The 71,383-nt window shown below is 29.5% G+C and overlaps 4 protein-coding genes across 5 annotated transcripts; 3 read left to right on the top strand and 1 right to left on the bottom strand.

Moving 5' to 3' along the window:
* The first annotated feature begins 5,674 nt into the window (after positions 1 to 5,674).
* LOC132951098 (RNA polymerase I-specific transcription initiation factor RRN3-like) lies at positions 5,675 to 11,050 on the top strand. Its single transcript, XM_061022814.1, has 11 exons — positions 5,675 to 6,317; positions 7,008 to 7,256; positions 7,532 to 7,621; positions 7,692 to 7,821; positions 7,888 to 7,996; positions 8,066 to 8,218; positions 8,290 to 8,520; positions 8,632 to 8,883; positions 8,947 to 9,131; positions 10,091 to 10,319; positions 10,770 to 11,050. The coding sequence occupies exons 2-11, from the start codon at positions 7,014 to 7,016 to the stop codon at positions 10,975 to 10,977; spliced, it is 1,830 nt and encodes a 609-aa protein (XP_060878797.1). The 5' UTR covers positions 5,675 to 6,317; positions 7,008 to 7,013; the 3' UTR covers positions 10,978 to 11,050.
* Positions 11,051 to 15,447: 4,397 nt separating this feature from the next.
* LOC132951113 (B-cell CLL/lymphoma 7 protein family member A) lies at positions 15,448 to 17,757 on the top strand. The gene is made up of 4 exons (XM_061022830.1): positions 15,448 to 15,750; positions 16,823 to 16,898; positions 17,020 to 17,128; positions 17,237 to 17,757. The coding sequence occupies exons 1-4, from the start codon at positions 15,659 to 15,661 to the stop codon at positions 17,359 to 17,361; spliced, it is 402 nt and encodes a 133-aa protein (XP_060878813.1). The 5' UTR covers positions 15,448 to 15,658; the 3' UTR covers positions 17,362 to 17,757.
* Positions 17,758 to 29,975: 12,218 nt separating this feature from the next.
* LOC132951143 (uncharacterized protein K02A2.6-like) lies at positions 29,976 to 34,384 on the top strand. Its single transcript, XM_061022873.1, has one exon. The coding sequence runs from the start codon at positions 30,112 to 30,114 to the stop codon at positions 34,060 to 34,062; it is 3,951 nt and encodes a 1,316-aa protein (XP_060878856.1). The 5' UTR covers positions 29,976 to 30,111; the 3' UTR covers positions 34,063 to 34,384.
* A 1,274-nt stretch (positions 34,385 to 35,658) lies between these two features.
* Positions 35,659 to 70,204, bottom strand: LOC132950461 (uncharacterized). 2 transcript variants are annotated; one of them, XM_061021939.1, is made up of 6 exons: positions 69,850 to 70,204; positions 43,698 to 43,817; positions 41,377 to 42,849; positions 36,970 to 37,435; positions 36,111 to 36,194; positions 35,659 to 36,028 (listed from the first exon to the last, which is right to left on the bottom strand). In XM_061021939.1, exons 1-6 carry the CDS (start codon positions 69,921 to 69,923, stop codon positions 35,957 to 35,959), a joined length of 2,289 nt encoding a protein of 762 aa, XP_060877922.1. In that variant the 5' UTR covers positions 69,924 to 70,204; the 3' UTR covers positions 35,659 to 35,956. The 2 variants fall into 2 exon arrangements, with proteins under 2 accessions (XP_060877922.1, XP_060877923.1); XM_061021940.1 differs by lacking the exon at positions 69,850 to 70,204 and adding an exon at positions 55,421 to 55,568.
* Positions 70,205 to 71,383: the final 1,179 nt, after the last annotated feature.

Raw genomic sequence — 71,383 nt, 5'->3', positions numbered from 1 at the left:
TAGTATAATTAAGTATTACTCAAAAGATGACTACCATCGACTGAGCCATGAAATAGAATAAAAATAAAAATAACAGAGGAAAGATGTCTAGAACTGAAGGAATGTGCATTAGGCTGATGGTAAAGATCATCAATTACCTACTATTTCAGCCAGCCGGTGATAACTTATAATTTAAGTTTAGAAGTATAAAATTTAATTTTTTAAGTTTACATTTTATTAAAAACAGGTTGAAATGGATACCAAATAACTGAACTGCATTCAATACTGCCTGAACTAATGTTACACGTTTAGCAGTTTAATTTACCTCAGGTCTGAACCTAACTTGGGGTTTGTGACAATTTTACAAATATTAATTTGGGAATATGATCAGAAAATAAACAAATTACTCCTAGGTCTTAAATAGAACTTTCTATTTAGTCTTGGTAAGGGATGGCAATTAAAAAGAATAGGGTTTTTAATGCATTTAAATATAATTCAATATCATTCATCATCATCAACAATAAATTTAAGACATTTATGAGGACCGCCAACACTTAAATTATTCAATTAATTTTGTTAATGGTAGTAGTCATCCTGAGAATGAATAGTATAAAATGATTTTAAATTTGGCAAGTAGACTAAAGTTTGATTTTCTAAAAAGAAAACACATGCACATGTGTATATTAAACACTAACTGAGAAATATTACCTAGCTAGTTTTAAATTTATTGACTTAAAAATGATTTAGTGAAAGGCCAGAGAACGTTGTTGTGGTGAAAGTGTTACTACATTGATACTACTTTTAATGAATCATAAATTGTTGTATAAGAATGCCAAACTAGAAAGTACAAACTACGAAGGAGATCCAGTCCATTCCTAATGTAAAGAAAAGCGCCAGAGGCAATGACGTCTTGACTTTTCACAACTGGGGTGGATTTTGATCTGAGAAAAATTACCACCGCTAAGGTTTTGCAATATTTTCTTATGATTGCCAATTGGTCAGTGCCCACAAGAGATTTATATAATATTCTATTTATTATTAACATAATATCCATTGTACTATTATAATATTAAGTAGGTTATAGGTATTAACATATTAGCGATCTATTTGTCCATCAGCCACCAGGATATCATGTCTCACAAACAGTTATACGTTTTTGAGTTCTTGCATATTATATTGGGCAGAGGTGGAACATATTATATTAGGCAGAGGAGGTCTAACCTTTTAAGCGACTAAATTATTATATTATCACCATACCTTTAAATCATATATAGCCGTAGCCTGGACAAGTTAATAATAATATTTAAAAAGTTAAGCTACTAAGTTGATAGAAAACATTTTAAAAAGTTTAAAGTTAATAGTTATCCTAATTTTTTTTTAACTCAGTTAAGTAAAAAGTTATGTGAACACTTACAATTAATTTAAGTTGAGTTTTTTTTTTTTTAATAAGGTAACCGGTATATAGTTTAAAATAATAAAAAGTAAATGTTTATGCAATCAAGAATAATTGTAATACACTAATACCTATATTTATAAATTAACGTAACTTGGACTCGATTAAAATTAACTCGTTTTTATTATATTTATATCGATAAAAATCAGTTAGATTTTAAAAAGTTAAAATTAATTTAACTAACGTCTAATTAACTCTGTAACTCGTTTATGCCCAGGCTTGCCGCTTGCATATTGCTTGCAACGTAACAAATCATGTATGATCCGACTGATTCAAGCCTAAATAAATGCCGTGTCCTAGCTGTTTAGCACGGATGTGGGAAAAAACAAAATTGGTTGTATTTCGCCGCATGCTGGTCCTTAAAATTATGAATCGCAAGCATTCGTCCGCACTAGTTAGGGCACTACGTCAAGTTAGGTAAGTAACCTTATAGGATTTAGTTACATAGTCTGATACATAAAGCTCTATAGAGACGGTCGTCAGAGCAGAGAAATGTAAATTGAAATTAAAATAAACCTCGACAGATATTATAATAATATTGAAACATGTTTTTAACACCCACTGTTATGTAGGTACTAAATAGTAATATCCAGTGGCAAGTGCGTCAAAATTGACATCATATGCCTACCACTCGGTTATATTATACATGGTGATTTACCAAGGGCCCACGCCCCACCTTATATTTATCCTTAAACAATGTAGTTACTAAATTTATATTTTTTGGAATTTTTAAAAATATATAAGGACCACATTTTCAAATACTTAAAAATTAAAATTGTATAACGTTTATAGCAAATGGCGATACAGGCTTCATAATTTCTTAAAACATTGACGTATTTTTCTGTTTTAGATTCTGAGTGGAACGATGAATGTATTGATTTTACAATGATGAGTGTATTTTTATAACAAGTTTTGTTCGGATTAGAATATTACAACTCGAGTCAATAATTATGTAGAAAATATGGTATCGGTGCACGTGCGGGGGGGGGGGGGGGTTAATGGTTCAAACCTCAACCCTAAAGGTTTTCAAACAATATTATTTTTCGACGTGCAGCTATTATATATTATATAAAAATTATAGGTACTATTATTTTAAATATTATTTTGTATTAACTATTCGACTATATTGACGTTCGCACGTTCTACACAATACATATTACCTACCTATATTATTATTATTTACAATTCTTGTCCATGTCGTATCCGCCGGTGTAATACGTTATTTTATGATTTATTCAGCAGTTCTTGTCGCCTTTAGTGTTTGATGTCTTTAATAAATTTTCTTGGAACATATTATAATATCCGTGTAGCGTTTATACTGCAGGTCTAATCTGTATAATTGATTAACGATGTTTTTTATTTAAAATATATATTTCAACGATTTTTTAGTCGTTAAATCTGTGACAATTGATTATACACTCGACAAAAAGAAACAATATTTTTTTGTTCACATCAAAATATATTTATTAATTATAAACCAAAAACAATACGAAAATGTGTAAACAATAATTTTCAAAAAAATTAGGACATTATTGGCTATAAATATAATATTTTACATAATTATGTTCGGATAATAAAAGGAAAAAAAATCGAAATTTACAATAAAATGTGAATAATTTAACAATTTAAGACAATTTAATGAAATTTAAAGAAAAAAATAATATTCCTACAACGGACAGGAGACACAATAAACAAGGGGGGGAGAATGCGAGATGGCGAATTGGTGCGGAAATGCAGTGTTGCTGGCCACTGGTCACCTCTGCACGTTCTCCGACCTGTCCCGCGGGTTGACGAGTGTCACTGGCGCGTTTGCTAGGACGCTTGACGACCTTGCCCAGCCGGCGAGGCCAGACCGAGACGGCCACGGGAGTGACTACGGTTGACGCAAAACGGACGGAGGCTAGTGCGCGCGAACGGTCGACGGCGCGACGACTTGGCTGACGGACGGCGAAGACCAAGACGCGGAGCGAGCGAAGTGAGATTTTGTGCTGCGGCACCGGTGGGGACGAGCGAAGAGACCGATGTGGGATTGCCGCTGGTCGAAAAGGCGAGAGTCAGCGGACCACAACGCGATCCTTGACTCTCGGGAATTTTCGTCCTGGCGTTGTCCCTTCGGCCGCGTCTTCGTTCCGCCGCTGCAGTGAAGTCACACGCCGCCAGACCCTGTAAAACAGTTAAGTTTCCGCGAGTCCAGCACCGCTGTCGTCCCCGTGTTCCTGCACGCAAATCTCCATACCACTCACCCAGTGCCGAAGTCTCCGCCGCTGCCGTCGTATACCGAGTCGCCATCGCCGTCGTACCGGTCGGTGTACCGTCGGGGCGGAATCGTTGCCCGCGCCGGTACCTCTACTACAGCCGCCGTGTCGTCGCCGTCTTCCGTCGCCGCCGCTCCACTCGTGACCGTAACTGCAGTCGGGCGCTCGCCGAGCCGCCAGAGGGTCTCGCGCGTCAACGACGACCGAGCGCGCTACGCCAGCGAACCCGTCGCGCCGAGGGTGGTCGGAGAACATGCGCGGGTGACTTACCGCCGCGCACCGTCCGTGCTCTTTCTCGCATCTTCCCCTCCATTCCGTCGACGTCATCCTGTCCGTCGTTCTCATCCAAAACGTCGTCGAGCGGTCTGCCCTCGGGAGTCGGAGTGGGATCGACAGGCCCCGACTCCCGAGGACGGCGCGTCCCCCCACACGACGACGTACAACTGATCGTCAGATAAACGGAATGGTCCTCTTCTACTTCCGAAATGTTCGAATCGTCGTCTTCCTGGACCGTGTTGTTGTTGCCGAGCGGTGCTGTCTCTGGGATCGGAGTAAGCTCCGACTCTGCTGCAGACGACAGCGCATCGCCGCTCGGCAATCCATCACTGTGCAAGGAGACGGACTCCTCGACGTTTTCGTTGAACTCTTTTCCATCTGCGCCTCCAAGAATCGGATTTTGTCCTCCAGGCTCCGACTCCGGGGTCTGATCGTCGCCACTTGCAATAGTTGCGCCCGTATCAATGGCAGACAGAAGAAGACGAGTAGCTAAACGCACGAGGTATTTGTTGCTTTCGTCAGCGTAAGTGCCTTCCATTTTGTTGACCACAATGTCTTCTATAAGATTTCGAGCAATATGACGTTTACCGCGTCGCGGTCGATGTTATAATAGTTAGGTGCCATCTTTTATTTTTTTGAGTGAAGACAATATGTACGTGTACGTTAGGATTGAATTGAGAATTGGTAATGAGCTTAATACAATTTATATTCCAACGCAGAGACCGATCTCCGAGAAAATCTCCCAGACGACGACGTGTATTACCTACTATAGCCAGCTGGTATGTTTATTTTTCTCGTCGGCACGCAGTATTAGAAGAATTTCGAGCGCGTTAATTTTTATAAAGACCATTATTATTAGGTAGGTAGGTATTGATATTTAATATTTTTATACCTAATATTTTAACGAGAATAGTTTCTGGTATTACGATTATGTATATTTATTCTGTGACTAGATTTCAACTTTTGGGTGATCTTTTATATATGTTACGGGAAAAGTAGGAAACTGAACAAGGTCCAATTCGATTTGGGCACTATAGGTTAAATATTGAATAATAGGTATATATTAGAAATCGTGTAAAACATCTTACTAAAAACTTAAATAAACATAAAAAAACTTGAAATAGATGCTTCAAATATTAGTTGCCAATTGATAATTTTTAAATCTATTATTCAATATGGTACCTCCTACAGAAGAATTAATATGTTTTATCTAAAAGTGGTTTGACATTAATGAGATGATTGATGAATATTATTGATTATTATTAAATTATAGTTATTTTAATATTAATTATTACTAAAAGGTAATATTAGACACATATGATAGCATTATATTACTTTATTTATTATCACATAGGTTTAAATAATATGATGATTAAAAAACCGAAGTAATTACCTATTGTTTTACAATTTGTAAAAATTGCCTGATATGATAATATTATACTCGAGTATAATGAATTACAATATACTAAATCAAGGCCAGGATCTCCAGGTGGGGTGCGTTCCGTATTTTAGAATAATTATGTGCAGGTTTCTATTGTACTCGTAGTCTTTTTTTTTTCATTCTTAAAACTCCATCATAGTGCATTGTGATTTACAGTGCTTTCAAAGCTCTGTTTGTTTTTTAAATTTACCCGGGACCACGACGACTTAACGTTTGATGTTGGCACCGGAACGTCTGTAACCTCAAAAATGTATCGAACACTCGAATAGTAACGCCAAAACGCACATGGGTTTCGCCAATTTTACAATTTAACATACCTATCTATAATGTCTATATACTATAGACATTATAATACGAATTATATATCCATACGAATGTAGGATTTGATAGATCTCAGATCTGGATTCTGGATAGTGGATGCCGCGGTTGTTAAAGACGCATGATATTGGTCTGATAATGTTTTATATTTTTATCTCTCTTCCTGTCGACCCGAGATAGTTGTATCTATTCTGGAATCTCAATTATTATTGATAACCGAAAATCGTAAATTGAAAATACGCAATTTTAATATTGTATAATAGATAAATATTATGATTTATAATATTATGTACTAGTTTTTTTTATACGAACGAGCCTGCTGCCTGCGAGTTACAAGTTGATCACGTTCCATGTTCGGGACTAGGCGATCGTCAATCGTCGTCAATAAATTTCATGCCTTTTTTTTTGACGATACTATAGTGCGTTTTTCCTCGCGTATAAATTGATTGGGAAAATCAAAGCGGCCAGAGGGTCCTTTCGGGATTCCGTTGGGTTTCATATTTTACACGAATAACTGTCGTTGGTTCGGTTTCTATCGCACATCATACCTATCACGGAGTAAATAAATACATTTTATTATGTGCTAATCCGATTCGTAAGTATAAAAGTTTACCTTATAATAACGAAAACCTTACGGTTTTTATTGAATTGTTAAGCACCCACCCCTGTTCTTAGAACACGTCGAGGGCAGCAGTTTTAGATGTTCTACACAACCGTTGTTCGATTCCAATATTTTAATTACAAAGCAAGTAAAACGTATATTAAAATGATAATGACTTGCTTGAAATTAAAATGTCATTAAAATCCTCCTAGTTGACTTAAGTAATAATCTTACTTACCTTTAAATATTAAAATAGGTAAATTTACCGTAGTTTTAAAAATAATAAGTAAAATGGATTATCGTGAACATAAAATTTGGTATATTGTACGTTTGTAAGACAACACACGCTGATGTGGCAACTTCTGAATACACTCAGCACTGAGATTTCGACAATTCATTAGTAAATAACGCATCGAAAAATATTATCCGCCATGAATTATAGTTTGTGTTATGCTTAAGTAGGTACCTAAAGAACAATACTTAAACACATTTTAAAATTCTCTACATATTCATTCATAGTATCTTACAATCATAGTATCATAATATTTTATAAAAAGGTACATAAATGTATAATTTAATAAATATATTAATTACATACTCTTTAGGTAAAGAAATTGCATAGGTACCCATAAACCTCAATAAAATACAATTGTATTTCTAATTCTTATCTTTATTTGATTTTAGTTCCAAATGTCATCTTTCCGGGCTCGAAAAAGTGGTATTCACACTTTGAATAATTCTATAAGCTCACCTTCCATTTTAAAAAAATGTGGACAGCAATCAATAAATAATGTACCTGGTCGAAAAGTGTGTTTTGATTTATTCAATAACTTGAAATTATTACTCATCAATTATGATAGCAGTAATAAAGATGATCAAATAGAGTATAACAATCTAATTTGTGACATTAGAGATTTGGCTACCGAAATTAATGTAAGTTGAGCAAACAATATAAAAAATATATGTTATAAAAGTATATAGGTACCTAGTATATTATTTTAATATTTTATTGTATTTCATATTTATTTAATTACTTTAATGTTTAAACTTATAGGAAAAATATATTTTATATACTTTACCATAAATTATGTGGAGTATTATCGTATTAATTAAATAAAACAATACAATTTAATGAACTTTGAATAGGTACCTACTTGTCAGCAATTATCAAATAATAAAAATAAAGTGTATAATGAAATAATTTACAGGATAATGAACTTATCAAGTTATTGAAAGATGCCAGAAATTGTGTGAATATTCTAAATGAAAATCTTACACTTTTTGTAAAAGTTATATTGGTAAGAGTTATGAATTGCCTATGATGTATATTATAGAAAACTATCAACTATGTACATTTTTTTTTACCAGATTTTAAAATGGATGAACAGAAGTGATGATGTAGTCAAGGAATATCGTTTATTTTTACTCAATGTTTGTACTGCATACAGCTATCATACACAATTTGCAATAGAACAACTCGTGGCATGTTTTTCTCATGGTAATGCCAAAACTGACATAAAATATGAAAAATATTAGGTATCTATATTCTTTGAACATTTTATAGTGGACAGTACTGTTTATGATCGTGTCAATGGTATGCCATCTCAAGAAGAAGAAAGAGGATTTAAAAATGTCCATGTGACTCTTAAAGCTCTCTTGAAAGTCATTCCACTGTAAGAAATCTAAATAAACATATTTATATAACATAAGAATTAATTTGTTATTTTAAATACTTTCTTTAGAGCAAAAGATTTATTAATATCAGCTCTTAAAAAAAAGTTCCCATACAAAACAAATACTTCTTACTCCCATCTTCACTACATACACAATTTACTTTACATTTTTGAGTATGAACCATCCTTAAGAAAAAATATTCTCTGTCTCATTATCAACAAGTGAGTTAAGCAAAAGAATTTGAATCCTATAAACATTTAAGTTTTGTTAAATATCTATATTATTTTTGCAGATTAGTAGAAATTGATGTTCATATATCCAAAGACGCACTAGACCGATTGGAATCAAATATTAATAATGAAATTGAAGACATATTTCCAATGGATGTAGATGATGGAGGTTGCATGAAAGTTTGTCCTAATACAATTGAAGAGGAAAATTTTTCAGATACATTAGATATTTGTCTCAAAAGAATATTTACTTATATGAAAACTACTTGTCATAGTCCTGATGGTATTTTATTGTAAGTATAATTTAGATTGACTAAAAAATAATTTATGTTCCAACTCTGGGTACATATTTTTTTTAATATTCAATTTTAAAATAATAATAATTGCATTTATGTTCTTTTCAGATGGGACAATACTAAATCATTATATCATGATTTGTTATCAATATTTGAAAGTGAAATTCTTCCAACATACTTGTGCAGTCATATTCAATATGTAATTTACTATTTTCTTAGTTTTAAAACTACTCTAGCAGAAAATTTTAGTAATTGGTTGTTGAAAAAATGTATTGATGTATCATCTTCATCTACTCTGCGACAAGCAGCAGCTGGTTATTTAGCTAGTTTTCTTTGCAGAGCACCATTTATTACAAATAAGTAATACATTGTGAAATATATTAAACAATACTGAATACTAAAATGTGTATATATAATTTTTAGCGTCCTGAAGAATACTCTTTTTGAAATATCTATGTGGTGTAATAACTATATTAATAGTGTAGATAAATCTGTTAAAGTAGTAGACGAAGAGTTATTAAGATGGCATTCAGTATTTTATTCAATGTGTCAAGCATTATTCTATATAATTTCTTTCAGACATCAAGATCTAATGGATAATAAACGAAGTAAGTTTTGATTTTTTCCAGAGTAGTAGAATAATTCTATATTTCATAAGTATCCCTAAACGAACTTGTATCTGGGAGGAATTTATGGGTCCAAACCCTCTTCCCCTTTTCTTCTAGTGGTATTACAAACTGAAGGGAGAATTGTGTTAAAATAACACACTCTACCACATTATTTTATTGCAAACAAGCATTACAAAAATATACAATGTGGTAATTGAACTTGAATTACAGAAGTTATATACAATTTCATTCTACAACAATTAATATATATAATTAGCCTGATATACCATACCAAGCTTTGGATTTATTTTATGCATACTGTTCTAATTTCATAGTCCGATGCATTTTTTCTGATCGACTAGTTGGCCACCAGTCTCATTCTGAAATCTTCTTTACAAGCTGGCTGATCTAAATTTCCATGCTGAATTTGCTGTGATTATTGACCCACTCAAGATGCTAAATGGAAGAGTTCAGATATCGTGACCACCTTCTAAGTTCTGAATAGTGCCGAGGGTATTGAGGATGGCCTCCCTATTCACTGCCGGGTTGACCAAATCTTGACCAACCTGGTCCTCGAAATCTCAGACCACAGATTAGGTTAGGTAAATCCACGGTGACCTCTCATCAGGTGACGGCCAAACAATGCATATCGCATATGGTCTAATCACTGTTCGTCCCAGTATGAGTAGTGGATATTTTGTGTTTTGTTTTCAATACAAAAATATGTGCTAAGAACTGAAAAGAAACCAATAAATAAATATAGAATCCAAATTTCTTACTTATAAATTAATTTTACATTATTCAATATCCATACTACAAGTAAAACAATTACAAATGTTTTTATATTCTTAGATTATGAGATTTATTATGAGTTTATACTTATACATTTTTTTGGTTTCATTATCTGTACATTTTATTATATATTTTTTAATAAATAACAATGATATTATTTTTTTCAGATCTTAGATTCATGGAAAATTTAAATTTGTCTAATATAGTTACATGTAGATTAAGTCCACTGCGTCTATGTTGTTCAAAAGTAGTCGATCGTTTTGCACTTATCACAAAAACATATCAATTGACTTATTGCTATGTGGTAATGGATGGTCATATAAGAGTCACTGATCAATCAATCAAGGATGAATGGTTGTACTCTTACTTTCCATTTGATCCATACGTTCTTCCTCGGTGAGTCATATTCTTTATTTATTAATAAATAATAATAAAACAAAATTAATTATGTTACTTTATCTGTTAATTAAAATATTTTAATTATTAACAAAAATGTGTATACCATAGTGCATTTTATCCTAAGTAAAATTAAATACATTTATGTTTTGTTTAACATAATATTAATGCTCCTTCTGTTAATAAAAATCAATTTAAACCTAATAAAATTTTTTTTATATTTGTTGTTTTTAATTCTTTTACAACCAAAATAATATTATTGTATTTGAAATAAATCATACTGATTTTAATTCTATAAACCTTTTATAAAGTATTAAGCAGTTAATTTTTCAATAAATATATAAATTAATCATTTTTATTAAATATTTTATTGAAAATTTCAACATAATTATTAAACTATTAAAATATGTCCTATAATAGGTAGTAATTGTTTACATTATACATTTTTAGATCAAAGAATTTGATTATACCAGATTTATACAGAGACATTGATAGTATAAAAAGTTCTAAAGGAGGAGATATAAATATTGACAAAATCCCTTCATCAGTTCCAGACAACATGGATATTAGTCCGAGTATGGTATTATCTCCTTCACCTGCCAAAACAGATTGGTTAGGACAGTTTGCTTATGGAAATAACACACATATATCGTTTTGATGATATATACTATTGTTCAAAAGAATAATTTATTTTGTTATTATCTGAGTAATATAATACATGTAATATGTAATATGTTTATTATTTTTTTATTTATGTGTCAAAAGTACATAGTGCCATTATAAGAAAATTTAGTGGATTATTAATAAATTAATAAATGAAACTTAATACAAGTCCAGTGGTGGCTTGAGAGATGCATAATTGTAAAAAAAATTTTATAAAATAACTATGTAGGCTGTTAAAAAAAAATAATTTTGGTATACAATTTTTATTTTTAACTAATTATTTTATTCAATTCTGTTTTTGTATATTATTGATAGTAGTTAACATGTCAATACATCATGAGAGAACATAGAGGTGGCAGACAACAGTAAATGGCCAATGCATGGTAGTGAGTTATTGTTCCAATGATAGACGTGAAAGCATTATGATAAAAATAGGTCAAGTGCACTGTGCACACTTTAAATGTGCTACAAAAGACCATAATGTTTTACTATCCGCTATGTTGATACTTGAAGCTAATAATTGTTATTGCCGCCCGGAGTACAAGAAATATGTTAATACGCTTGTCAATACGGAAAGCTGCAAAAACTTTATTTTTTAATTAGCAATTACAGACTGCATAATAATTAATATCTAATTATAGTTTACTGTGGAAATCTAATTAATTTTTTTTTTGGAGGGGGGGGGAGGATTCACGTGCTTCTTGTACGTCTTGTAGCAAAAACACTGATCTAAACTATTCAAATTAAGTAAACAAAATAGTGATAAAAAAATCTGTTTCAAGATACTACGTTAAAATATGCATGGTGTTTTATGTTATGCAGTTTCTAAGTACCTAGCTTAATTTACATACTAATTTAGGATGCTTAGTTCTAGATCAAAATATCAAATCTTAAAAGGTGGACAAGTGGGCAGTGGCGTATCCTGAGGGTATTCGGAAAAAAAAGCCCCGATATCAAAATACGGTAAAAAAGTCCCACCTATAAGAAAAAAAAGCCCCGTACTAACTAAACACATAACGCATTTTCATTATAGTGTACATTTTATAATTTAAATATTAAATTAGATACATACCTAATAATATAATAATTAATGAAAAATAATTGTTACTAAACTAGTATTTTAGAATATTGTATATTTTATGGTTATATATTAAAGAAGTGTTAGGTACATTGATAAATGTAATGATTATATTATGATTATATTTAATTATGTAAATAAAAAAGAATAATGTATTTAGTTGGTACTGGGGGTTTTTTTTAAGACGGGGCTTTTTTTTCCTAGATTCATCCTGGGGAGGGGGTTAGGTGGTTGTAATCCCCCCCCCCCCCCCCGGAATTCGTCAAATAATAACAAAGTTATAATCAATAAATAATTTTCAGATAAAATTCGTCAAAAATGAATTACTTATAAGTTATAACCCCTCTCGTATGCAAGTGGGTACCGCTCAGATATCGTTGAATGGATGTGTTATATTTGAATTCAATGATAGATCATTGCATACGAAAAGCGATTCTGAGCGGAGACGTTGTGTCATCCTAACATATTTGTACAAATTTAATATAATAGTTTAAAAAAAAGGAATAAAAACCGTAAATATATCTCATGGTTATAAATAGTATAACTTTACAGTGTACTTTTTTTTTTTTTGATCTAGGTTGAAAAACTTGTTGGGAATCTTCTATTAAAATTTCTAATATTAGCTATAAAAAGAAAAACTTTTATGAATTTCTGACTGAAAAATAGTTTGAAAACATCTCCATGAGGAATATAATAATGGTTAGCGGCGGGCGGCGACTATATGCTAAATCTAAAGCGTGTCAACGTCTTATTCACATACTTTTCCTTGAAGTTCTTGGGCACCGAGTGGTTGGATAATTTAGTAATCATTTTCTATTTATGTCCAAACTTTGAAAATATAATATATGATTCAACTTAAGTTTTCCTACATTTAACATAAAAAAAAACTTTACCGGAAAGACAAATTAAATTTTTACGAGCGTTTAAAGTTAGACATTAATAATCACCCGTAAATTAAGAAATTCTCATACGATTTCCTTATTTTGTTGTTATTTAAAAACTTATAGCCGTGAATACTTGAAATTTACACCAAATGTTTATTTTATCATTTCCTATATTTGATAAAATGTTCAAAATATTTTTTTCTATAAAGGACAATAAAATGTTATTCGTTGGGTTAAAAAGCTTGAACTAAATGTAATTGTGTATTTCATACAAGGCTTCTGATATTATATTGTTACAAGCTTACAATAGCAGTTTAAGAAATATTAAAAATACATGGGCTTTTTTTATAAGCATTTATAGTACAAATGTTGACGAAATTCATCAAATTGAAAATTTACAAATTATTTAGCAGTTAAAAATGTATACAATGTTCAACTTTAGGATAACCTAACCAAAGGATTAAAAACTTAAAACAAGGTTCCACGTAAGTAGTTAATTCTGTAGGTAACCAAAAATTATATAAATCACAGTTTTTTTTATAGTTATTTTAAGTCAAAATTGTCAAAATTACGAAAGCTTAGGATTAATTGCTACCTAATTGTTGGTAATAGTAGTTTGACTAACATATTATATAGGTAATAGCCAATAGGTACCTAATTATTATTGTTTATCTTATAGGATTTGGTTGGTAAATAGGTAATCGTAATAGCAATAATAGCATATATACATTAGGATATAATATTATAGTGTGTTCCGTCTTATGAAACTATCATATAGTTAAGTAGCCCATGACATTGGGTAAGTACCGCTATTAGTTTAGCGACATGTGAAAGGTCATTTTCGGCCATGCAAAGAAGTAAGAATAAACAATATTATTTAAGATGACTGATGAACTATGTTTTAACTATATAACTTTCAAGATAAGTTTTAAAATTTGGCTGTTATAAATATTGAAAGATATTAGACAATGATTTTGTTTTAAATATTTTTCCCATAAATTAAATTGTAAATAATATATATTGTTATTTGTTACCTCTATGACTTAACGTAACAGTTTTTATTGCATAAATTATAAAATGTAATGCATTTTTAGTAACGCCAATAACCATAGCAGTTGAGGCATATTTATAAATATATAAAATAGTTTTTGATTATTTGTTTTAGAAATTATAATGAATTAGGAACTAAGAACAGTAAGAACTATATATATCAAAATGTTTTTTTCATACCTTTACCTATCTACCTACCTACCTATCTATCTTTAATATAATTATGAAAGTATACGCTGTATGACAGTGGCCGTCAGTGGCGGCGCGAAATTGTGGAGGCTTTGAGACATATTGTATATTTTAAATATTTTATATTTCTATCAAGGCATTAATAATTATTATGCAGTTATAATATTTACCATGATATTTGTGTTAAGATCTTACGGTTATATATATATTTATACACCCACCCACCCATTTCAGACATGAAGCAATTGCTTCAAATAATCCTATTTCCCGCCGACACTGGTGGCTGTACGTTATGTATCAGATATAGAGAGAGGATATCAGGAGAGGAGAAACATTTTTGGTTAGTCTTAAGCCCATATTATAATTTAACCAAAAAAAAAAACAAATCTCTTCGTTTGCAAGCTAATTTTATCTTACATTATTATCCCGAAACGATGTCCATCTTACAAAACTTTATGACAAAAATAGCCTCATGGCTCATATTATTGCAAAAATGACGTGGAGAAGCTAAATAGTTACGGCACCTACCTCAGTGGCGTAATTTTATATTTTTCTAGAGGGTTCGAACAAATTAAATTACAATATGATTAGATGTATGAACCCAGCTGCTAAAACACATTAAACGTTATTTAATAACAGAAAATATCTAAACAATAGTATCTACCTGTTATTAGGTAGGTAGAGGTCTTTTGGAAACTGTCGATAAATTTAAGAGTGATCCTTTTGTTTTTAGAATTTCTATAGTACAGCGTCTATACCTATATTTTAAACAAAAAACCATAAATATTAATTATTGTTGTGACAATATATTTTTCTAGTGCATACACAATATTATATTTCCTGAAAATTAATACCTATGAAGTTATCTTATTTTATCAATAACCTGCTCAAATGCCAACAATTGGACTGCTTTTACTAATTGTAAAGGGGGCTAATGTTCACTTTACCACCTAAAATGACGTCGGTGTTGTCCCTTTATTTAGGTGGTTACATGCCATCCCACCACCAAAATTTTTAAATTTTGAATAATTAGTGAGTATAGGTACACAATAATAATTATAATAGACAGCTAATTTTTATTGTGTGGACTTACCGCGAAATTTCGATTATTTTATTGCGCGGCGAGTGGCAGCGACGCACTACCACCCGTTCGTTTGCGCGACCAGATGGCGCCCAGCTCGCGTCGACTGATACAATATGATAACAGTTTCGGGTTTTTAATTTTTTTATCGATTATTTTGTGCTTGTTTACAGTCTACAGAAATACAAACTACAGAGTCCGCGTTATCCGGCACCGGGCACCGCACCTGGCGTCGCAACGAATCGTTTTCGTTTCTCCGGGGGCCATTTTCCTGTCCGACCGTCCTGTCACCCGATTCGGGAGGTGCATCGCACTTGTCGCCGCCGATCAACCACTTTGAGCCGCCCGTCGGACGCCTCCCTTACCCGCAGCAGCGCCGCCGGTCGTTTGTATTATGATGTCTCGGTCAGTGCGTGCGGAGACCAGGAGCAGAGCCAAAGATGACATTAAGAGGGTCATGCAAGTCGTGGACAAGGTTCGCCGGTGGTGAGTGACGACAAACAGTACATTTTGAGTGCAAACGAGTGCACTTCTTTTTATACTATTTCTGCCAAACGAACCGTGCTGCGTTTGACTTTTCACCTTATGTGTTAATAGAAGTCGTTCGACCGTCGTCCGCTCTCAGTCTTTTTTTCTATGTGTTGCACGCCTGTCCGATGTATCATAGCTAACTTTGGATGCTACCATTATCGCATGATTTATAGGTGCATCTGTAGGAGATTTTCTGCCACTGTGATGTAGTTATCTCACAAAGCACAGTGGGCTCGGTCCGAAATCACATACTCTGGACGTTCGCTCATTCTGGTTTTAACGTGCTGTTTAAACATGCCAACAAAACAACAAGGATAAATTTAATACCCAATAATACTCAATTACTTTTACTACCCATTAATGATATTTACTTTTATTATAATTACCTGTTAATAAACATTTATATGTTTGGAGAAAATAGTACACATCAGGAGACATCAGTACTGTACTAATTATATAATTTACATAATTTAATTTAAGTATCAGGTTGAATTGACCAATAACTACATACCTACCTGTTTGAGTTTTCGTTTTGCTGTTGAAATTATTTAACACTTAAATTTAAATTATTTTCACCATGTACCATTATAATGAAAGGTTAATTATTTAATTTAGGTGATTAAGTAATTATATTACTAATGTTTAGCTACCTAACAATTTAATTATTTCACTAATTTAAAAAAAAACAATAAATATGATGTAGGTACCTACTGAGTAAAATGTTGATAATTTGCATAGTATATTTAACTCCATTGCCTTATATTTTTTATTAACTTTTATCATAATCCAAATACTGTTTAAATGTTAAAACTATTCTCAAAACTTACATTTTTGTTATTTGCACTGTAATAAAATTGTTCAATGATGCTAATAAATTATACTCTAATAATCAAATTAAAATTAAGGTAGGGAATAAATGATATAACAATTTCTGAGTTCCTAGCTCAAATATAATTTTCAACTAGCTAAATTAAAATCGATGTAAAGTATAAAGAAAATATTTTTATAGTTTAATTTATTGTTTTAGGGAAAAGAAATGGGTAACAATTGGAGAGACTACCATGAAAATATACAAATGGGTACCTATAATATCCAACGAACAGGTTAGTCTTATTAAAATAGCACTTTATTTTCATACTTTAGACTTAATTGAATAAACAAATACTGAATTATATTGCTATAATGTTGGCGTTTCATTTTATAATCCCATATTTTCTTTTTCAGAAGAAAAAGTCAAAAGAACATTCTCACTCGAACAAAGAGAACATGTTGGGCAAAAGACCTATCGAGGCGACGCACTCAAACTTCTCCATTGCCGATGACTCAAATACCTGTAAGATCACCTAAAATACACAATAATATAATCATTAATTATTGTAATCTTATAGCTACATAGTTAAATTATAACCCTACTAATTTTTTTTTTACATTATTATTGCAGCATTTTCCGTCAGTGATTCTCATTCACAAGAACCAACCGAATTTGCCACCCAGTTGGGTTTTTCGGAAGATTCCAATTCACAGAACAGCGAACCACCGCCGGCTAAACAAATAAAAACTGAATAAGTTTTCCTTTCCGTTGCTTTACCCTAAAAAAAAATTGAATTTTTGTTTGTGTCTTGTAACATTTTTTTGTGCAAAAACACTTAATTAACTACCTCTATATGTTTTTTTTAAATTGTTCGGAAACTTTGTACTGTAACTACTATTGATTGTGCTGTATGTGTATGTTCTCCTGCCTTCTCCCTTCCTTTCCAATGACAAACATTCATTCCTCAGTGTTGATTTTTTTTGTATTAGAATCAGAAAATGTGCATTTGTGTATATATTACCTTTAAGACGCTATTTTTTATTTCATTTTTTTAAACTTAATTTATTCATATTTTGACTATCAAAATTCAATTCAATGGTATAAACAAATATAACTGACTTTGCGTATTATACCATTGACTAAATGAAAAATTGTTCTTGATTTATTTAGTTTGTGGTTCTTTTGCATTCAGCAACAAAGTTTTGAAGTTGATCAAAATACAATATTAAAAAGTTATACAATATCAAATTTAATAACAAGCATAACAATTTGTTTTTAAATATTTTAAATGTCGTGTTATGTTTCGACTTTTGAAAATATGCCATGTTAAATTGTTAAATTATAAAGTTTGATGTTACTCCGTGATCTAGGTTCAGGAAGCATATAACTAATAGCTGCTGCTCTCTGGATTTTTAATATTGTTTCTAAAATAATGTTATATGACATATTTTCATTATTAGACAAGACATATTACATTTTTTATTATTATCAGGGCTGGAATTTGATGCGCTAAAAACATAAAATGAAATCATTAAATATGCAACATACATTTTTTGATTTGAGTTTTATGTATTATGAAACCTAATAATAATTTGTAAATTGTATCAGCTGTTTGACATTAGATTGATATAATCAATATATGCAGAAGAAAACTCAGTACTTTCATCCTAGCATGGAAGTAACGAGCATAGTACAAATAAATAATAATATACAAATTACATAATGTTGGGTAATTATTAATACTGGTAATAATATTTTTTTAATAAATTAGTAAATTCAAACTTAAATATTAATATTGATAAATTAAAAGATAGTAAGAAAATAGTTAATAATACAGTAAATTGTATGTAAAATGTAGTTGACGGCATGGACAATTGTAACTTGTACTTAATTTAACCATACTGCCATTCTCTAGTTAATTCACTTATGGTCCCAAGCATTCAACTGCTTAACAAAATTTTTTTTAATAAACTGATTGGAAAATTTTATAAGGATATTCTATCTTCCACTAAAATATATATTAATATTTTATGCCAATTGTACATTTGTACAGACCATCATACCAATCAACTCCTGAAATCGTATTTGAATTTGTTAAGGGTTTATGTAAACGACATTTTTTAATTTTTTAATTTGAACTCATATTTTAAAATATTAATAATATTTAACACAAAAAAAAAATTATTATATGTGAAGATACGGTATGTAAGTAAACTTCACGGTGAATTAAAATTCGTTTTCAGAAATTTTTTTTTTATTGGTTAAGAATCAACTCAGAAATTGTATATGGATTAGTTAATATGAATGACGGACATTTCCCCCCCGTATTTTTTTATTTTTTTTTTATTTTTAGATTCTGAGCGAAGCGATGAATGTATTGATTTTACAATGATGTGTGTTTTTTTATTTTAGTGTCTGTGTACACGATTAGTAGTCGAAATAATGCTTCGATTTTCAACTTCAGTATCTTGTTCGATGGGAAAGTGAATCTAGTTGGTACTTTTGGGAGGTCAAAATTAAAATTCCCAATAGTTTTCAAAGGCGCCAGGAAAAACAAAAGAAAAATTAAGAAAAAACGGGAATTTTTACACAAAATTGAATTTGGTTTTTGGTGTAACTTTAAAACAAATGACCGTAGATACTTGAAAATTTCACTGGTTGTTTATATTTGCATTTTCTATACACTATAACATTTTCAAAATATTTTGATTTATTTTGAACTGTTTAGGGACATTTTCATTTTCCATTTTTTTTAGTTTTTTTTCTAAAGATATCAATAAAATTTTATTTGTTGGCTAAAAAAGCTTGAAAATTTAATAGAAGGCTCCTAGTATATTGTTTCAAAGGCAGATGAAAAATATTATAAATCCTAAGGCACAATTTTTTTTATAAGCATTTAAAGATCGAATTTTGACAACATTTATCAAATTTATAATTTATTAATTATTTTGTGGTTATAAATTTATAAATTTTTAACTTTTATGGCTAAGGGTTGAAAATTTAAAACAAGGCTCCACGTAAATAGGTTATATATAAATTACTCTATTCACAATAATATCATCAAATATACTTGGTAAAATCATTGGCTGACTGACGGTTTTCGCTCAGAATCGTTTTTCTCATACAATGATATTATATCATTGAATTCAAATTTAACACCATCCATTACAGTGATCTACTTGTAACCTACTGTACAGCAAAGCGACATCCATTTACCCACCTTTTTTTCTATGGATGTCAATAAAACTTTATTTGTTGGGTAAAAAAGCTTGAACATTTAATACAAGGCCCCAACTATATTGTTACAATGATATTTGAAAAATATTAAAAATCCTTAGGTACTCCTTAGTCATAGTTTTTATTTATAAGCATTTAAAGTTTAAATCTTGACAAAATACGGAAAAATCACGCAAATTAGCAAATTATTTTGAGTTGAGAATTCATAATAATTGTTTTTTTAAATCTAAGATTTGAAAATGTAATATAAGATTACTCATAAGTTTGTCTACCTTTATCAAAAAAAAAATGTCTAGAAGAAACTTAAATTAAATTTTTATGAGCGTCTGAAATTTATATTTTTACAACATTTGATATTTATTTTACTTGATTTCTCATGTAACAATTTTCTTATTTTATTGTAATTAAAAAACGAATGACTGTAGATACTTGAAAATTTCACTGAATGTTTATATTAGCATTTTCTATACACCATAAAATGTTGAAAATATTTTGACTCTTTTTGAGCTGTTTACGGACATTGTCAGTTTTCAATTTTTTTAGTTTTTTTTTTCTATAATAATCAATAAAATTTCATTTGTTGGGTAAAAAAGCGTGAAAATTTAATAACTATAAGGCTCCTGATATATCGTTCTAATAGCAGTTGAAAAATATTAAAAATACATAGGCATAATTTTTTTATATAAGCATTTAAAGTTCAAATGTTGACAACATTTATCAAATTTATAATTTATTAATTATTTTGTAGTTAAAAATGTATAAAATGTTTAACTTTTATGGCTAAGGATTGAAAATTTATAACAAGGCTCCACATAAATAGGTTATATATAAATTACTTTATTCACAATAATATCATCAAATATACTTGGTAATATCATAGGCTGACTGACCGTTTTCGCTCAGATTCGTTTTTCTTATACAATGATATTATATCATTGAATTCAAATTTAACACCATCCATTACAGTGACCCACTTGTAACCTACTGTACAGCAGAGTGACATCCACTTATCCACCTTTTTTTTGTTAAAGATAGACAAACTTATGGAAAATCTTGTATTACATTTTCAAAATAATGAATGAAATAATGAATAATCAATAAAAGAATATAATAAAATAATGACCTGGTATATTTTAATATTATAACTATAACAGTAAAACAAAAAAATATATTTTGGCAAATATATATACGTAATATGACTAGAAATAGGATGTAGGTAACCTAAATAACACAAAAAATTCCCTAAAAAAATCCAAAAGAACTCCAAAAAATAAACTTAAAAACGCAGTATTAAGCATATATAATATATATTATTGGTCTTATAATAATGATGTATTGATGTGTGTTCTTTTTGATTATTATCAATGTTTTAGATTCTGAGCGGAGCGAGGATGCTAGTGGTTTTACAATGGTGTTTATTTGTTTTTTATCCAGTATCAAGATGGTACTTTAAAGGTAATTTTTCAATTTTCTCAATAATTATTTAATTCCACGGGTAAAACCATCGACAAATTACAAAAAAATGGGATTTTAATTTCTAACGATTTGTTTATCACCATATAAATGAATAAAAAATAATAATATTATATAATTAATTCAACTTACAGGCTATAATAAATAAAACCAATATAAAATATCCAGATTGACAAACCGTCCCCGCTCAGAATCGTTTTTCTTATACAATGATATTATATCATTGAATTTAAGTTTAATACAATCCATTATACATTGACCCATTTGTAAAATACTGTACAGCAGAGCGACGTCTATTTACAAGCTGTTAGATTTTGAGTGGAACGATGAATGTATTGATTTTACAATGATGTGTGTGTTTTTTTTTTATATTATTTTTTATTTATTTTTTATTTTTTATTTATTTTTTTATTTTTGTGTCTGTCATCACTTTTTAGGACAGTAAAAGTGCTTGGATTTTCTTCAATAGTAACTTTTCTGATAGGAAAGTGAATCTTGTTGGTACTTTGGGGGGTCAAAAGTAAAAATTTCCCAGTAGTTTTCACAAGCGACGTGAAAAACAAAAGAAAAATTAATGAAAAACGGGAATTTTTACGCAATATCTGTTTTCGAGAAAATCGATTTTGGTTTTTGGTCTAACTCTAAAACAAATGACCGTAGGGACATGAAATTTTGACTGAATGTTTATATTAGCATTTTCTATACACCATAAAATTTACAAAATATTTTGACTATTTTTGAGCTGTTTACGGCCATTGTCAGTTTTCAGTTTTTTAGTTTTTTTTTCTATAAATATCAATAAAATTTTATCTGTTGAGTAAAAAATCTTGAAAATTTAATAGAAGGCTCCTAGGTTATTGTTTCAAAGGCAGATGAAAAAAATTAAAAATCCTTAGTCACAGTTTTTATTTATAAGAATTTAAAGTACAAATTTTGACAAAATACGGGAAAATCACGAAAATTAGCAAATTATTTTGAGTTGAGAATTCATAAAAATTTTTCTTTTTAAATCTAAGATTTGAAAATGTAATATAAGATTACTCATAAGTTTGTCTACCTTTATCAAAAAAAAAAAAGGTGGATAAGTGGATGTCGCTCTGCTGTACGGTAGGTTACAAGTGGGTCACTGTAATGGATGGTGTTAAATTTGAATTCAATGATATAATATCAATGTATAAGAAAAACGATTCTGAGCAAAAACGGTCAGTCAGCCTATGATTTTACTAAGTATATTTGATGATATTATTGTGAATAAAGTAATTTATATATAACCTATTTACGTGGAGCCTTGATTTAAATTTTCAATCCTTAGCCATAAAAGTTAAAAATTTATAATTTATAATAAATTATAAATTTGATAAATGTTGTCAAAATTTGAACTTTAAATGCTTATAAAAAAAAAATTGTGCCTATGTATTTTTAATATTTTTTAACTGCTATTAGAACGATATATCAGGAGCCTTATATTAAATTTTCACACTTTTTTACCCAACAAATAAAAATTTATTGATATTTATAGAAAAAAAACTAAAAAAATTGAAAACTGACAATGTCCGTAAACAGTTCAAAAAGAGTCAAAATATTTTCAACATTTTATGGTGTATAGAAAATGCTAATATAAACATTCAGTGAAATTTTCAAGTATCTACAGTCATTCGTTTTTTAATTACAATAAAATAAGAAAATTGTTACATGAGAAATCGAGTAAATATCAAATGTTGTAAAAATATAAATTTCAGACGCTCATAAAAATTTAGTTTAAGTTTCTTCTAGACATTTTTTTTTTGATAAAGGTAGACAAACTTATGAGTAATCTTATATTACATTTTCAAATCTTAGATTTAAAAAGAAAAATTTTTATGAATTCTCATCAAAATAATTTGCTATTTTTCGTGATTTTTCCGTATTTTGTCAAAATTTGAACTTTAAATGCTTATAATTAAAAACTGTGACTAAGGATTTTTAATTTTTTTCATCTGCCTTTGAAACAATAACCTAGGAGCCTTCTATTAAATTTTCAAGCTTTTTTACTCAACAGATAAAATTTTATTGATATTTATAGAAAAAAAAACTAAAAAAATTGAAAACTGACAATGGCCGTAAACAGCTCAAAAAGAGTCAAAATATTTTGTAAATTTTATGGTGTATAGAAAATGCTAATATAAACATTCAGTCAAAATTTCATGTCCCTACGGTCATTTGTTTTAGAGTTACGACAAAAACCAAAACAGATTTTGCGTAAAAATTCCCGTGTTTCCTTAATTTTACTTTTGACCCCCCAAAGTACCAACTAGATTCACTTTCCTATCAGAAAAGTTACTATTGAAGAAAATCCAAGCACTTTTACTGTCCTAAAAGGTGATGACAGACACAAAAATAAAAAAAAATAAAAAAATAAATAAAAAAATAAATAAAAAAATAAAAAAAAAACACACATCATTGTAGAATCAATACATTCATCGCTTCGCTCAGAATCTAAAATGTCTACAAGAAACTTAAATTAAATTTTTATGAGCGTCTGAAATTTATATTTTTACAACGTTTGATATTCACTAGATTTCTCATGTAACAATTTTCTTATTTTATTGTAATTAAAAAACGAATGACTGTAGATACTTGAAAATTTCACTGAATGTTTATATTAGCATTTTCTATACACCATAAAATGTTGAAAATATTTTGACTCTTTTTGAGCTGTTTACGGACATTGTCAGTTTTCAATTTTTTTATTTTTTTTTTCTATAAATATCAATAAATTTTTATTTGTTGGGTATAAAAGCGTGAAAATTTAATATAAGGCTCCTGTTATATCGTTCTAATAGCAGTTGAAAAATATTAAAAATACATATGCACAATTTTTTTTTATAAGCATTTAAAGTTCAAATTTTGATAACATTTATCAAATTTATAATTTATTAATTATTTTGTGGTTAAAAATTTATAAATTTTTAACTTTTATGGCTAAGGATTGAAAATTTAAAACAAGGCTCCACGTAAATAGGTTATATATAAATTACTTTATTCCCAATAATATTATCAAATATACTTGGTAAAATCATAGGCTGACTGACCGTTTTCGCTCAGAATCGTTTTTCTTATACAATGATATTATATCATTGTATTCAAATTTAACACCATCCATTACAGTGACCCACTTGTAACCTACTGTACAGCTGAGCGACATCCACTTTATTTTTGTGTCTGTCATCACCTTCTAGGACAGTAAAAGTGCTTGGATTTTCTTCAACAGTAACTTTTCTGATAGGAAAGTGAATCTAGTTGGTATTTTGGGGGGTCAAAAATAAAAATTTTCAAGTAGTTTTCAAAAGCGACGTGAAAAACAAAAGAAAAATTAAGGAAAAACGGGAATTTTTACGCAAAATCTGTTTTCGAGAAAATCGATTTTGGTTTTTGGTGTAACTCTAAAACAAATGACCGCAGGTACATGAAATATTGACTGAATGTTTATAATTGCATTTCCTATACACCATAACATTTTCCAAATATTTTGACTCTTTTTGAGCTGTTTACGGATATTGTCAATTTCCATTTTTAAATTATTAATTATTTTGTAGTTAAAAATGTATAAAATGTTTAACTTTTATGGCTAAGGATTGAAAATTTAAAACAAGGCTCCACGTAAATAGGTTATATATAAATTACTTTATTTACAAAAATATCATCAAATATACTTGGTAATATCATAGGCTGACTGACTGTTTTCGCTCAGAGTCGTTTTTCTTACACCATGATATGATATCATTGAATTCAAATTTAACACCATCCATTACAGTGACCCATTTGTAACCTACTGTACAGCAGAGCGACATCCACTTACCCACCTTTTTTTTATTTGACTTAATCGATTTTAAATCTAAATATGCCCCCAATCGTATTAATTTAAGTTCTAATCCAGATACTTCTATTTCAAATAATGATTTAATCAAAATATACGCGGCCTTCTTACGAAATTACAAATTCTCCATACAAATATTGCTTTATAATCTTTTAACGTCTCTATTTTAACTGAAACTTAGCTTACCGAGGATTTAACAAATGCCGAGTTAGGTCTCCATGGCTATAACATTTTTAGTTATGGTTGAAATCCATGGTGAAAGTAGACGGGGTGGAGGGGTCTTAATAACTCCGAAGAATGTGTTGTGTCCTAACCGTATTATATCATCTAATGTTGACGTTTAACAATAATTATTTGTGTCCATCTCTATTCCGGATGGCCCCATTGGTCTCCTAGCACGTGTCTACCTTCCTCCGAGTTCTAATAATTTTATTTATGAGAGTCATACGCAAGGTCTCTAGATCAAGTTTGGCAATTAGAGGATGTCAATTTTGGCATAGTTCTCGATGATTATACTTTACCTATGGTTAGCTGAGCCAACGATAATTCTGGTCTCGTGTACAGAGTTTCTGATAAAGTTTGAATGGTGGGCGACCAATACAGTCTAATAAATTTTCACAAAATGAACAATATTCCTAATAAAAATGGCTCTTTTTTTGACTTAGTTTTTTCCAGTGATGTTTCTGCCAAAGTGTAATGATTAGAAATAGACTAGAAATAACCGTAAACGGTTACCGTCACTAATACAATCATTAACTACTAAATTATGTTATGTATTGATATATTACCTTTTTGCTCCTTATGACGACTTCTTTGTCGAGATTATAGTTATAAAATAAACACTTTCAAATAATAAAAATCACCTTTTATTGGTTTATAAGTATTGACTTTATTTATTCAATATATAACATTGACACTTAATATAATGGTTAATTTATTTTATAATAATATCCTTTTGCATAGAATGTCTGCGTAGTCTTCAAACTCACTTTTTTAACATCTATACAAAAGGTATGATAATAATGAGATGTACACTTTCGTGGCTGGAGCTGCCGCTGAGACGGGTAATAACCAGCCTCCTTATATGTGACATTTTGTGTGTGTGTGTAATTATAATTATATCTGATATGACATTTCATTTATTGTCTTAATTCTAAATGTTATTAATTAAAGTTATTATATAAATTGATGTGAACGATAGTAATTTAATGTAACGAATATAATTTGATATCTAATTTAATTGTATGTATAATATGTAATATTATAATGTCGTTCGATAAGAAAGTATAATTAAATATGATATATATATATATATATTGTATGTATATCATTACAAAAGTAGAACAGTCTTTAGAAACTCTTATCGCTTGCGACTCATATCATCCAGCGCTATCCATCTATTGCGCATTTCCTCCTTTTTCACATATGCTTGATACCCAACATTCGTTTCACGATTTCGCTAGACCTGATTACCCTAGTATCCTTGCTGATCTAATATCAACAATTTGGGTTAGAGAATTAGCATCTTAATTAGCTGATAAATCAGCAGTAGGTACTACTGTAGAACAAAATTTTAGAAATTATCACCGGACTTGTGCCTTTACGCATATTTTGTAAATTATCATTTCCCTAAACATAAAAGACCTTCTCTCAATGAAAAAACAAACACATAAAAAATATAAAGCTTTAAGTGGTGCCAAAAACTACTCTGATTTTTCACTGTTACGTGTTCGCTGCAAATTTGAATCAAAACGCTTATACAACAACTACATGGTTTCTCTGCAAGACCAGTTACGCAAGAAACCACAATCTCTTTGGGAATTTGTACGCAATCTCCAAGCGGGTAGCACCATTCAAAAGAAGTCCGTCTTGGTGAAATCAAGGCTTCCAATGACCAAGTTGTAAATTTGTTTGCCTCTTACTTTTCCTCCGTTTTTGTTGACACACGTGTTAAATCTAAAACCGATCTACTTCCTAATACTTCCGGTCAATTCTCTTTTCTTCCTTCTCATATCTCTATTTCAATTGATAAGGTCTTTGCATCTCTTATATCGTTATCAAATACCCGTAGTTGAGGTCTTGATGGAGTTGCTGTCACTATTTTACATCACTGCCACGACGCACTCAGTTAACCGATAACTACCATTTTTAATAAATCACTTACTGAAGGGATATTTATCTCCATTTGGAAATGCAGCCGCGTTACTCCAATTTTAAAATCAGGAAATCCGGCAGATATTACCAACTACAAACCTATATCTGTCCTCCCATTTTTACGTAAAATATTCGAATCAATCGGACCTAAAGTATTGAAAGGTCATTTTTGTCGACACTTTCTCCGGACACATGGCTTTTTCCCTAGTCGCTAAACCGTTACCAGTGCATTCGACTTTAGTAGTCCTTAGTTTTATCCTAGTTCTTATCTACATGAATCATTTAATTCTAAGTGCCAAGGTGACGACATTTGCACTAACTTCTCAAAAGCATTCGATACACTCGACCTCGGTACCTTGTTTTTTTTTCTAGACCAACTCGGAGTGGGCGATCCACTCTTGTCTTGATTAAAGTCTTACTTGAGCGATCGTTGGCAGTTCCTTAATCTCTTTGGTAAGCTTCCAAATTGTTTTAAGCCTCTTCTGGTGTTCCATAAGAGCCACTTAGGTCCCCTTCTTTTCAATATTTTCATCAACTCTGTATGCTCACAAATTACTCGATGTCGTATTTTACTGTTTGCTGATGATGCCAAAATGTTCTATGCTATTTCGTCTCTTGATGACTGTTCATTTCTCCAGAACGTTTCAGCCAAATTTGCTAAATGGTGTAATTTGGTGGGGCTCACCATTAATACTCATAAATGTAAAGTTATGACATTTCATCGCACCAGGGAATTTATTAAGTTTAATTCTTTCTCCCTTGTACGCGTTACTGAAGTTAAGGATTTGGACTTCATCTAAGTTCCCTCACTTTATTTTCGATCTCATATTGATTTTATTGTTTGCAAAGTCCTCCGAGTACTAGGTTTTATAAGGCGTCATTCATCGAACTTCGGTTCTCCCAAATGTTTTTCTTAATGTATAGCTCTCTAGTAAGGTCGTTATTAGAATAAGGGGCTGTTGTTTTGCCCCTTTATACCTTAATTGGGACATACCGGCATTTTGATAAAGTTCAGAATCGTTTTCTGAGTTCTGCCAGTTACCACCTCAATTTTCCCAACCCCCCACGACTATAATCATAACAGCAATATTCTTGGTCTTAAATCGTTAACTGAACGTCGTGATATCTCCAGTTGTTGTTTTATTAATGGGCTTATTGAAGGAAATATTGATCTAAATTGATTTAAATTGTCCCAAAAGCCGTTTGGCGTTAATTCTAGTAAATAAATAATAAACTAATAATGTATAAACAAAGCTGCTCAAACTGACTAACCTATTTCCTTTATGGCTGCTTTAAATGTATTCTTTATGATTGTTATAATTATTTTATAAATAATAGATCTACCAACAACGTTATGAGATAATTGTAACTTTCGTCTTCAAAATTCACATTAATTTAAGGTAGAGTAATTAAAGCACATTTATACCGTTAGGGGCAAATATATTTTAGGGCAAGAGAAGCTGTAGCAACCGAGCCAGTGTGTGCATGTATGTATAAGTATGTAACACTATGTTATTTAATTTCAAAACAGTTATAAATAATGCTATAGTATCACAGTGGTCAAATGTTTGAGTTTGAGGTTATAGACCTTATGCTCATAAGTCATAGACGGAGCACGGGCTTCGTTCCAGCAAGCCCATGTGACTGTGCTGTTCGACTATTATTCAATTACTACGCACATGCGCAATAGAATTTCAGGTTGGGCGATCGGTTATTAAGTCTTAACTATTATTGTATGATACTGGATTGATGAATATTACACAAAAATTATATTGTTTCTGAATGAATAATAATATATCATGGTAACGATGCTTTTTTTTAAAAAAATATACATTTTTAATTTTATGTTTTAATAATATATTGTATAAATATGCGAATAAACATATTTTATGTTGTCAGAAATGACAACATTGCTATGATGATGGCTGTGACCACCAACCTGTAATGCTCTGTCTATGAGTATAGGCATGATAAGAAAAGATATGTCAGCAACTTTCCAAATTTGAATCTTGTTTACGCATCTCCACTTTATCCTATGTGTTTCCTATGCGCCTGCCAGCCTTATTGCTTTTCTCCGTAAATTTTATTATAAGTGTCTATGTTTTAAACACGGTCTTAGAAGATAAGGTCGGACAACTTCACACCCTCCCGCCTATTACAATATTTCCGCTTAATGAGGCAAAAATATTTTCCAAGTTGCCGCAAAAGCGCTACCGGTTAGACTTATTTTGAGGTTAAGAACAATATTTATATGGCATTCGGGGTTATTTTTATGGACTATATTATTATATTATTTTCTCCGATCATATAAACTAGTTGGTTTATAATAAACTAGCTCGTTTATATGGTCGAAGGTTATTTTAAACTTGTATAATACTATAATGCCATGACCTCAAAAAAAGTCTGGAGGACAGCGCTCAATTGTATAGCAGCCAAATTTTGAAATGGATTTGTCTCACTAAGCGTAATGCTGATGATGTATAGTTGTCCGAACTTATCTTCTAACACCATGGTTTTAAACATTATGGAGAAAAGAAAAATTGCAGATATGCGTATCACAAAGTTGCTGACATACCTCTTTTCTTTATCATGAGTATATGGTCTATGGTTGTAGAGGACTAGAGGAGATAACTGATAAATACTGTTATGTATGTACATTGTACGGTGTGTCCGATACTCCGATATGTTATCTGTAACGATAAATATATATATATACAACATTATGTGATTATTATGTGTGTCCGCCGTCGTGCGTAATGATAAATAAAGCAGTCGTACTTTGTCAATGCTCGTGTGTGTACCTTCGCCTATCTTATATATAAAATACGTAACATTTGGCGACGAAGATGAAAATTCGGTGAAAATATTATTTAATTTTCTTGTTGTGATTATAATGTCGAATATTTCGCAATACATACCGGGTTCGGAATCATTCAGTAATTATTTAGATCGATTAAACGCGCAGTTGACCGTTTTAAAAGTTAAAGAGGCTGATAAAAAGTCCTATTTAATCGCATACATTGGTTCGGAAGCATATAGTCAATTAAAAGATGCTTGTTTGCCGGAGGAACCACAATTAAAGTCATACGACGAGTTAGTGTCCAAATTGGAAGAAATATATTCACCACGTCGTCTTGTAGTGAGTGAAAGATTTATTTTTAACCAACGTACACAGAACCAGGGTGAGTCAACTCGGGAGTACATAACAGCATTAAAAAAATTATCAAGTTTTTGTGTATTTGGTTCGTTTTTAAACGATGCACTGCGAGATCGGCTTATTGTAGGGATAAGTGATGAATCGTGTCAACGAAAATTACTTGGTATAGAGTCCCTAACGTTTGAAGAAGCATGTAAAATTGCTTTGGATTCGGAGTTGGTTTGTAATCAAACACAACAAATGAACAATAAATCACAAGTAAATTTTATCAATAATGGGAAAAATGTGTCTCGTCAAACACATTCGTCATCGAAGTCGGAACTCAAGTGGAGCGGAAATTCTGGTGGAAAACCGTGGTCTGGGAAGTCGTCAAAACCTGGTCAAAAAAATGGTCAGTCAATTCAGCACGGCAGTCAAAGTTCACGAAGTCTTAAGTTTGGTCAATGCTATAGATGTGGAAGGAAGCACGATGTCCGTACGTGTCCAGCCAGAGAGTGGGAATGTTTTTCATGTAAATTAAAAGGTCATACGTCGAAAATGTGTAAGACAAAAATTAAAAATAATTTAGAGTCTATTGATTTAGTAAATAATGTGTCTCAGAATAGTGGGGGAAATCCACTTGTGATTAAAATCAAAGTTAATAATAAGCTTATTCCGTTTGAAGTAGATAGTGGAGCGTCGGTTTCAGTTATGCCGATTAAATATTTTAATATGTATTTTAATAATTCATGTAAATTAGAAAAAAAACATATTCAATTAAGTTCTGTAAATTGTGAACCAGTCAAGGTTTTAGGTCAAACACTTGTAAATGTCGAGATGTCAAATCAAAAAAATATTAAACTATATTTAATTATAACGGAAAACTCTGTAAAAAAAGTTTTAGTAGGTCGATCTTGGTTAGATAAGTTATATTCAAACTGGAGATCGAATATGTGTCTAAATTGTATAAGTAGTAATGTAGATTGCAAAATCGGGAAAAATATTATGAATTCTGTAAATAATAATAATTGCGTTTTAAGTGAAATAGATGTAATTAACAATATTAAACTCAAGTTTCCCGGGGTGGTTAAATTAAATGATAAACCAGCTGATTATATAAAAGACCATGAGGTCAATTTATCTTTAAAAGAAAATAGCGTACCAGTTTTCCATAGAGCATATCAAGTACCATATGCACTAAAGTCTGCTGTAGAAATTGAGTTAAATAGATTAGAAGTTGAAGGAGTTATAAGTAAGGTTTCAATTAGTGACTGGGCATCGCCTATTGTAGTAGTACCAAAAAAAAATAATAAAATTAGAATATGTGTAGATTTAAAAACTACCTTAAATCCAAAATTACAAATTGAACAACACCCATTACCAAGAGTCGATGATGTGTTTAATGAGTTATCCGGGGGAAGTGTATTCACTGTTTTGGATTTAGCAGAAGCGTATTTACAATTACAGGTTGCACCTGAAAGTCGTAAGTTTCTTACAATTAATACTCATAAAGGGTTGTACTGTTTTAATCGTTTATGTTATGGGGTAGCGTCAGCGCCAAGTATATTTCAGTCAGTCATGGAAAATATTTTACGAGGTGTTTCTAAAGTACAAGTATATTTAGATGACATAATAATCTGCGGCTCGTCAAGGTCAGAGTGTGAAGAAAATGTTAATGCGGTGTTAGAACGTTTAAATGAGTATAGAGTTAAAGTAAATTTTGAGAAATGTCAGTTTTATTGTTCAAGTGTACAATTTCTAGGTCATAAAATAGATTGTCAAGGCGTACATCCCGATGGAAATAAAATGGATGCGATAAGAAACGCACCGTGCCCTAATGATGTAGTACAATTAAAATCATTTCTCGGTCTCATAAACTATTATCAACGTTTTATTCCAATGTCGTCATCTATATTAGCTCCCTTGTACAATTTAACAAAAAATAAAATACCTTGGAATTGGTCTGACGAATGTCGATCAGCGTTTGAAAATATAAAACAGGTATTAATAAAAAGTCAATTATTAGTCACGTATAATCCAGATTTACCTCTAGTAGTTACGTGTGACAGTTCTAGCTATGGTGTCGGTGCAGTTCTTAGTCATTTGATAGATGGGGAGGAGAAGCCAATTTTATTCGCGTCTAGCACCTTATCAGCGGCAGAAAAAAATTATGCACAAATTGAGCGTGAAGGGTTAGCAATAATCTTCGCAGTAAAAAAATTCCATAAATACTTGTTTGCACGCAAATTTATTTTAGTAACTGATCATTTGCCGTTAAAATCAATTTTTAATCCGTCAAAGAATATACCTGTTGTAGCTTCATCTAGATTACAAAGATGGGCAGTTCTATTGTCTAGTTATCAGTACGAGATTCAACATAGGAAGGGGGTAGACATAAGTAACGCAGACGCGTTATCAAGATTACCTCAAAGTAGTAATACTGCGGAAAATGCTTGTTCAATTTTATTATTAGAAAATTTACCTTTAACGTATAAGGAAGTGAGCAAAAAAACGAGTACAGACGAAGTATTAAAAGAAATAAGTCAGTATACGAAAGAAGGTTGGCCGGGGGTAAAGTCGTTAAAATCAGATTGCCAACAATATTATAAAAGACGGGAAGAATTATCGTTAGTAAATGACTGTTTGATATTAGGTAATCGCGTAGTAATTCCAAAGTCATTAAGAGAAGACGTATTAATGTTATTACATAAAAACCATCCGGGTATTGTTCGTTCGAAAATGCTCGCAAGGTCGTATGTATGGTGGCCTAATATCGATATTGATATAGATAAGTTTATTAAGACGTGTACGGAATGCCAATGTAATCAAAACGATAAGAATGTTAGTGAGAAAGTGTATATTCCGTGGGAAAATCCATCAGATTCTTGGAAAAGAATACACATCGATTTTCTAGAAATAAATCAAGTTAAATTATTAATCATTGTTGACAGTTTTAGCAAATGGATTGAGTGTTTTGCAATGGGAAGTACAACGGCTTCAAAAGTAATCGAAGTTTTAGAAAATTGTTTTTGTCGTTTTGGTTCCCCAGAGATAATGGTAACCGATAATGGTCCACCTTTTGGCGCAAATGAATTTAAAGCATATTGTGAGAAAAATTGTATAAAACTAGTACATTCGCCGCCATACAATCCAGAGTCTAATGGGTTGGCAGAGCGAGGAGTGCAAACGATAAAAAAATTATTAATAAAGAGTTTGTGTGTAGAGAGAGATGTAAAAAGAATACAATCAAAAATTAATAATATTTTAGTATCATATCGTAACACACCAACAACAAGCACAGGTTGTAGTCCGTCAGATTTAATATATAATTTTAAACCAAAAAATCATTTGTCCATATTAAAACCACCAAATATTGTAGAAAAGAATAAAAATATTAATGTTACTAAGTACGAAATAAATGATAAAGTTCTTGTTCGAAATAATTCAAAAGGGCAGAAATGGTTAACTGGACGTATAATGAAAATGTTGGGAACGTGCAGTTATTTAGTCCGGGTTGGTGATAAAATCAGATTAATGCATGTAAACAAATTGAAAAAGAGTTATTTAAATGATGAGGTACATCCAAGGGAACTTGAATAAAAAAAAAAAAAAAAAAAAAAAAAAAAAAAAATATATTGTTTATCTATTTAAATTTTTAAGTTATATTTATTATGTATTGTGTAAAATTGTAAATGTTAAATCATTATTATTATTTTCTAAATTGTATGAATTTTGTATAAGTTAATTTATTGTACTAAAATTATATAGAAGGGAAAGATGTTATGTATGTACATTGTACGGTGTGTCCGATACTCCGATATGTTATCTGTAACGATAAATATATATATATACAACATTATGTGATTATTATGTGTGTCCGCCGTCGTGCGTAATGATAAATAAAGCAGTCGTACTTTGTCAATGCTCGTGTGTGTACCTTCGCCTATCTTATATATAAAATACGTAACAAATACAACAGATCGGTTTTTCCTTAGATAATAAAGAAAGTTTAAATTTATTGTCTATATTTCTCCACAGAGTTTAAGTAAAATAATTAGCACAAAAGATATTGGATAACTTCTGAAACTATTTTTTGGATTGAGGTACATCTCAAATTTAAATGGGAGAAAATCCAGCTACTCCCAAAAAATCAATTTAAGAAAAATCCAACCTACAACCAAGTTGTATTCAAAAGTAAATAATATTAATATTACAGGTTGAAGCTTTGAGGAGAAATATCTATTTAAGTATCCTTCTTTAGAAAACATTATTTAAAGCAGTGAGAATCTTAACAGGATTATTTATACACGATCAATAGTTTTAATTGAACAAACTATCAAGCATATTGTGGAAAAATGTCCAATTACTAAATTTGAAGGAGGCATAGCAAAATTACATGAAGCTAAAACAGAGGCAATTAATTGGCTAAACAATCTAGAAATACCACTCTAATAAGCAACAAAGTTCCTGGCCTAGTTACCTTTAAATTTAGGATAGTTTTGTTACATATTAAAAGTTGTTATGTTATAGTAATTTTAAGTTTAAATTTATCTAATACCTATAGGGAAGACAGATTAACACTGGGAGCGCTGTCGACGCCTATTGTACTGATGGTTAGGCGGGTTCCCCCCTACGTGGAGTCGGGAGATTGTATGTATTTTCCCGACATTTCGCATATATTTTGCTTTAAGTGAAGTGTATTTGAATGTATTTGATAATATTAGTAGAAATTGTACTTACCAACATATACAGTTAGCTATAAAAGCATATTAAGTTTCAATACCAAAATTTGTTTATTATAAAAAGTAAAATAACCAATATAAAAGTATATCTATACATCCCGAATCGGAAGGTATAAATTGTTTCCATCAGAGCGCGTTTTGTTAATCTGTTTCCCCAATTTATTGTTATAATTTCTTACTCATTTATCATAGTCTAACTTATTATATTTAATTAACATTTTATATTTTATAACTAAGCCGATATGTCATATGCAAAATAAATAGTTTTAAATTGTCATGCTTTATTTTTGAAAACCAATAATTAATTCAATCATTAATACATTGATATTCTTTTAAGAAAAGCCATGTTTCAGGCAAACTGTGATAGTATAGTCTAGCATATTCTAATCCCTTTCCACAGAATGAGTTTTTTCTTTATTAACAAATATAGAGGGTATATCAAGAAACAAATATATAATTTATAAATACCAAAAATTTATTATTTATTTTAGTTTTATCCTCTCTCTGGAAAAAAACAAACAATAACTGTTGTAGATAAAAAAAAAGAACATAAAACCCTAAAAACTATGAAGTAATATTAGATTAAACATAATAGTAATCAACCGTAATATTAATTATACAAACTTAAGAAATATCAATATATATAAAAGCATAGGTAATCCAATTTTTTTTTAAATAAAAATAAATTCATGAAAAACTTTTTAATATAAATATACAACATTGAAATTATATAAACATATGTAATGGAATGTTTAGGGTCGAGTCTGCTTTTTGCTTAACAGTCGATCACAGTCATTTATATGTCTGGCATACCAGTCAAGTCGCTGAAAGTATAAAAAATACATTAATTATATTATATAATAACAGTATAGTTATTTAACAAATATATTCAAAATATATTATTACTTGACAGTTATGGGAACAGTATTTCACCGTTGTGCAGCTACTGCACATTATTGTTGCAGAGTGGTTACAATCTCTCGCGTAGCACTAAATAAAAAAAAATAGCAACAAAAATATTTTTAGAATATTAAAATGTCTATGATTTTTATAAACTTAAATGCCTCTCAATTAAAATTCAAACTAGTAGTTTCTGAGTTATTAAAAAGTATACATTAAGAATAATATTCCACAAATATGGTTTAAAAGTATAAAATGTATGTAATGTATAATCTAAAATTGATTATACATATTATACAGTTTACAAATAATCAAATGGTAGTAAATTAATGTTAATTATTATAGCTAACTACTTTTTATAAAATTATAGCCTCAAATCTTCCAAACAAATATCATGGACCTAATATTCTTAGTGCACAAAATTAAATAACTCAATAACTCTTCATTTGAATTTTGATTCGGATACTTCATAATTTCCAAAAAAGGCATTAGCTAAATAATTTACAGGAAAAAAGACGACTCTCATTTACAGAAAAAAAGAAGTTAGTTATAATGAAAATAAAATAGCTTATTTTTATTTTTCAAATTATTTTTAAAAAAAATAGTCAACCGAATCATTAGAGTTGGTGGCCCGAGTCATCCGTTAGTCGTAAATTTAAATAGTTAGGCCATTTGGTAAGTTTACCATTTAACCATTCAACCACCAACATGAAATAAAACAATAAATTAGTGTAGTACTTTAATAGTGTTATAACACAGATTTTTAAAAATCATATATTTACAATCCAATATTATGTTATAAAAATAAGTACTGTAAAGCGTTTGTAAAAAATTATATATTTATGAATTAATTAATTATACATACTTTGACAATAGTGGTTGGCTGTGATTTAAGCAATAAATTAGTACCATTGACTACAGCTCTCATGTGACCAGATGGCCCTTTAACCAATTGATACTGTTTATTACCAAATACAATAGTGCTGCCTTCAACTCTATGAAGAGGTGAAGAACTGTTCATCACAGTTTTATTTTGAATTGATGGTTTGAATGTTAAAATTTTTGATGTTGTTGCTGTGGATGTTGCTGTTTCTGTTGACGACGCTGTTACTTGCACCAAAGGACCATTGGAAATAGTTGGCGTAACAACAATACATTTTTTTGTTGGTATCACTTTAGAAGTAGTCAATTCAGAAGCTTTCTTTTGTAGTGAAGAGTGTATAGAAGAAGTTGTATAGAAGTTATTTATTGGTTGGCTCGTTACAATTGACGGTTCTATTCCGTTGTTATCAATTGTTTGGGAATTACTACAATTCAGCACAGGTATTTGTCTAAAAATATAACAGAACTAATTAGTACTATTATTATAATGTAATTACAATAATTAATATGTACAACTGAAGAATAAGGAATACAAGTAAGAAGTAATATGAATTTTAAGTTTCAATTCATTAAGATATTAAAAGTTATTAAATTTAAAAACCTGAGATTTAATTAATAATTATAATAAGTATTTTAACATCTACAACTTAATCAAAATTAATCTTACAATTCCAGATGTAATTAAAGTAAGGTACTAAAAGTTTATACAAATAATATAACTTAGAAACTATGATTGATATTTTAACTACAACTATGAATTTGGGAAGATTGTATATATATAAAATTGTTGTATTATCAGAAATAAATAAGATAGGCAATAATAACTTTATCGACTAGGTCTGATAGAAGGTCTATCAGTCTTATTACAAAGTATGTTTTATAGTTACAATGTTGAATTAATTTTTGACGAAAACATTGCATTTATTATAATATAATATAATACATTTATATTATATTATATTACTGTTATTAACCTGTTGTTGGTATCACTATGCAAAGTCTTGCCATTGGTATTGAGTGAGCTCACCTCGTTGTTTTTTCATCATTATTTATTATATAATGAACATAAAATATTGAAACCAACAACAAATTATTTATAGTTTTATCTTTTACAAAAAATGTTCTTACAATTTTTCTTGATTATAAATTGTTAACCACTAAAAATAAATTTATAATTTTTATACATAATTATATAATAATATAATCATTATTATTTATCTTCGCCCTAGTAGTTTGGAATATTTTGCTGATTATAATACAGTACGCATATGAATGTTGTGTGCTCCTTAAAAATAGGTCTGAGTTTACGAAAAAGTATTTGGTTGACCTATTGAGTGAGTGCAACGCTCAATTTATGGATATTAACAACATTGCATGTCGATCTAATCAAGAATTATTTATAAAATTTTTATATTTGCAAAAGTATATTTAAACATGTGTCAATTGAAGGTATAAATAGTATCAGATGAATCAAGTAATAAATAAATAAGTGGCTCTCAAAATACTAACAAGGTGAGCGCCACGCTCACATCGCGACCACTGACGGGTTAACTTTTGAGTCTATACCGACTTAGAGTAGAACGGTGTGAATCAAAAACGGTGTCTTCACGTTAAAAATAGACAACAAGATTAATCTAAATGTTTTCAAAATTACATTATCTAGGTATACAAAATGTAATGATATCCATAAACATTTAAAATACCTATGAAAAATATTTTGGATTAACAACAAAATAATTAAAATTGTTCCTCTTTGTTAAAATATCTAATTTCGTCCAAATTTGAACTTGAAATATTAATTTAAAACAATGTATTTATTTTTCTATTAGATTTCATCGTTCCTATATAAAATACTTATGACGAGCATGTATTAAATTTTCAAGCCTTAACTATAAAAAGGTCGACAGTGTGTGCCGCTCTACAATAGTCGTCGAGTGGGTGACTGTAATGAATGTGTTAAATTTGAATTCTAAATTCTAAAATCATTGTATACAAAAATCAATTCTGACAGAGGATGGTCTGTCAGCCTACTAAGTATATTTTATGATATTATTGCAATTAAAGTAAATTATTTTACTATTAGTTATTATAAGTAATACAAAAGGTTAAATTTTCCGAAAACATAGAGTTTGAAAATGTTACTGTGTGTATAAAATATAACAATATACTTATATACTTGAAAAGTTTCTAGTACTCATGAATATTTTTAAATTACAACAAAAGAACCAAAATTGTTATTATTTGTTTAAATATCTAATTTCGTGCAAATTTGATCTTAAATATCTCTAAAAAAAACCATGTGTTTATACATTTTTTTTAGATATTTAGGTTACAGTATGAACTATTTATGAGAAACAATGATTTAAATTTTTTAATTATAAAATAATTTGCAAATGATTTTCATGAATATTGTAAACATTTGGACTTAAAATTATTAAAAAAAAATTGTGCTTAGTTATTATGTAAATTGGTATTGTTGAAATTATATTATATTGTATTATAAAAATTATGAGTTCGTAAAAAAACGTTTTTAAATAGCTCAAAAAAGTAAAAATATTTTCAAAATTTTACAATATATGGAAATTACATTTCGTGAAAATTTAAAGTTAATTACCATTAAAAAACCAAATTGATTTTGTCAAAAATGGCTTTAGCTCAAAATAACCCGTTCTTTCTTAACATTTTTATTGGTTTTCTCGATGCTTTTGAAAATTACTGAGGACTTTTATGTTGACCTTTCAATCGTACCGACTACATCCAATTTTTACCACCACTCCAAAAGTTGAAAAATGAGGCATTTTTTAACACATTTTCGAGTATATAAACAGACATTAAAAATAAAAAACACGCATCATTGTAAAATTATACATTCATTGCTCCACTTAGAATCTAAAATTTAAAATTGTATACATTTTTAATTGCAAAATAATTTTTAAAATGTTGTGTTTTTGAAGAGCTTTATCAAAGAACATTTTTAACGTTCATAAAATGTTAGTTGTTTTACGCTACACTAAAAATGGATATATTTAACACATGCACATGAATTCAAGATAAATCTTTGCCAAGCAAAACTATGGATCTGGTTTCTGGTTTAAAATTAGGAACTGCATTGATGCTAGAAATAGTATTTCAAGGAAACAAAGAACATATTTTTTGCCATGTAGGTACAATAATCTATAAATTAAATTAAAATCAATCAGCGATCTTCAAGCGCTTCTAGGAAAAAAATGTATCAACTAACTGTCAACGGTTGTATTATATAATAAAAATCAATAATTTAAAATACAAACATTAATTATTAGTTAATATTATGATTGACTGTACATTCTAAAAATATTTTAAAAATTCTCTTAGTAAAAATGTGTAGGTATACATCAATACATGTTATCTCTCGAGGATTTACCCATTGCTAAATCTCCTGAGATAATAAATATTTTATAAAGCTGTTTTTATTTATGATTCGCCGTGACAAGGACTACACATATTTAATTTTGTAATTTAAATAAATATTTTGGTAAAAAAGTTTTATAAGTTATTTTTTTATTTTAATTATTTTTAAACAATTGAAGATAGTTATTTTATAGAGTTAACTATAGCTGATCCCGTGCACTTAGTTGCCCGGCAACCAATAATTATTATTATAATAGCTTCAAAACCCATGGAAACCATTTTTAAACAAAATTTTCCATCGGAGATCTCAAAATTCCGGTTTGAGCACCACCCGAGGTTGGTCCTCTCCCTTTTCAAAATTAGCCTATCTTCTGTCCAGAGGTCGAATCTTATTTATATATATAAATAGCTGATCCCGTGCACTTCGTTGCCCATTAAAAATGCGAACTCTATATGAATAATATGTTTTACATATTATCATGGCAACCATTTATGTACAAAAAATTCCATCGGAAATCTCAAATAATATATGAATGGTTGCCATGGTAATATGGACATACAGACACACAGACAGACATTCAGTCTATACATTCATTATTATATAAATAGATTTTTGTGAAAATTTTGACTTTTCAACATTTTATTTTCATTAATCTCATGATTTTTAATAATTTTTTAGTTTATAGGTAAAACGGTTTTTGTCCGGGTGGCGAGTCCCCCTCTACGGTTAGGTATACCCTTGCGGGACGCCTATATAAGTTTTTCTTATAGCTTGGCCTGTCCTGAATTGTTACCCAGGACCCGCCACTATATATACTATAGTTAAATGCTATTGGTGCCCATGGCCAGTTGGGGGAGAGTAAGAATAAGAGCAAAAATCGTATAAATACAAAATCTTTAAAGGGGTCCAAACACTCAAAAACATTCTAAAATTGTGTCTAAATATAATATTTTATGAAAATTAAACTAACCATAACAGAAATTAGAAAAAATAACTTACTGGTAGGTTCCATCTGGATTTTTGGTTAGGAACCAGTGTTGAATTTTTTCAGAGTTGACAGAGCTTTGAATAGTTTGTGTTACTGGTATTTTGTAATTGGAATGTTGTACAGTTGATGAATCTACAGGATCTTTTAACTTTGAAGAGCTTTGAATAGTTTGTGTTACTGGTATTTTGGAATTGGAATGTTGTACAATTGATGAATCTACAGGATCTTTAAACTTTGAATTAATGCAACATTGAAAAGTAGCATCATCGATTAATAGTGCAAGGTCTTCGTTCGAATCACTAGTGACAGCCTTAATAACTGCTTGAAAATATTCCCGGCTGTTTACTGTTGATACAAAAAACAATGACATGCGATCGGTGACTTCTGGATCAGTATCCCGACTATCTTCAATTAGACTTATTAAATCAATGCAGTCAGGTCGAAATGTCTTTGACCGGAACATATTATAAATTTTGGGATGGTTATATTCACTGTTTTTCAAACTATTCCATAATAAAAGCACCAAATTTTTGAAGATGCTACCTTTTCTGAATTTTGGCTGTTCCAAAACTCGAAGTACAGTTAATATACTTAGAAAAAACATTTGAAATGCTGAATCAAATTCCGGTTCTTTAAAAGTTGATACGACGTTTATAAAATTGTTCTTCAACTTGGTTTCTAAAATTTTTTTATGTCTACCGTGTAATCGGTTAGCATCGCATCTTTCTTTAAGTTTTTCAGCTTCAGATTTTTTCTTAAAACATTCATCCATTCGTGCTTTGTGATGTTTGTTAGACATTGAAATTATGTTGAGTATATTTGCAATAATCACAATAGTATCTTGTACGGATTTGCTAAAATACTGTTTATATACATTTTCAATTTCAGTTAAAGCACCTTTTTCATGATTTTTGCCATTTAAAGTGTGTTTAATTCCATTTACTTTGGTACCATTTGAAGATGGTTTAGGTCCACTTGTAGAGGGTTTAGCAGCTACTAACTTATTTTGGCCATTTGTTGAATGTTTGGATTTATTATCAGGAAGAATCATGTTCATCCACTTAATGTAGTTATTTTCATCCATCATTTCCCTGGGATCAATGACCCAGATCCTTGGATTTAGATTTTTAGCTGAGGAATTTGAAGATTCAGTAAATTCATTACAATCAATCACCATAGGTACCTCCTCAGCATTGGTAGAAGCAATTTCCTTATTGGATTTTAATGCAGACTTGAATTGTGATTTAAATTTATGAGTTTCACCCTCTCTAGATAATACCAATTTTAAAACATCTATTCCATTTGTATCTAACTTCTGTTTTTTTTTAGCAGGCTCGCTATCTATAGATGTATTACTGTTTTTAGATGTTTTAGTGACTTTTGACTTTTTATCAACTTTAGATGTTATATTGGTTTTACATATCTTATCTTGTTTTAATACATTATCATCTTCTTTGGGTGGATCCTTATTTTTAATTAAGCTCCTAAAATTAATAAAAATTATTAACTTAAATAAGTGTTTTGAGATAAATGTCATTAATATTCAAAATATCCATGTATTAAAAAATAAAATATTTGTATTTAATCATAGATTCTAAAAGAGTTCAATAAAATTATTTATTTAAAAATAAATTACATTTAAATATAAACCATCAGTAATGTGACGAACTGTTCGAAAAATGAACCAAAACAAATGCTTAATAGATTAATTGATAGGCTTTAATGTAGTGTGCGGTCTACCCGTTCTACTATGTAAGATAATATGGTTTAATCGAAATGTGTTCTATTTGTCTTGACGATAAGCAATCGTCATAATAATACTACATATATATATTGTTAAGAAGACTTTCAGAACTAAGGGGTGGTCCGATAATTTTTTTTAAATGGATATAGAGAAATGTAACTTGGCTCAATTATCTATTCTGATAGATAGCTGGTGATAATGGGATATCTCAAATAGGATATTTCTACGGAGTGATAAATCATAGTAAAAAGTTGTTGTTACTTTGAAAGCAAAAACCACGGCGCTAAAACCGGACTCGGCGACGAAAATACGGCATTACGGCCGGAACCTTACAGATGAAAAAACTCAAACAATTAAAAATCGGTCTTCTTATATATTTTTTATTATTCGTCATAGTTTTATTAAAATTAATATTTTCAAAAGTTTTTAATTTCTAAAAGTTTGGTTTGGAATAGAAAAATCGAATACGCTTTTAATATTTTCAATTAAAAAAGTTTGACTTTGGGTTGGTTTGTCCTCAAAATGCAGTGTTCGTATTATATAGTAATCACTAGACCTACTTATATATAAATATAAAAATAAACTTACAATTTATAATTTTCTATGTCTTCTGCAGTTAATTTTAATACCGAAACTTCACATTTGTTAAAAACAGCATTGTTAAACAAGTTATCAATATACTTTTTAGTATACGTGTGCATTTTCGTTCTGAAAAAAAAAACAAATATCAGCATAAGATAAGAAATACAATGTTCAAGTTCAAGCTATATATTTTAAATAATAACTTTTATTAAAAACATATTTTGCCTATTTAACAACTAATACTGTTAAGTTTTTTAAAAATATAATATGTTTCAATATTGAAAGTTATAATATCTATGAATGAAGTTTTAATATAAACATGTATCTTGAATACTATCATTAATTTACAAGCATTTTTATTAGCGTCGACTACGATTTAAGATATTATAATAGGTACTGGTTGCTCAACGGTCAACAGAGAATAATTTTTGATGCCCTGTGTTTATCCTTGATTTTGGACTGAGAGAAGCGCAGCTAGCACCCAAGCAGAAATTTATGTAGTTAAACTATGCATATTTTCGTGATAGATATATTTTTAGATTGCGAGTGGAGCAGTGAATGGATTGATTTTACAATGTGTGTTTTTTTGTGTCTGTCATCATCGTTTGGGGGGGTTTTTTAAGGTTTTTTATTATTTCGGTTCTGAAATTAATCAATAAACCTAACTTCCTAACCTAATCAACAAGAAAACATATGTCTGTCGGCCACCGAGCTCAGAATGCGGTAATAATGATATCATAATGAATGTAAAAATAAAATAACCAAGGTTAGCGGCTATATTTAACAATTACCACATTGCCATGTACGGGGACGTTACAGTGAAATTTTTTGTCTCTGTCTTTAGTCTAACAAGTGCGTAACATAGCAACTTTTACTAAAAAAATTATCGCATTTATCTCCGTTAGTTTAAAAATTAGAGCGAATTGAGCTCTTACACAATTTAAAAGTAAAACTATTATCTAAACAATGACATGGGCTTTTTATTATATATTAAGGGGATTCGATACCGTGATTTTCTGTTTTTGTCTAACACACGCACGACATAGTATTTTAGACGTGTTTTTTGCCAAACATATCAATTGATCTATTGAAGCGATAAGAATTCTGAAAACAGATTTGAATTCGTCGTCAAGTCTACTTGAAATTGACTTTCCCAGATTTTTGATATTATCCCCAAATTCCAGAAAACGTCATATTAAAAAAGAGGATTTAAACATTTTTGTATTTCAATTTTTGGAGAAGCTAAAATCAAAAAATTAAAATTGTGGGAAAGTTGATTTCAAGTAGACTTGACGACAAATTCTAATCTGTTTTCAGAATTCTCATCACTTCATTAGATCAATTGATATGTTTGACAAAGGATCCGTCAAAAATCCTATGTTGCGCGTGTGTTGGACAAAAACAGAAAATCACGGTATGGAATCCCCTTAAATTTAAAGCGAGTTATATGTATTTTAAAATTGTTAACTGTTCGTACATCTAAAAATGAGAAAAACTTTTAGAGTGAATGATGTGATTTTCGCGTCGATAACCACGTGATCACGCAACCACGGGCGCGTGGTTAGTAATTGACAGGTCCGTTGTAATCGCTAGTAGTTTCATCTTATCGCCATCTACCGGGAGTAATTATTTTATGAATTATAATCAATGGTATTACTAACCACGCCGTCATGATAATATGATTATTAAAATAACTGATTAGTGTTAATCAGCCACAAAAACGGTAGTACATTTTACAATAAAAATACAAGGCGCACTGGCGCAGTCAAACAAATTCGATAGATATTTCGGATTTCTATCGTTTATTGTAGAATAAACACTATAAACACCTAACATTTACAGCGAACTCTGATCGTTGTATCGAAAAGTATTTGGCTGAGAAAAGAAACGGACCGAAGGGTAAACGCAACTACTTGTTTAACCAGGCTGTATAAATCCGACGCGCGGTGCCATTTGAATACGGTGTATGCTGCGTGTGCGTCGACGTGGCCAACTTACTCCTCGACGACGAGAGTGCGTTTAGTTTAGTTAAGGAAATTCGGCAACGTCGCGCGGCCCGATCGTTAATATGACGAGGGGGTCGGCCCCGTACGTGTGCTACAGCCTGCTGCCTTTCACGGCGGCAGCTGAAGGTGAAGGGCAAGAATGCGATAAAAGTATAAAACGAGCACCACGCTCGCGGCTGAAACGTCGTCGTTGTTTGTCCGTGTGGCCCGTGTTCTGTAGGGGTGGGAGCGGCGGCTGCGTTGTTACAAAATAACGTTTTACAATATTATTGCGGTGTATAACACATAAAAGCTATATACCTAATAATAATAACATTAGTAATAATAAATAATGTTATCGTATTAGATAATAAAATATTATAAGGAGTAGAAACGACGTCTCGTGGTTATCGCTATCGCAAAAAGGTCAAAACACTGGACTCCATAATATTATTACACACGTGTACGATGAAACTAACTGAATAATATATTCATCACTACTTTTCGTAGCCGACAAAAAACGTAACGGAAACTAGCTATTATTATGTTAACTACTATTACTGACGACGATGTCGTATTATTATTATTAATAATCGCCGAAGCAATACGAAACCAACGTTTCTTCGATTGGTGGTTTCTGTTTATTTATTATTTTTAATAGTGCACGATAACGAATCGTCGTGGTAAGTTGCAAAATAGTTACAACAAATAATGAAATATAGGCCTTAACATTACTGTTACAACCACTGCCAACATTTTAAGCTTAACGATGGTATTTAAAAAAAAATATATATTACTAAATGTTAAAATAATTTTAAAAAAATACAAAAAGTACAAGTTAACAGCAAATTAACAACAGACATGACAATTTATCAGTAATACAATATAAATAATCAGTTATTACTTCAAGTTAATGAATAATGATAAATATTTATCTAGAAATAATCATTATTTTATTCTGAAGCAAATATTAATTATTTTGATAAGTATTTACATTTAAAATGTATAATCCATCTGTCAGCAGTTAATTAAGTTACATCGGCGTAACTAAGGAGGGCTTAGCCGCTCCGTACTTCTATTTAGCCCCCCATGAGGTTTTACTTTTTAGCCGCTCCTTAGGCTTGTAGTTAAAACTCAAATCATTACGAAAAAAAATTAATGTGTAAAATAATAAATTATTATATTATAAAATATGATACAATTATAATTATAAATTATAATATACTTGAAATTGTATACAGTGTAGGTACGTACCAAGTACGTATTTATCGCAATTGGTTATAGTTTTCGCTGGAGAAATGTGTCTATGTGTTTTAAGGTAAAACAGTTATAGCTTATCTGCTTATTGCATATTAGCTTCAAGCTTACCTATACAACGCCCCTATTATAATATATAATATTAATATATTATTTTATTACTTTTAAATAGCTGTTGCCCGTGTCCCGTATTCGTATTACCTATATTAGTTGTATCGCCCTTTCGTACAGTGGTTGAATACTATTATATAATAATTTTACTTTCCAATTCTCAGTTCTCAATATTTACTGTGCGTCTGTGACACTCTGTGCAGACTGCTAAGTAGGTAGGTACTATTACAGACCGTCACTGCCGTTATTTTTGAGTACGTATACGGTATACGTAAATACGTTAGATTTTATTGTATACAATTATCAAAATGTTCAGTATATTCAAATTAAAAAAGGTGGGTAAGTGGATGTCGCTCTGCTGTACAGTAGGTGACAAGTGGGTCACTGTAATGGATGGTGTTAAATTTGAATTCAATGATATAATATCATTGTATAAGAAAAACGATTCTGAGCGAAAACGGTCAGTCAGTCTATGATATTACCAAGTATATTTGATGATATTACTGTGAATAAAGTAATTTATATATAACCTATATTTACGTGGAGCCTTGTTTTAAATTTTCAATCCTTAGCTATAAAAGTTGAACATTTTATATATTTTCAACAACAAAATAATTATTAAATTTTAAATTTGATAAATTTTGTCAAAATTTGAACTTTAAATGCTTATAAAAAAAATGTGTGTCTATGTATTTTTAATATTTTTCAACTGCTATTGTAATATTATATAAGGACCCTTGCATTAAATTTACACGCTTTTTTACCCAACAAATAAAATTTTATTGATATTTATAGAAAAAAAAACTAAAAAAAGGTGGATAAGTGGATGTCGCTCTGCTGTACAGTAGGTTACAAGTGGGTCACTGTAATGGATGGTGTTAAATTTGAATACAATGATATAATATCATTGTATAAGAAAAACGATTCTGAGCGAAAACGGTCAGTCAGCCTATGATTTTACCAAGTATATTTGATGATATTATTGTGAATAGAGTATTTTATATATAACCTATTTACTCGGAGCCGTTTTAAATTTTAAATCTTTAGCCATAAAAGTTAAACATTTTATACATTTTTAACCACAAAATAATTAATAAATTATAAATTTGATAAATGTTGTCAAAATTTGAACTTTAAATGCTTATAAAAAAAAATTGTGACTATGTATTTTTAATATTTTTCAACTGCTATTAGAACGATATATCAGGAGCCTTATATTAAATTTTCACGCTTTTTTACCCAACAAATAAAAATTTATTGACATTTATAGAAAAAAAAACTAAAAAAATTGAAAACTGATAATGTCCGTAAACAGCTCAAAAAGAGTCAAAATATTTTCAACATTTTATGGTGTATAGAAAATGCTAATTTGAACATTCAGTGAAATTTTCAAGTATCTACAGTCATTCGTTTTTTAATTACAATAAAATAAGAAAATTGTTACATGAGAAATCGAGAAAATATCAAATGTTGTAAAAATATAAATTTCAGACGCTCATAAAAATTTAATTTAAGTTTCTTCTAGACATTTTTTTTTTGATAAAGGTAGACAAACTTATGAGTAATCTTATATTACATTTTCAAATTTTAGATTTAAAAAGAAAAATTTTTATGAATTCTCAACTCAAAATAATTTGCTATTTTTCGTGATTTTTCCGTATTTTGTCAAAATTTGAACTTTAAATGCTTATAATTAAAAACTGTGACTAAGGATTTTTAATTTTTTTCATCTGCCTTTGAAACAATAACCTAGGAGGCTTCTATTAAATTTTCAAGCTTTTTTACTCAACAGATAAAATTTTATTGATATCTATAGAAAAAAAAACTAAAAAAAATGAAAACTAACAATGGCCGTAAACAGCTCAAAAAGAGTCAAAATATTTTGTAAATTTTATGGTGTATAGAAAATGCTAATATAAACATTCAGTCAAAATTTCATGTCCCTACGGTCATTTGTTTTAGAGTTACACCAAAAACCAAAATCGATTTTCTCGAAAACAGATTTTGCGTAAAAATTCCCGTTTTTCCTTAATTTTTCTTTTGTTTTTCACGTCGCTTGTGAAAACTACTGGGAAATTTTTACTTTTGACACCCCAAAGTACCAACTAGATTCACTTTCCTATCAGAAAAGTTACTATTGAAGAAAATCCAAGCACTTTTACTGTCCTAAAAGGTGACGACAGACACAAAAATAAAAAAAAAAATAAAAAAGAATAAAATAAAAATCAAAAAAAATAAAAAAAAAACACACACATCATTGTAGAATCAATACATTCATCGCTTCGCTCAGAATCTAAAATTAAAAACTGACTATGTCCGTAAACAGCTCAAAAATAGTCAAATTATTTTATATATTTTATCGTGAATGGAAAATGCTAATATAAACATTCAGTGAAATTTTCAAGTATCTACAGTCATTCGTTTTTTAAGCACAACAAAATAAGAAAATCGTTACATGAGAAATCAAGTGAATATCAAATGTTGTAAAAATATGAATTTCAAACGCTTATAAAAATTTAATTTGACTTTCTTGTAGACATTTTTTTTTGTCACACGTTTTTTAAAAATAATAAACATTTATACAATTTTTTTTCAAATCATAGTCAATATTAATATAACAATAATACACATTGCACATAGTCAATAGATAATAATATACGAATTTTTTAAAATAATTATGAATAATACACGTTTTTTTTTCAAATAATAATCAATTATACAATTTTTTTTCAAATCATCGTAGTCAATATTAATATCAATAATACACATTGCAGTATTGCACAATATAGCCAATAGACAATATATAGCCAATATATACTTTTGACCCTTGTGGCCTTGTCTACAATCATTTGTTTCCCTCTTTTGCTTGGCGTAAACTCCATTTTTTTTAGTTAATTTAATTAAAACAATTAAACTAAACAAAATACAGACGACAATATTTGGTTTAGGTATGTAATGTATAACGTTATGAATGTTACCAATGTCTGATAAAATCACACTGCGATCGTTCTTTATTCGATGATTTGACGAATAACGATAGGTATCCGATAATGGAGATACCTATGTCCTATATACATGCAGGTAAGTACAAGTGTACAACATAATAAAACTGATATAAGACTTGTTTTCAGTCCGTCTGCGCAATAATATGTATATGGCTGCAGTAGGTACCTATATAAGTATATAATTAAATAATAGAGCCGTCTTTTCGAGTATGGTCGTATAATATAAAACATTTAATATTTAAGGTAATTTCCTAAATAGTATAGACAAGTACTGAGGAAACTGAGGAACATGTAAACGCAGTAATAACAAAATAAGAAAATCGTTGGATGAGATAGGTACCTACCGTTATTTTACGACGTGACACGTGAATACATCGACATTTAAACATCAGACGTTCATTTTTGTGCCCTGATTACCTATTTTAAAAAGCATTTAGTATTTTCAATTTTTAAAAAATTAATTAACTTAATTTGACTTTCTTGTTGACATTTTTTTTTTGTTAAAGGTAGACAAACTTATGGATAATGGTGTATTACATTTTCAAATCTTAGATTTTAAAAAAAAAATTTTATGAATTCTCAACTCAAAATAATTTGCTAATTTTCGTGATTTTTCAGTATTTTGTCAAGATTTTTTTCATCTGCCTTTGAAATAATAACCTAGGAGCCTTCTATTAAATTTTCAAGCTTTTTTAACCAACAAATAATATTTTATTGATTTTTATAGAAAAAAAAACTAAAAAAAATGAAAACTGAAAATGTCCGTAAACAGCTCAAAATAAGTCAAAATATTTGGAAAATGTTACGGTGTATAGAAAATTACTGGGAAATTTTTACTTTTGACCCCCAAAGTACCAACTAGATTCACTTTCTTATCAGAAAATTCAAGCATTTTTACTGTCCTAAAAGGTGATGACAGACACAAAAGTAAAAAATTAAAATTAAAATAAAAATAAATTTAAAAAAAAAACAAAAATAATAATAAAATAAAAAAAAAGACATAATATCAATATAAAATCAATACATTCATCGCTTCGCTCAGAATCTAAAAATCAAGTACCTAGTGCTAAGAACGTAGATGACCTAAAAAAATTATGGTTTTAGCAGATTTTTTGTAACAACTAAATTACAGTGAATCTTATAAGGGGTGTGTGGTAGGCTTTGCCCCCACGTGTTATTTTACACTTTAGTTTTGTAGGACTCTAGCCCCTGTAACTATTCAATCCTAGTTACGCCCATGATTAAGTACAAGATGAAACTAAATATAGTTTGACCACTACAGAATTAATTTAAATAGCATAAGATTATAAATTTGTCGTAACTATAAGTTTGATAGAAGTAAATTTTTATGTTTTATATAACTCACAAAGTTAAACATCAAAAATCATGTAAAAATAATTAAGGTGTTGTGAATGATTATACACACTGGATTTCGTGCATTTATATTATATGCTATTATAATATTAATAATAATAGTAAGACATAGACATAGAACCTATCGAATTTTAAATGCTTGTAAAAAAAATGTTCAAATTATGTTTTTTTAATATTTTTAACTTCTATTGTATATAATATATGAGTTCAATATATCAGGAACCTTGTATTAAATTTTCACGCTTTTTGGCCCAACAAATACAATTTTATTGATATTTATAGAAAAAATTTAAATTTGAAACAGCTCAAAACGAATCATCGCGAGTTACAACAAAATAATAAAATCACTACATCAGAAATCGAGTGAATATCCAATCTTGTAAAAATATGAAATTTTTAACTCCTATAAAAATTTAATTTGACTTTGTTGTAGACATTTTTTTTTTTTATAAAGGTAGACAAAATCTTGTATTACAATTTCAAATCTTAGATTTAAAAAGAATAATTTTTATGAATTTCTAACACAAAATAATTTGTGCATTTTCGTGATTTTTACGTGTTTTGTCAAGATTTGAATTTTTATTGCTTATAAAAAAAAAATTGTGACTGGATTTTTAATATTTTTCAAATGTCATTGTAACAATATATTAAGGTCCTTGTATTACATTTTCAAGCTTTTTTACCCAATGAATAAAGTTTTGTTGACATTCATAGAAAAAAAACATAAAAAAGTTGGAAACGGTAAATTCGTAAATTTGTAAACAGCTCAAAATAAGTTCAAATGTTTTAAAATTTGTTCATGTATAGAAAAGGCTAATATAAACATTCAGTGAAAATGTCATGTATTACGATCATTTGTTTTAGAGTTACACCAAAAGCTAAAATCGAGTTTTCAAACAGATATAGCAAACTTAGCCAGCCAGCAATTAGTAGCTTCCAATATTAACAATAGGATTGCTGTATATTATAAAATCAATGATAATACTAAATTTCTTAAAGGAGTGTTTAATAATCTTAGTACAAAGTTCTTCCTAGTTTTAAAATAAAACTACACTATACTGTTTGATTACTATTTGATACTGCACACTTCATTTTTTATAAATATAATATTATTATGAATCTAAAATATATAAATTCATATTAGCGAAATGTATATGAATCACTGTTTAATTTTATATGGGAGGTAAATAGTATGCACCAAAATTATTAATGGAGGTGCAAGAAAAAAAAATGTTAGCAATAGTATGGATGTGAATTTGAATTCAATGATAAATCATTATTATTATTCAATACATACAAAAAATGATTCTGAGCGGAGACCAGAATATATATTAAATTATATATTTATATTGCCATGATGGTAATATTCAATAGGTTGAATTAATATTTACCAAAAACATTGCATATCACCTAATTACCTATTTTATATACCTAACATAATATTCAAAATGAATGTCACATACATCTAGGAATAAAACAGAAATCTGGTTAAAACAAGCTTGGAAAGCTCACTCAGCGAGCGTGCTAAATTTGTGGTCTCTAAACGCATTCGAATGTAACACAATAATAAACTATAATTCCTAAATATACAATTTTATTTAAAAATATTTATTTGGTAACCTGTATATTTTGGTGCCTATTTTTTAATACTGGCTAGTGTAGCGGACCGCTCGCTACGTCGTAGATAACACGATGATTATATATATTAAGTAATAATAATATATGAAATATTAATATAGAAACCGCTCTGTATGTATTATTACGAAAAGGGCTAAAGATGACCTGACATTCCAAATATAATGAACATAATATAATATAAAATATCAGTTGAACAGTTTAAGAAAGCAGAGTACCTCGAAACCTACGAGCAGTAATACGAATTTCTAAGAAAGGAAATAAAAAAAATATGATAACGGATACTACTAAAATATACGAATACCCGAATCATCATATATATGAAACACGACGCAATATATTAAACTACACACATTTTATATTTTAACATATCAATAAAACGCATCATATATATAATATTATCATAACCATATATTATACAACAAATAGAAACGAGTATATAGTATTTAACACGCTGGACATCGGAATGTGGTTTCTCAGAGCAGCGCGTAGGAATTTCAGAGAAGATAGTATATGCATACAGCATCCGTGAGAACTAGATATTCGGCTGCTGACAGGAGGGGAGTGGTTTGGACTATAAGATAGCCCCCGAAGTCTTAATAAAAACATCTTTTTTTTAACATTTATTAGAACATAAATATGTCTTAAGTTGTGATATACAGAAAAATGCATACTGGTTCGTGTTGGAATACTATCTGGCTGTGTGAATCATTTTTATTATTATCAATCATTAAATACAATAATCAATTTAATTGTTTTACATGTTATTAATAATCAAAACAATATTGATGAGAATAAAAGTAATATCTACTATCTACTACCAACTGGATAAATCGACTGAAATTACTTTGAAATATTAAACAATTACAATTATGACATTATTAACTTATTATAAAAAATTTAAATTTAAAACCACAGATATATATAATAACTAGATACCCGATTTCTTCTTATCAATGACGCTGGCAGCCATTGCCAACTTTCGCAATGTTTACTAAGCGTTGGGCATCATAATTCAATAATGTTGTTGTATATGGAGTCGGGTATCTAGTTATTATATATATAATATATGTGTTTAAAACATTCATTAACATACTAACAAAAACCTTAGCGTGATAAAAATTTCAACTTTGTAAATTAAACTAAATACAACCATTATTTTAAATGACGTTAATTTAGAAGATAGAGAACACGATTTAGAAGCTCAGTTTTACTACAACTTTGTTTTTCTTAGATCACATAGTCAATAATTATAAAAACTACATGAGAGCATGAAGCCATAAAAATCATTTTTATTGCTCATTGTTTAAATTTAGATTTGATTCTATAGAGGCGCATTGTTACAGGATGAGGTGGGAAATATTTACTATCTACTTACCACCTGCCATCATGCGCTACTAGTGAGTCAAAACCGAATTATTTAACTAACATTTTTTTTTCTAATATGTATTTCACCAAATTCAAGCATATTTTATGCTATATTAATAATATGGCGTAAGATACAAAATAGATTACACTATACTATATTATATTATATTACACTATATTAAACATAATTTGTACGTGATATTTAACTATAATCATAAGGAAACGAATGAGAATTTAGAAATACCAATTTTAACAACTATTTATCACACTACATATGTAACGGCTCCTGAACAAATTAATTCAAAACTATGCCACATTTTCGAAAAGAAACGAATAAAAGTGAGAAATACCGTTATTTATAAACGGTTGTACCAACATGAATATAAAATTAAAATCAGACTGGATAGAAGGAATACTAAGCGTCTTGCCTAGTATTTTTGACTGAGTGTAAATCAAGAGTGTATGCACAGATCCATTTACACTTGGGACGTAGGAGGTAACCACCGTTAAGACTTTAGAAGGTGTAACGTGTAAAAACACGTGTTAAAGAAATCTAGGTTAGGAAAACTAGTTTTATATTATTGTCTATAAACATGCACATAACTGCTTTGAAGAGTGGCATGTTAATATTTTATAATAAAAATATATCTCATAGATACGATACAAAGATCATACCAAACAAAATAAATTCCACACACATAATATGAATATTTAATCATCCAGTTTTTATTAACGGTATTGCGCATTACTCATAATATTTATCATTTCGGAAATAAAAATAAAACAAAAAACGAAAATGAAAAGAAAAAAATTGAAGACCATTTGATAAACGTTGAAATAATTTAACAAAATCATACAGAAATGCCACGAGGTAAAAAACAAAATGGCCGCCGCCGAATGGCGCGCCGCATGATCTGCGCACATACGACGAGTTTACGATATAAAATGTGCATATTTTCTTCATTGCATAATCGTTATTGTGACAAATACGTACCTTTTATTTGAAAAAAAACGGCAAATAGTAGCGTTATTGGATTATTTCACAGCGTAAAGAAACGAATGACCCAAGTCCGGCACATGAACAACTGCTGACGTGTGAGCTTGAAATGCCAAAAAAGTCGCCACTTACAGCCGTTACCGGACAGCAGTTGTTGCAATCGGTGGAGAGGAGCGTTAAGTTGGCGGCTGCAGAGAACGCTTTCGTTCGGGTAACGTCGGTTACCGCCGCCACCTGGCATGGCGTCATCCTGATGACCTCCACGATGAAATGTCAATAACTCTCTCCCGGCTGCGGCGGCGGTGACCTCCACAGACGTTGCCAACACAACCGCCGCCGCCGACATTCCTTGAGTATTTACGACGTTGCCGAGCACACGGCTGCATGTATATACTGTGACGTATTTGATATAAAGTTAGGTCAACAGCACGCTACCAAGCATTACACAATTCTATTATTATATTTTATCGTTCGATGGTAGTATAAACGACCACTTCTCTACGCAGGAACCGGTTTTCCCGGTCGGCGTGTTTTTAAGGCAAACTTCCAAATACTTAAATATTAAAATATCGTTTACATGGTACCTACGATGACGATTTGGTACCTATATAATATAATAATATGTTATAAAATAATGATAGGCCAAAAGAAAAGTTTAAAAAAAAATTGTTTTTTTTTTTTATTACATGGCGTTTCATGTGCGGTTGTCTATAGAATACTAAAATATAGATACGTTGTTTATAAAGTGATCCACGCGTTATACGGATAAAATGTCAACTGATGCCTTTTAATCGAACGCCCACGATATTTCATGTAATAAATTATTATTATGTGAGTGTTGTTTGCAGTATCATTGGGATACCACAGCTTCAGATTATATGATTTCGTAACAACGATCCTGGTTAAAACGGCTTCAAATGTTCTTATCAAATTATACAAAAACCTGCTAATTGATCGCAGAGCTTCCAATTTGTGATGTACTCAGAAATTTTAATTTCTGTGTGTACCACGGTTATGGATAGTACATGAAAAGTGTCTACCGAAGTGAATCTCTGTAATGAGTAATCAGTATTAAAGTTAAATTAAACAGCTTGATATTTAAGCAGTATCGCTTTTATGTCATAGTAACTCACACAACTACAATTTACCTTTGAAAGGTAATTGCATTTATATTCATTACTCACTACAACAAATAAGCGCTAGTGCGGAAATCTCCAGCTGTTTAATACTAATTATAGAGGTTAGGTTAGGTTAACTATTTTGCATGAATAATAAATATTTTAAACGCGGAAAGCCAAGGTTTGATTTCCTCTTTTTATTTTAATACAATTCTTCAAAATGAACAACTAAAACTACAACAATCATAACCAATAACAACCTTACAATAAATAAAAAATAAATTATTACTTAGTTTATTTTTTTCCTGTACAGATGCCGCCCCTGTGGATAGTTATTTGCAAATTGTGAAGCTGTTTTGTGGCTCAACAAGTCATGTCTATCCATCTTACAACTTTTTTTTTATGTGAAGAGCAATTTAACTGTATGCAGAGTAGTGTAAAACTGTTAAAAACTTATCTTAACTTTTCCGTTACGCGGAAAAGAATTCTAATTGTTCAACTTCTTTTGGGTGTAATATGATGTGAAAGCAATATCTTTTTAAGTGTAAGTTATATTATATTTTAATGTATAGCCATCTCGACCGGCGTTATCCCGCGATATTCGCAGCAGTATATTATCAGGTAGGCAATCTACCTGCGGTAGATCGCGGACCCCGTGTTGTTTGTACTAGTGGAAGACATAAGCGCCAAAATGAGATAAGAAAAAAAAAAGTTGTAAAGTATGAAAGCGCCAAAATCATATCGTACGAATGCGCAAAAAGATCAAAAAGAAATAAAATGATCCGCAAAAGCAAACAATTTAGCCGATCAATTATTCTGATAATAGTTTCGCAGACCCCGCAACATGCTTACATCAAAAAAATGCACCCCGTGCCAACTTTTGACCTCAGCTTTTCGGGATGCATGCGTGCGAACACATCTATTGGTGAAATAGAACTGTTATCTATAACACCTTTTAAAACAAAACACAATTTTACAAACCTACAGTGATGGGAAAGAACGCGTTCATATTGTTAAAAAATTAACTTTAACGTGAACAAAGTTCTTATTAATTATGATCTTAAATGTTTTTCAGATAGATGGGAAGTGTTTATGTTCAAAAATTACAAGTACAGGAATAATATATAAAATACAGCTGGGAGCTAGGAACACACTATGTTTCGTGTGTTAAATACTAAGGTAAGAAAATATGGTAACTCGCTAGAACGTTCTAACAAGTTGAATATTAAAAACTCCACACGACACGATAGTATATTAAGAACTCAGTCGCAGTCGGAAAATATTGCGATGATATTATTTATATGGATAGACACAGCCGCAGCTCGGCTAAATTTATATCACTGTCTATCAAGTCGGACGAGTTAGTGACCGCACTTAAAACACTATAATAATAATACGATATATTATAATATAATATAGTGGTATGCATTTCGACAAAATTCCAGTGAAATTGACCTTGTACCTACATTTTTGAGCCTATCACTTTTAGATCAACGAAGTTGTTTCCTAGGATAACGGGCGTGGTGTAATATTATTATATTATACGGTATCGAAAATTATCCACAAATTACTAGTAAGAAATGGTTAGTTCAGTCACCTGAAATCTCAATAGTTATTATTTCGAATTTATTGTATTTATCTAGCTTTGTAAAATCGCAGTAAAATCTTAGTGAACAGTCACATATTATTAGAGTTCAAAATAAGAATTACAGTATACCTACTCGCCCTAAAAAAAGATAAAAATGAATTATATAAGTATATCATAAATTTATAATTAAACTTATTTTATTTGAAATGCCATTTTACGTTATAAAATAATAATTTTTGATTATGAACAACTGAACAAATTAACTATGAGTAAAATACAATAATTCTAGAAAAATATTAAAATCGGTTTTATTTTATTGTTCACAATTTTATTAGAAAAAAATGGTTAAATCAATTAGGTAGGAATACATATATTTTATATGCCTTCATAAAGCGGGGAGAAATAATTTGGTATATAATAATAATAATTGAGTCCTGAAATTCTTCTTTTTTTATGTACTATTCAAAATATCGATAAGACCATAAACACTCAAAGATACGAATAATATGTAAAAACAAATAATATTATAAAAAATGTTAATAGTTATACCTATCATAGAACAAAATATATCAATTGATAAATTACGATAGTAAAACTTTATTGTTGGTAATTTTTGACGATATTGCCAGATGTCTGTAACAAAATAATAATGAACTATTACACGGATATTTGTTATCTCCGTCTTCCAAGTGCACGACATAGCAAATTTACGCTCAGCAAATCACGTTTAACTCCGTCAGTTTGAAAATTAGAGTGAAACGACCTATTATCAAACTTCGTGGTAACAACATTATCTGAGGTTTATAATATGAGGGTTTTTTACGATAATTCAGTTTTTAAGTGAGTTATGAGCATTTTTAATTTACGCTATATTATATACGTATGACTGACTAAGAAATTTAAGTATCGTAAAAAAAGTCTACATAAAAACACAGATAATGTTCTTACCTTTAATAGTATCATAGTGATTCATCATTAGATTGATTCACTCTAATTTTTAAGCTAACGGAGCTAAACGTGATCTGCTGAGCGTAAATTTGCTAGGTTATGCTAGGTTACGAGCTTGTAATACCAGGCGTACCCAACCTTTTTCAATTTGCGGGCCTTTGAAATTTTTATTTTTACTGAGGGCTGTATATACCGGCAAAATACCAGTAATTTCGTATATATCGGTAATTTTGATAAAATATACACTATTAATATATTTACAAATTGTAAGATATTTTTTGATTCTTAAAAGCTTATTAAAATAAAATTTTTTGTTTTTTTAATTATTATTTTTTTAAATTTTTATTTATTTACTTTGTATAGGTACCGATAGAAATTTCTAATTTTATAAAATGGTCACAGGCCGATTTCAACACTTCCTCGGGCCAGATCCGGCGTAGCGTCCTCTTAACAACGCACTAAGCAATAAACACTTTTCATAGAGCACAGTGCTATATACAGTCCTATATAATATATAGGCCCTGAAGACCAGTCATTTTTTTTATAAAATTGATTTTAATACCATTCGATGATACGGGTTAGGACGTTTTCGGTCGAGTGACAATTTCCTATTCATATTTCATAAAACGCATGTATTGGATATGGATATAAATGAGCAATAAAACTACGTCTTCCTGCTTGTATTAGAATATTATGTAGTATTGTAGTGAATTATTGTCATCCACTGTCATATATATATAACAATGAACGAATCGCAATCGAGACATATCTAAATTTTATCACAAAATAAAAACAAACTTTAAAATATTGACTATGTTTTTACTAAATTAAACATGTTTTGTTCTATGTAATGGTTGGGGATGGACCTACTTAAAAATCAGTTTCGCGATACTAAATACTTATCTTTGGAGTAATTATTGTGATATTAGAACGGGGGTGGCCAAACTTTTTTTGATCTACTGAGGAGGATATATATTTTTTCTTTTAGAATCGACTTATGTAAAAAAATTATTTTATATTAACAATAAACATCCTTATATAAATAATAAAATTAAAGTGTAAAGTTATGTAAAATGAATGTTTCACATTAAAACCTAATAATATTTTATTATTAATTTGAACTGAGCAATGAGTATATCTATTTAAATATTATATAATATAACTAACTAAAGATATAATTATTAATTTATGAAAATGTATAGGCTACATAATATTATTATTATCATTTTATTGTTATGTAATTAAATGATTTTAAGATGTGATTTAAAAATGAACAATGTATCTAACAAAAAATAATGTGCCTAATTTTTTATTAATATTCTCTTTATAAAAAGGCTTTTAAATTGTTTTTTGCTAGTATATTTTGTCCTATACTAAATTGGTCATACATTTATCCCTTGATATTTTAGTACAGGTTTTTTGTCCTAGATTCATTCGATAGGTGCAGAAGGAGCTGGTGTTGGATCAAATAAAAAGTATTTTTACAGTTGAATAATAAATTATTATTAAGTACATTTAAATATTAATTTTTATCAAATACGATTAAATAACTTCTACATTGTACCTCTAGAGTAAGAGGGCCATACGAACATTACGTACCTAACCTAAGTATACCTAATATTAGTCGTTCAAAAATTAAAATTTCAAAATATTGAGTATCTTTACGAAATAGGTACATCAACAAAAAATGTATTGCAATATAGGTAAAATACTCGAATTACTCGAACTCTAATTATAACTGTATCGTGATACAAGATATAATCTTAAAGATACAATCTAAGATGCGTATTTAAGAAACTTGTATCGAAGACACTGCCCAACCCTGGTTAATGGTTATGGTGTAAATCGTCCATAAGGTACATTTATTATTATGCATTGTTTTGAATCAAAAACTTTAAATAGGGGGTTTTAACCAAACACAATATAGTAGGATTGGTTGTTTCGGTGTCTTTTTTTAAATTATTGAGAGCACGTATATTATTATTATTTTATACGCATGATGGCAATTTTCAAATGCAATGTTTTCGCAAATACTAATTCAACCTACCTAGGACCGTATTATTAAAAGTAAAATAAATTACAATAATAGCAATATAAATATATCATACAATATGCTTAGTTACCTATATAGGCTGATAGACAGTCTTGGATCATAATTCTTGAGATTATAAATAGCCATAATTCGGTACCTAACTATTAGGTACATTTTTAATTTAATATACATTTGATGTTCGTACATTTGGATTTGTAGAAAAATATTTGGATCCAGTACTACGGGATTAAATTATTTGTGTAATTACATAGTATACCATATTATTATTTTATACATAGGTAAATATTTACATTAATCTAAACGAGAATTTAGTATAAAATATAAAAGACCAACTAGTGAGTATTATAGTGTTTTGTGTATAGTGAAGCCTATACATTAGTATAGATAGTACCAAAAGTCAAAACCTAGTATTATATTTAATTGAAAAATATTTGTTTTTTATTTCTTCTTGTTTTTATCATATTATGTACCTTGAACCTTGGAACTAACACGTAAATAATGTTAAAACGTTGAAAGAATCCTGTATTCTATACAATGACACGAAGTACATTAAGTATATTAAGCGATAGTCGATAAGCCTATTATATTGTGATTTATGAAAAACCATTATAACTCATTACCACTCATTTTTTAAATCAATTTATTTTTTGATTTTAAGTAACCAGCTACTTGTAAATAATAATTAATTATAATTAAAAATGTATTGAAGTATTTTTATTTAAATTAAAAATATAATATCATTTTTTTTTTTGTCAAGTCTTTCAGTTACACCTTGTATATTAGTGAATAATTACCATATTTAATCGAATTTTTTCGCCTTCTAACAAAATAATTTAAATTAATTTACAGAAATTATATAATTTTTAAAAAAAAATAATCGTTTTTGGATTAAAATGGTTTTTTAGATGTACCTACTGAATATTTTGAAGTTCTGAGATGTGAACATTTTATATGGTTCACATTGTACTAACCTACTATAGATCATAGTACAACTGTACACACATACAATCGATGAGATTTCTCAAAAATGGTTTAGCAAATATAACTTTAGAAACATATTTTTAACACTATCATATATTAATATACTATAGTTCAGATATAATATCATCATAGTTCATTCAGAGTAATATTTTAAATGTGTTGGTTTATCATTTATTTCAAATTTACAATAATAATTTATCACTAAATATACAGTATATTGGACTATTTAATTATCAAGGAGATGAGGAAATTGAAAAAAGTATCCGATAGGTTAAAGATACTAGGTGGTATACTGGTATGTAGCTTATATTAATTATATCCTGCCCAGTGCTTTTCAATCCCAACCAAATGATTTGTTTCGGTTGTATTGAAACATACCAACAGGCAACAATAGTAGGTACATACTCGTAAATACATACTCACTGCAATTTGATTTAGATTTGTGATTAACGTAGTTTTTTGTTTGATTTATTTCTTTTAGAAAATTGATTTTCATACTAAAATGTACCCTTATAATATTATACACTATGTTATTATGACTGGTGTATAGTGTATGCATAGTCCATGGACTAGATATATAATATACTGTTTAGGTCAGGACTGTACACGGTGTATTTCACGGCGTATTCCGCAGCGTTTACTTTCGAATTAAAAACGCATTGGTTAATATCGGAGCAGCTATACAATATGACCAGTGCCGGATTTAGCGAGGGTGCATTGCACCGTGGCCTAAAAACCAAGGTTGTATTAGGGGCCTCAGGTTGAAGTCCTAAATTTTCAAACTTTGTATAACTTTGTATTTTAAAATGAACAAATTATTTTAAGATGTTATTAACAAGTCACAACCATTTATTTTGGACGGTTTGAATCTTAGATAATACTATTAATCATTGTTATTGTTTGTTTTACATATTTATTTTTATAAACATTAATTATATATAGTATATATCGTATACTATTTTCGTATAATCGTACTATTTATTTATTTTCAGACGCTCGCTTAGTCGCACTAGTGCAGACATCTATCATGTATCTTGCTGGACAAACTAAACCGTGGTTATATTTATTTATTGTTCAATATAAACGGATTATGATTTACGGATATGCCTTGGTGAAGTGTTATTGGTTTCGGTTATGTTATTTTGTACTTTTGTCAGTTATATTTTTTGCGTAACTACTCTATTTGATTAATTTTTCATTTGCTTATTTTTTTTTTTTTTTTTATTATTTTTTTAATTGACTTTATTTAGAAATATTACAATCTATACAGGGGTGTACAATAAGTAATAATTATGGTGAAAAATGAATGAAACTATGAACTAATGATGACATGGTAGGAAATCTCTCATTAGAGACACCTAGTAATTTGCTTATTAAAAATATAAATTAGGTACCTACTTACACTATCTTTTATTGACTTTTGAAAAAAACCTGTCTAACAGACAATTTGAAAGTGGTGCATCTAAAAGACGGAGAAAAAATGTACTAAGAATGAATTAAAAAAAGGTGGGTAAGAGGATGTCGCTCTGCTGTACATTAGGTTACAAGTGGTCAGTCAGTCTATGATATTACCAAGTATATTTGATGATATTATTGCGAATAAAGTAATTTTTGTATAACCTATTAATGTGGAGCCTTGTTTTCAATTTCCAATCCTTAGCTATAAAAGTTGAACATTTTATAAAAAAATTGTGCCCATATATTTTCAATATTTTTCAGCTGTTATTGTAGCAATATATCAGGAGCCTTGCATTAAATTTTAACGTTTTTCTACCCAACAAATAAAATTTTATTGATATTTATAGAAAACAAAACTAAAAAAAGATGGATAAGTGGCTGTCGCTCTGCTGTACAGTAGGTTACAAGTGGGTCACTGTAATGGATGGTGTTAAATTTGAATTCAATGATATAATATCATTGTATAAGAAAAACGATTCTGAGCAAAAACGGTCAGTCAGCCTATGATATTACCAAGTATATTTGATGATATTATTGTGAATAAAGGAATTTATATATAACCTATTTACGTGGAGCCTTGTTTTTTAGTTTAGTACATTTTTAACTACAAAATAATTAATAAATTATAAATTTGATAAATGTTGTCAACATTTGAACTTTAAATGCTTATAAAAAAAAATTGTGCCCATGTATTTTTAATATTTTTCAACTGCTATTAGAACGATATATCAGGAGCCTTATATTAAATTTTCACAATTTTTTACCTAACAAATAAAATATTATAGACAATTATAGAAAAAAAAAACTAAAAAAACTTTAAAACTGACAATGTCCGTAAAAAGCTCAAAAAGAGTCAAAATATTTTCAACATTTTATGGTGTATAGAAAATACTAATATAAACATTCAGTGAAATTTTCAAGTATCTACAGTCATTCGTTTTTTAATTACAATAAAATAAGAAAATTTTTACATGAGAAATCGAGTGAATATCAAATGTTGTAAAAATATGAATTTCAAACGCTCATAAAAATTTAATTTTACCTTCTTGTAGATATTTTTTTTTTATAAAAGTAAACAAACTTATGGATAATCTTGTATTACATTTTCAAATCTTAGATTTAAAAAGAAAAATTTTTTTGTGTTGTGTGCTCCTTTAATAATATTAAAGAAGCTAATTAAAGTCTCTCCAGAAGATTTTCTAGCGAGCTGCTACTTAAAACCATATAAATTCTACATTCGTATTTTAAACCTCATAAACTCAAGATTTCGGATACCGTAACGCAGATCAGCTTAGAAAAAACTGGGAAAAACTTCATCGACTTAAAGTAAGGTATATCCCAGCGCTATTGAATTTAAAAGTTTAGGTCAGACGATTACAAGAAAATCTAACACCCTTTTATTATTAATTTAAAACCAACACAAAATAATAAACAAGTGTTACAATCGTCACTTATCCGCAAGGCTGGGCTAAGCTATTTTTAACTTATTGATATAAGTTACTATATAGTTCCCTGTTTTCATTAAGTTAATTTTGAATTTTCATATTATCCAAATATTATTTATATAAGTCTGTTAAACGTTCGTACAATATAGAAAATATTATTAGAAAAAAAAGATATATTTACAATGAATTTCGTACATATTTTTATAAATAAAAACTAATATGTCGTATCAATTAGTTGCTAATTAATAATAAATAATAATATAGGGGTAACAATGTAATATAATATTTATTTGGTCGCCTGTATAAAGACATCAATATATATGAGCCCACGAAGCCCCGATTCATAATACCTACATAATACTTATTAAGTAGGTACTCATTAGTTATTACTTATTGTTTATTAATATTTAATACTTACAATTATTATCGTATGATAATATGATAATCGTGAATTATATGACTATTTAGATTTATACATTATATATTTTATATTACAATTATATTACAAAAATACCTACCTACCTAATACTGGTGTATATATAAAAAAAAATAGTAGGTACAAAGTACCACACACACATACACACACACACGTAATATAGCACATTGCTAAGGCAGATAATTAAATTCTACTGTAAATAAAATATAATATCGTTGTGTAAAATTTGGAGTTTCGATGACATAAGTAAAAATATATTATATACCTATTATAAAGGGTGTATTCACGCGGATAATCTTTAAAAACGATTTTCTCTTTGACTATGACTTATCCTTGATTTCTTAACTAGCAAACCATGAAATTTATTACATATCTGTCGTAAATGAGAAAAAAAGCAAACAAATAATAGCAGACGCTTGTCGACAATACATTCGCTGCGTGTGTTTTGAGTTATAACAATATAATCACCATACTATATAACAAACACAGTTCCAACGGATATGTATAACAAAAAATATCACTGTCCCGACACTTGTTACGCAACTTGTGGAGGGTGTTAAAATTGGCGCGGAATAGTGTGAAGTATTGTTTATTTAATATTTAATTATTATTATACAAAGCAAAGATGAACAGTCACATATGAAAACTGAAACATTGAGCAGAACTTATTTGACCACTTTAATAGTTCATAAAAAAAAACATTAATAATAAAAAAAAGGTGGGCAAGTGGGTATCGCTCTGCTGTACAGTAGATTACAAGTGGGTCACTTTAATAGATGGTGTTAAATTTGAATTCAATGTACAATATCATTGTATAAGAAAACGGTCAGTCAGCCTATGAAATTACTAAGTATATTTGATGATATTATTGTGAATAAAGTAATTTATATATATAACCTATTTACATGGAGCCTTGTTTTAAATTTTCAATCCTTAGCTATAAAAGTTGAACATTAAATTTTGTCAAAATTGGAACTTTAAATACTTATAAAAAGAATTGCGCCTATGTATTTTTAATATTTTTCAACTGCTATTATAACAATATATCAAGAGCCTTGTATTAAATTTTCACAATTTTTTACCTAACAAATAAAATATTATTGACAATTATAGAAAAAAAAACAAAAAAAACTTTAAAACTGACAATGTCCGTAAAAAGCTCAAAAAGAGTCAAAATATTTTCAAAATTTTACGGTGTATAGGAAATGAAAATATAAACATTCAGTGAAATTTGTATGTATCTACAGTTATTCGTTTTTGAATTAAAAACAAAATAACAAAATCGCTACATGAGAAATCGAGTGAATCTTGTAAAAATATGAATTTCAAACGCTCATAAAAATTTAATTTGATTTGCTTGTAGATATTTTTTTGTTGATAAAGATAGACAATCTTATAAGGAATCTTGTATTACATTTTCTAATCTTAGATTTAAATAAAAAATTTTGTATGAATTTCTAACTCAAAATAATTTGCACATTTTCGTGAATTTGACGTGTTTTGTTAACATTTAAACTTTAAATGTTTATAAAAAAAATTATGACTGGATTTTTAATATTTTTCAAATTGCATTATAATAATATACTAGGAGCCTTATTAGCTTATTATTTAAAATGAGTATGGATTGTTTAGTTCAAATAGAAAACAAAACATTTTAAAAAATATTTGTAATATATATTCTTTTAATTAGAAAGGATTTTTAGTTAGTAATCTAACGGAAAGATAAAAAGTGATTTTGATTGATAGAACATTAATTATTAAAAACAAATTGATTATATCTAACATACAATTTATAACATAAACACAATGCTATACAAACGCGAGACGTGGACAACGGATGCCTAATTCATGAGTAATGGCGTCATCAACCACTGTTGTCAACACGTTATTTTCTATAAATATACATGGATAATTAGTGTTTTCTTTTATTGACTTTAGTAAGTGCTCAATCACAGCAAGTTAAGTCAAGTCCATAGTATTAACAATATGACGCGATTTATTTTATATAAACGTACGAAACGCATACTATCCGTGGCCCATCGAATTCACCACATATTGAAATAGTTAATTATTTTTAAATTAAATTATAATATTATATTTAAACGATAGATATATCGGATAAAAGAACGGTGTGCGAAGAAAATCTGATTCCCAGGTTTATTTCAAGTAAAAAATAATTGAAATTTCGTTTATAGATAATCCGGAGATACCTACCTATGTATATTATATAAGAATAAGATAATAAAACAACAATGTACGTACGTACAATAATTGATAGATACATAGGTAATAATAATTCTAAGGGCCCGAGGCAGAGGACTTGTAGCATTTGCATATTTGTCTTACTTAATCACAAAAAAAGCAGAGTTAAAATAAGCTTTATGATAAGACAAAGCTAATTTTGTACAATTTTATTATGCATATAAATGCATATTTTGAGGTTTTTATTATAATAGCCATTAGAGCATTTTTCTTAAATGTTATTCTTTTTTATATATATTTAATAAATTAATAAATTAGATAATAATTAGGTAATAGTACAACCAAATCTTACAAAAATAAATAATTTCTAAATACTAATAAATACAATCAAATTATTTTTGTTGATGTTAAATTAATTTTTCATTTTTATGATAATAATATGGTTGTTGACTGTTCGAAAACGTATAGGGTTTCTTGAAAGTGCTTGTGATTGGACTATTATTTATTATTTGGATTAATTTTCTGTTTATTAATTTTATTTCAAGATAGATAATTGTCACGCAGAAAATATGACCAATACGCGGCGGCCAGTGTTCGGACTTATCTAGATAATTATTTGTTCGTCTTTTATCTTATCTAGATAAATAGTTATAAGGTATCTAAATGTTCATCTTGGATAATTTTTTTACTTATCTAAATAAATTCATCTAGATACATTTTTTATTGATGAAAATCGCGAAATTGTACAAACGCATTTATACAGATTCTCAAACCAATATAAATAGTGTAATTGTTTTTATTGATATCATTATTATTATTATTATTATGTTCCTAGTGCCCAACTAAAATATATCTAAATTTAAAACCAATTAAAAAAAAATTGCATCTTTTTTTATCTAGATAAATAAGTATTCATCTTTACTTTATCTAGATAGTTATGAGTTAAATTATCTTTTATATCTATCTGGATACATTTGAGTTTCATTATCTTTATCTTTATCTAGATAAAAAAATACTTATTTAATCCGAACACTGATCGCGGCATCCGAATATCCAATATAACATTATTCACACTTCACGTTCGGTGTTTCTAAACAGCAGTTACCTACGCGTTCTGACTGCCATTTATTTTATATTTTTAGTTATTCGTAAGGAAAGGCCGAAATGGTTCATTTAGGCTAAAAGTTATTTTATTCATATGACATATAATTATGTAAGTATACCTATGTAAGTAATTGTTTTTGTTAATTAATTGATTTATTTTTAATATACAGAGCAAAACTATTTACAATATGTGACAGTCATAATATAAAGCATTTTGATAAATTTAAATAAGAGTAAACATGTATATGCAATTGTATATTAATTGAGTATAAATTATGTATTATTATAAATTTTAGATCTTTTTAAATTAAATCGCTAGAAAACAATTGTATTTCATGTAATAGTGTTTTTAATTCTATAAGTGTTTGCATATTTAGTTATTTTTTAGAGCTACAAGTCCTCTAACCTAACCTCTGCCCTAGACTAATAAGTATTAACCATTCAATCAAATTTTATTTATTTCAAACACCGATTTCGATGTATATCAACAATGAGTAATGACATTCACACACTAATCAGTTAATCAGTCCAACCTAAAATAAGCCCGCCAAGTATTCTCGAGTCTCGCTCGCGCAGACGCGCGTCATATGTTTCGAAGCATTGATAAGAAACAAAGAGTCTACCGTCGTGATCGCGAGTGGATGATACCGACTATCAAGTATTGCCGACAGCCTGCTGCTGTAGATAATATTATTATAACATTATGTGTTATGTACTTCATAATCAATGGTACTATCTATATAACATGATTAACAAAACGACCGTCCGTAATAAACGTATATCTGTAGTACATGATGTAATGTTGTCGTAACGTTTTATCCTAACGTTTCCATTCACTTATCACTCACTATTTAAACGCGGCGGAGGTAAAAACCATAGACATATATAATTTATATTTAAATATATTATATTATATATTAGGTATATATTATTATGTTCAATTACGCATAGTTATTATGCCTACAGCAAAAACGAAACGATATCGCCGCCGTCGGTAGATAAGAACCGACAGCCAAACAAAATGATAGGTACATTTGAAAATGTCTCATATATAAAGCTAGTCTAATATATATCAATACACATTTTACGTTACCTTAATAACACCTGTCGGTTGTAAATGCGGAGCGAGTTGTCGAAATTCTTCATCTTCATTTTGCGTTCAGTCATTGTAAATGAAAGAGGAAAAAAACCGTTGAACAAAAAAAAAATCGATTATATAATATAGTTCGAATTGTAACGATATAGTCTCGGCGGCGCTGGAGCGCAATTGAGTGTCGGCAGGAGGCGAAACGAAAGAGAATTTGAAAAAAATCGTTGTTAACGTGAAAACGGCTGTCCGTCCGTCGAAAATATAACGCGGACGGTTGGACTAAGACGATGCGTATCGCTTCACCGACGGTTCGGCACGACGGCACGCTCCGAGATCGCACGTAAATACTAAATCGGCGGGAAGCCGAACACAACAGCAGGACCGGGGTGGTGATCAGCTGAAGGGATGTCGTCCAGACGGAAACCGCAGTCCGCCGCCGCCGTATCCCCACCCAAACATACACACGCGCTGGCGGCTAACACGGACGCTCTCTCTCGCACCACTACGAATGACGCAGTACGCATCAGCATTTTTGACTGTGGCACCGCACAGGTTGCCGCCGATCGGGCGCTGGCTGCTGGCAGCAGCTGCTCGTTGAGGTAAATAATAATAACAATGATAAACGAGAAACCAGTATCCAGGAATACCTATAATATGGGTTGTTCAGCTATACCTACTTATAATAGCATAATATGTATTGTTGTTATTGTCGTTTCACGTTTTTCTCGGTCACAATCCAATATCGATATGTTTGACCAACGCGACGCGTAATCGCGCTCGATAATTTCCTTCCATACGGTAACCACGCGTTCACGCCGGCCGTGTACAATATGATATTATATTATGTACGTTTATGTCGCCGTCACAGGGGTGGCCAAACTTTTTTCCATTAAATCTTCTGAGAATATATTTTTTCTTTTAGGATCGACTTATGTAAAAAAAATATATTTTATATTAATAGCAAACATATATTTATATAAATCATCTTAAGAATAAAGTGTAAAGTTATCTAAAATTAGTGTTTCACATTAAATTTCTAAATAATTTAAAAATATATTAACATTATATTGTTGATGTAGAAGCGTGTCGTTTCCATAATATCATGGCCAGATAATTATAATCTCGGTAATAATCGCTAACTGCTAATCGAAGACGCTGCTCTAAACGATAATCAGAAAGTATAGTCCGGTACCTACTTAGATTTTATAACTTTCTTGTGAGAAAATGACATTTCACAGTAAAAGGGTAATCCGAAATATATATTTAATAACTGTATCAACTAAATAACAAATGTATAACAATAATTAATACATTTAACAAAGGGAACGACTTGGCAATCGTCCAAGATTGATTAGTCGATCGCGATCGACTGTTTGGCCACCACTGGACTATAATAATTATAGTATAATTATAGTACAATTATAATATCATTATATTATAATATAATAGTAATCGTTCCCGTCGACCGTTTCGTACAAAATCTATCATCCAATCGCGTTTTAATACTTAATACACTATTATAATAATAATAATAATA

The sequence above is a fragment of the Metopolophium dirhodum genome, chromosome 8, assembly GCF_019925205.1.
Source record: "Metopolophium dirhodum isolate CAU chromosome 8, ASM1992520v1, whole genome shotgun sequence".
Lineage (NCBI taxonomy): Eukaryota > Metazoa > Arthropoda > Insecta > Hemiptera > Aphididae > Metopolophium > Metopolophium dirhodum.
Note: the sequence above shows the minus strand (reverse complement) of the source record. Positions and strands in the feature narration are given on the sequence as shown.

Excerpts from the sequence above, each read along its gene's own strand:
- LOC132950461 (XM_061021939.1), bottom strand. The coding sequence starts at position 69,923 with ATGACTGAACGCAAAATGAAGATGAAGAATTTCGACAACTCGCTCCGC. Across the intron at positions 36,195-36,969 it reads AGCCAACCACTATTGTCAAA|TGCTACGCGAGAGATTGTAA; the intron begins GTATGTATAATT and ends TTTTTTATTTAG. Across the intron at positions 36,029-36,110 it reads ACTGTTCCCATAACTGTCAA|CGACTTGACTGGTATGCCAG; the intron begins GTAATAATATAT and ends TTATACTTTCAG.
- LOC132951098 (XM_061022814.1), top strand. The coding sequence starts at position 7,014 with ATGTCATCTTTCCGGGCTCGAAAAAGTGGTATTCACACTTTGAATAAT. Across the intron at positions 7,822-7,887 it reads CGTGGCATGTTTTTCTCATG|TGGACAGTACTGTTTATGAT; the intron begins GTAATGCCAAAA and ends AACATTTTATAG. Across the intron at positions 9,132-10,090 it reads TCTAATGGATAATAAACGAA|ATCTTAGATTCATGGAAAAT; the intron begins GTAAGTTTTGAT and ends TATTTTTTTCAG.
- LOC132951143 (XM_061022873.1), top strand. The coding sequence starts at position 30,112 with ATGCTCGTGTGTGTACCTTCGCCTATCTTATATATAAAATACGTAACA.
- LOC132951113 (XM_061022830.1), top strand. The coding sequence starts at position 15,659 with ATGATGTCTCGGTCAGTGCGTGCGGAGACCAGGAGCAGAGCCAAAGAT. Across the intron at positions 15,751-16,822 it reads GTGGACAAGGTTCGCCGGTG|GGAAAAGAAATGGGTAACAA; the intron begins GTGAGTGACGAC and ends TTATTGTTTTAG. Across the intron at positions 16,899-17,019 it reads CTATAATATCCAACGAACAG|AAGAAAAAGTCAAAAGAACA; the intron begins GTTAGTCTTATT and ends TTTCTTTTTCAG.